General features: G+C 39.4%; 3 protein-coding genes across 5 annotated transcripts in view; 2 read left to right on the forward strand and 1 right to left on the reverse strand.

The window, feature by feature from the left end:
• On the forward strand, positions 5,962-22,947 carry LOC109225629 (3-phosphoinositide-dependent protein kinase 2-like). 2 transcript variants are annotated; one of them, XM_019390368.1, is made up of 12 exons: positions 5,963-6,318; positions 6,856-7,276; positions 8,136-8,316; positions 8,454-8,506; positions 8,876-8,977; positions 9,049-9,157; positions 9,274-9,352; positions 9,613-9,778; positions 21,038-21,172; positions 21,274-21,440; positions 22,282-22,504; positions 22,622-22,947. In XM_019390368.1, the coding sequence occupies exons 2-12, from the start codon at positions 7,121-7,123 to the stop codon at positions 22,703-22,705; spliced, it is 1,455 nt and encodes a 484-aa protein (XP_019245913.1). In that variant the 5' UTR covers positions 5,963-6,318; positions 6,856-7,120; the 3' UTR covers positions 22,706-22,947. The 2 variants fall into 2 exon arrangements, with proteins under 2 accessions (XP_019245914.1, XP_019245913.1); XM_019390369.1 differs by lacking the exons at positions 21,038-21,172; positions 21,274-21,440; positions 22,622-22,947 and having other exon boundaries at positions 5,962-6,318; positions 22,282-22,402.
• LOC109225630 lies at positions 61,435-68,588 on the forward strand. The gene is made up of 3 exons (XM_019390370.1): positions 61,435-62,621; positions 67,318-67,863; positions 68,288-68,588. The coding sequence occupies exons 1-3, from the start codon at positions 61,755-61,757 to the stop codon at positions 68,387-68,389; spliced, it is 1,515 nt and encodes a 504-aa protein (XP_019245915.1). The 5' UTR covers positions 61,435-61,754; the 3' UTR covers positions 68,390-68,588.
• Positions 70,376-72,089, reverse strand: part of LOC109225631 (thylakoid lumenal 15 kDa protein 1, chloroplastic) — a 15,171-nt gene continuing 13,457 nt past the window's right edge. For both annotated transcript variants that reach the window (XR_002067950.1, XM_019390374.1), the window contains one exon: positions 70,376-70,653. The gene's annotated coding sequence lies outside the window, so the exon portion shown is untranslated. The remainder of the gene's footprint in view (positions 70,654-72,089) is intronic.

The following is a 72,089-nucleotide window of genomic DNA, read 5'->3' on the forward strand; positions in this document are numbered from 1 at the left end:
TATCACTTTAATTAAGCCTTCACATAGACCCATTTAGCAACCTCAATCATTGACAGACTAGGATACAAATAATTCTGTCCCCATGTTTAGAGTAAGTTTAAGGAACTACTTTAGTATAGATTTTAAGGGAAGCCTAACACCTTCCCCTTAGATTTACTAGAACCCTTACCCAGATTCTCACTGGTTTAGTGGACCATTAAGATGTTTATCTTTACTAACTTATAGGTACACTAGTATATCTTTAAATATTATGTGGTGACTCTTCTTTTATTAACTTTAGAGGAACCACAAGTTGTGTTATATTTTGACCAGTGTAAAATAGGGTGCAACACCTAGTGCATGATTTGGAGTTGGCAGCTATTGTACATGCGCTCAAGATTTAGAGGCATTATCTTTATGGCGTGTCTTGTGAAGTGTAGACGGATCACCGGAGTCTTCAACACCTATTCAAGCAAAAAGCTTTGAACTTGAGGAAATGGATGCGGTTAGAGCTACTGAATGACTATGATATCACCATTCTTTATCACCTAGGGAAGGCCAATGTGGTGGCTGACGCCTTGAGTAGGAAGGCGGAGAGCATGGGGAGTCTTGCTTTTATTCCGGCTAGTGAGAGGCTGTTAGCGATGGATGTTCAGGCTTTGGCCAACATGTTCGTGAAGTTGGATGTTCAGGGCCTCTTGCCTATGTTATATCTCAGTCGTCCTTGTTTGAGCACATCAAGGCGCGTCAGTATGATGATTGTAATGGTCCAACCGGTTGTTTTGAGCTCTAACATCCCATTCAGTTGTTTAAGGTCTTCAGAAGCTTCATATTATGCTTTTTATAGCCGATTTCAGTTTTTGGGTGATTCAGGATTTAATTTAGAAGAATGATTATTGTTTTAGAAGCTAAGTGGTAAGAGTTTACTGTAGATTAACTTTTATGTAGACGACTTCGAAATAGTATTTTGATGATTCCAATAGCTTCGTATGGTAATTTTGGACTTAGTCATACGTCCGGATTTGGATTTGAGAGTATGTAGGTTGATTTGATGCTTTTTGGCGAAAGTTGGAAAGGTTGAAGGTTCGGAAGGTTGAGAGGTTTGACCGGGAGTTGACTTTGTTAATATCATATTCTGATTGTGGTTTCAGAAGTTGGTATAGCTCCATGGTAGAATTTGGGACTTTCATGCAAAATTTGAGGTTATTCCGAGGTATTTAGGCTTGTTCGTTGTTAGTTTTGAATTTGGAAATTTTCATCTGTTCATTAGGAATGAATTGGGGCGTGGTTCATAGTATCGATGTTGTTTAGTGTGATTTGAGGCCTTGAGTAGGTCCACATTATGTTTTAGGATTGCTTGGTATGGTTGGGCGAGGTCTCAGGGGCACTAGTGTGTTTCGGACGAGTTGCGAATCATTTTGAGCCATATGGATTTGCTGAAGAATCTGAGTGCTGATGTTTTTGCACCTGCGAATGAGGGACCGCAGATACAGTGCCGCAGAAGAGGCCAAGAGAGCGCAGGTGCGGACTTTGGTTGGAGAAGACATGGATTGTAGATTTAGTCAACCAGTCGTAGAAGCGGAAGCGCACTAGCGGTCAGGAATCGTAGAAGCGTAAGCGCATAAGCGCTTTTGAGATCGTAGATGCGATGTGTCGACTATTGCTGGGAACTCACAGATGCGAGACTATTGATGCAGAAGCGGCCGTCGCAGAACCGACTACTTGACCGCAAAAGCGAATTTACTGGCAGATTACATATAGTTTGAGGGATTACCCATTTTAATCATATTTTGAGATGTAGAGCTCGGTTTGGGCGATTTTGAAGGGAGCTTTCACGATTTGGATTGGGGTAAGTATTTTTGACCCGGAATAGGTTTTATTTCATGATTCTATCTTTATTTTTATCATTAGATTAGTGATTTGAATGTGCAGAGCATAAGGGTGGCATATCTTTGTTGTTGATTGTGCAGAGTGATACAGGTGGCTATTAGTGATATATTGTCTGGGCGAAGAGATATGGGTGGCTATTGTGGTATATTGTCTGCGCGGAGTGATACGGGTAGCTATTGTTTATATTGTCTAGACGGAGTGATGCGAGTGGCTATTGTGATATATTGTCTGGGCGGAGTGATACAGGTGGTTATTGTGATATACAGTCTGGGCGGAGTGATACGAATGGCTATTGTGTTATGTGTAGGCGGCGCGATAAGTTTGGTTGTTATAATATTGTCAATACGGAGAGATAAGGGTGTGTATGTTAGGTATGATATGTGACGGCCTAGGGGCATAATGTTGATGGTGTTCGTGTGATGGTGTAATTTTCCTTGTGTATTCCATGCACCTTACGTGAATTGTTATGTTGTTTTCAATGAGCTATTCGTTGTCTTTGATGTTACTTGTTGACTTGGACTGTAATAGTACACTCGCCCAAGCATACACCATAGTGTGTTGTTTACACCGGTTCAGGAGTATGAAACTTGATATTCATTGATCATGCACATATATTCTTGTATTATCTGTTTCCATTGTGATATTGAGCATGTGACCACGCCGGGCGAATTTTGATAGTGAGCCTATGACCATGCAGCGCAGATTATGGTATTGAGCATATGACCACGTCGGGCAGATTGTGATCGTGAGCCTATGATCATCCGGACGGATTGAGATATTGGCATGTGAGTTGTCTGTGTGGTCGTGATTGATAATTTGGGCAAGGTACCGTGAGTATATGATTTGTCATTTGGGACTCGTGACTTGTGTTTATGAGATAAGGTACTTCGGAGTAATTTTGTTGTGAAACTTGTGTTAGAACAGTTTGATTATTCGGTTGTTATTTGCTTTCCTTAATTTGTTTCACTGGTACTTTAATGGTGTTCGGACTACTTCACTGTTTATATCACATGTTTATTCTTTGTTGCCATTTACTGATTCTTGTTTCTATTATTAGCTTTATACTTATATACTGCACAGGTTATTATGACTAGTAGGTGTCATGACTTGTACCTCGTCACTACTCTACCGAGGTTAGTCTTGATACTTACTGGGTGCCGACAGTGGTGTACTTATACTACGCTTCTGCACATTTTTTGTGCAGATTCAGGTTTGGAGATAATAGACTCAGGAAGAGTTAGCTTTTTGATCGCGAGGATTCAAGGTAGAGCTTCTTGGTAGTCGCAGTCCCTTGGAGTCCTTTTTATTTTTATTGTACTGTTAATTCATTATCTTAATAGTATTGTATTTTGTTTTTGAGATATTTCTATGTATTCATCTAGAGCTCGTGACTCTGTCCTACCTATTCTTGGGAGGATTGTTGTGATTGTTGTTGCGTAGGCTTATATTACATTTATTTAAGTTTTTATATTAACTCTGCTTCAAAATATCATGTTTAACTGGATTAACTATTGTAAGTAATCAGCTTACCTAGTCATAGAGATTAGGTGCCATCACGATGCCTAAGGTGGGATTTCGGGTCGTGACAATGATCCCCACTTGCTTGTCCTTAGTGACACAGTGCAACACGATAATGCTAAGGAGGTGACTATTGGTAATGGTGGGGTATTGAGACTTCAGGGTCGGACCTATGTTCCTAATGTGGATGTTTTGAGAGAGTTGATCCTCGAGGAGGCTCATAGTTCACGGTATTCCATTCACCTAGGAGCTACGAAGATGTATCGTGATTTGAAGGAGCACTATTGGTGGAGAAGGATGAAGAAAGACATTTTTGAGTATGTTGCATGGTGTTTGAACTGTCAACAAGTTAAGTATGAACATCAAATACCGGGTGGTTTGTTTTGGAGGCTAAATATATCGAAGTGGAAGTGGCAGCGCATCACTATGGATTTTGTGTTTTGACTATCGCAGACCTTGAGGTAATTTGACATTGTGTGGGTTATTATGGATAGACTAACCAAGTCTACACACTTCCTTCCGGTCATGACTACCTACACCCTGAGTAGTTGGCTCAGATTTATCTTAGAGAGATAGTTCGCTTGCATGGTGTGTCTGTGTCTACTATTAAGGATCGAGGCACTTAGTTTATATTGCATTTTTGGTGAGCTGTGCATCGTAAGTTGAGCATGAAGGTTGAGCTGAGTATATTATTTCATCCCCAGACGAACGGGTAGTCTGAGGGTACTATTTATATCTTGAAGGACATGTTGCGAGCCTGTATCATTGATTTCGGGGGCTAATGGGATAAGTTTCTACTAGTAACAGAGTTTGCCTACAACAACAACTACCGGTTGAGTATCCAGATGGCTCCGTATGAGTCCTTATACGGGAGATGATGTTGTTCTCTGGTTGTTTGGTTTGAGTTTGATGAGGCTCGGTTGTTGGGCATTGATCTAGTTTGTGATGCTCTAGAGAAGGTGAAATTGATTCAGCAACGGCTTCATACATCGGAGTCTAGGCAAAAGAGTTATGCTGATAAGAAGACTCATGAGGTGGCATTCATGGCAGGTGAGAAGGTTATACTCAGAGTTTCGCCCATGAAGAGTATGATAAGTTTTGTCCATGAACGGTGTGATGAGGTTCAGAGTGTAATGTGCAGATTCAAGTATTGGTGATAACGGACCCCGAGAGTGAGAGTTTTCTTGTTCGCGAGGATTCAAGATAGAGCTGCATGCTGTCGCAGTCCCTTGGAGTCTCATATTTTAAATTGATACTATTAATTTACATTCGATCAGTATTGTATCTTTTGGGATATTCCGTATGTATTTAGTTAAAACTCACGACTCTCTACTAACTAGTTTTGGGAGATATTTTGACTTGTATTAACTCTATTTCTGCTTTTATATTAATTTTTGTCTTATTATATCATGTTTTGTTGATTTAAATGTTGTTAAGTGATAGGCTTACCTAGTCTTAGAGATTAGGTGTCATCACGACCCCTATGATGGATTCGGATCATGACAAGACCTTTTTGGGATACTTTAAACTTACCACCAATATAATATATAAGGGACCCATTTTGTCATTTTCACTATAAAATTTTCACGGGGTGCCCTATTTGGTCGCCCCCATTTAACCTGTACCCATTTTTAATTTTTTTTAACTAATCCCAAAGTATAGACAACTTTAGGCCTTTTTCTCCTCCTCCTCCTCCTCCTCCTCCTCCTCCTCCTCCTCCTCCTCCTTCTTCTTCTTCTTCTTCTTCTTCTTCTTCTTCTTCTTCTTCTTCTTCTTCTTCTTCTTCTTCTTCTTAGAATTTATATAGTATTTATGAGCGAGTTTTAAGGTGGTTTATAGTGTTGTATAGTGGTGAGCTACCGTGGCGCTTTATATATATATATATATATATATGTTTAGGATTTCTTCTTCTTGATTGCAAAAATAGTTTTGTTAGATTTTTTGTTATTTGACAAATTGATGATTGGAGTTTGTTCTTGATGATAATTGGAGGTTATGTTTCAAATTAGAGCTTATTTGGAGTAGATTTAGGTGTTAAATCGTGTATTGAATTGTAAAAATTTGAATTTCTATTTCTGGACAATTTGCACTTCAGACCTATTTGGCCTTAAGTGCATGAAAATATTAGTTGCACTTCAAACTTTTTGGCTTTAAGTGCATGAAGTGCAAATTTTTAACTTCATACATATTTAGCCTTTTTTTAATACCTATTTGGCCTTAAGTGCATAGAAACTTAGTTGCATTTCAGAGATAATCGACCTTAAGTGCACCTGAAGTGTAATTTTTTCGCTTCAGACCTATTTGGCCTACGTGTATGAAAACATTTGTTGTATTTAAGTGCATCTTAAGTCCAAAACTTTAGACTTAATTGGTTTTAAGTGCATTGCACTTAGACTAATTTTTTTTTTTTAAAATTTTAGATCCAATAAGTCTGAAGTTGAAAGTGGGTAGGCTTGTAAATTTTTGTTCAAAGTGGGTATAACTTTAATTTTGTGATCCCAAAATTGGGTACAGATGCAAATGCCTCCTTTTGACTCCACCAATATATTGTCTTATACTTATGGGGATGATTATTTTGAAATAAGGGAATTTGTACCATTACCAAATTTGGCAAATGGATTAAAGTCTTCAAACAAAAAGATGGAACCTAAATTGGAATGTCCAATGAAACCCCCGATATTCTGAATCACAACTCACAACCAAAAGCCATGGGAGAATGCAATGTAACTGAAGCCATTTTTGAAGGGCTCCCCAATCATAGGCAGCATGTCCTTCTCAGCTTTTCCTACTTTTCAGGCCCTATACATTTTATGCCATTATTATTCACACAATTTTGAGGCTAATAAAAGTGTTGAAGAAAGAAGAAAAAGAATTGCGATACAAAATCTTCAGGGTAATTGATCGGTAATGCAAATGCAATGAAATGAAAAGGTACCCATCATTCAGTTCAATGTGTTCTTCAATCCCCATAATTTCATCCAGCATTACAACTCTTCATCCATGCCATTCATACCTGAAGTCTTTCTGATTTGTCTCAGCTTAGCTTTCTAGGGTTTTGAGGAAAAAAAGAAGAGATAAATTTAGCGGGCGTTTGGACATAAGAATTGTAAAATTCCAAAAGATGGCGAAATTTTTTTTGAAGTGAAAATGGTATTTGAAATTTAGAGTTGTGTTTGGACATGAATATAATTTTGGGTTGTTTTTGAAGTTTTGCGAGTGATTTGAGAAATGTTTTGAAAAATAGCTTTTTGGAGTTTTTCAAAACCTTGAAGTTAACAAAATGGTGATTTTGAAAAAAGTGAAAATTTTTTAGAAAAGAGGGATTTTTTTTTTTACGTCCAAACGGGATATACACAGTGTGTGTATGTGTGTGTTGGCGTCTTTTCATTTTTTCCGTTCATGCATGTAACTATGTAAAAGGACTCATTTGCGTTTGTTTCTTTTTGACATATGGATTGGCTTTACCAGGTTGGTCTCTCAAAGAAAAAGGAAAAAGTAAGAGGATTATAATATGAAGAATGTCTGATCTAATGTGTGATGGTTCTCTCTGGTTCTGCTGTTAAAACTTGAATCTTGGGGCGACGTTTGCAGGGGCTGAAACCCCTGATTTTCTAGGGGGAGAAAAAAAAAAGGAAGGTAATAGTGTTTCATATATAAAACACAGATAAAAACATATATGTATATTTTAGGTTGAAATGTTGGCGTTGGTGGGGAGAAGGAGGAGGAGTAGCTGATGATGGAGCAAGATTTAAATTCAAAGCTTAGGATTCAGAACAATTCACCAGATGCTCAAAGGTCTAAGAGTTTCGCATTTAGAGCACCTCAGGTGAATTTCACAATCCAAGATTTTGAATTGGGAAAGATCTATGGAGTTGGTTCTTATTCCAAGGTCAGATTTTTAATCCTTTTTACGCTGTTCCTCTCTTTATTTGGTGTTTGGAAGCAGTCTAGTTTGAGATTCTTCTTCCATTTTTTTTCTTTTTTGTGCTTAGTTTACGTTTATGTTTTCTCGCTTTTATTATTTTGCTTTATTTTCCTGCTCATTTTGTCTTAGTGATATGTTAGTTAACATGCTTCGTCTCTTTTACCTTCCATGTCAACTGGCTCCTTTTTTTGAGGGGTGCAGAGAGTGGTTTGGTATTAGTACCATGAATTTTCTTTTTGAAGCTTCAATTTGTTATTTCATTAGCTTACTCGGAAGGGAAATTTGGAAGGAACATTACCTTATTTTTGGATATAATGGGCTGACTATTGATTTTTATCCCAGGTGTCACTTTTATTCATCTTCCAGATGTCTTTATTCATTTTCTAGTACTTTGCTCCATGAACTTGTTGATTGTTTACAGTTGCAACCAGCAATATGCAGTGTTCTGTAATGAATTATCTGCCAAATGCTCCGCACAAAAGGAAAAAAGAGAAAAAATTAGAATATTGCAGAAGTAGTCTTTTAGACCAGAGAGAAAATCTTTTTAGTGAGTTCATCTTTGGAATGTGGTTTGAATTATCTAGTATCAGAATAAAAAGCGATGCTTGGTAGCATTAATTGTTGATCACACTCCTAAAGCAGAGCTCCCTTTAGGGGTTACCAAAGCCCATTTCCAGTTGAGGGTCGTCTTATTAGCATGTATTGGTAACTAACAAAATTCTTCTCATGTGTGGTCCTTCTCCCTTCACCCCTCTTGCTTTTCCTCGGGGATAAATCATGAATATTAATTGATGTTTTGGATGCAAATTGTGGAAACTACCAGGTTGTCAGAGCAAAAAAGAAAGATACAGGGAATGTTTTTGCCTTGAAGATCATGGACAAAAAGTTCATCACTAAAGAAAATAAGACTGCTTATGTGAAATTAGAGAGAATTGTGCTTGATCAACTGGATCATCCTGGCATTGTGCGACTATTTTTCACCTTCCAAGACACTTTTTCACTATGTAAGTATTCTACACATTTGTTGATATATTAGTATTTTACACATTCTTTTTAAGTATCTTTTCTACTCTTTATATCTGGCATTTCTTGTCGAATATTGATTTTTCTCCTTCTAATTTCATGTAACCCTTTTGGGAAGACATGGGCCTGGAGTCCTGCGAAGGTGGGGAGCTTTTTGATCAAATTACCCGGGTGAGTAAATGAAGAATTTTTCCGATCAAAAAAAGTAAATGAAGATTCAAAAGTCACAACACAAAAAGTAAAATAAAATCTTGTCACTAGTGAAACTCTTACGTAGTATTACGACTTCTCTCGAAAGCGTATTTTCTTGTTGAAGTTTGCATTGTGATTGACTTCCCGATTCTGAAATAGTCTGATGTTACCTTCCAGAAAGACCAATCATCTTATCAATATCCCTATCCAGCTATTCTGATGTCATTGCCAGTGAAGGATTTCCCATTTCTGAAGCGTGTGAACAATTCCACAATTTGCATCCATTGCTTTTTGACTTGTAAAGCACTTAAACCGTCTCCTATTGAACTTTTACTTTGGTGCATGCAGAAAGGCCGTTTGTCTGAGGAGGAGGCGCGTTTTTATGCAGCTGAAGTAGCAGATGCTCTTGAATATATACACAGCATGGGATTGATTCATCGAGATATTAAGGTACTTTTATTATGTGGTCTATTGTGTCAACAGAATATGGTAGGACAATTTTGATTTTTTATTTTTGGCAGCCCGAGAACCTGCTACTTACTGCAGATGGACATATTAAAGTTGCCGACTTTGGCAGTGTAAAGCCCATGCAAGATAGCAGAATAACAGTCCTTCCAAATGCAGCATCAGGTATATCTTGCTTGCTGTAAGGTCACTTCCGTGGAAATCATTAGAATCACGTAAGCACAAAATAGGTGTTTTGATGCCATTGCCATTACTGAATCACTGGTCTTTATTTTCTTTAGATGACAAGGCTTGTACTTTTGTGGGGACAGCTGCATATGTGCCTCCTGAAGTTTTAAATTCTTCTCCTGCAACTTTTGGGTATGGACTTTATCCTTGGTAAAGACAAATCTTTTGCTTCTTCGTTTTGTATTAATAGTAGGTTGTACGGTAATCCACATACAAAGGGCATAATATTGAGTTCTGAAAGAGGAACCTAAATCTCCGGAAACTATATCAATCAACTGTGCCTTGTTCCCAAATGTAATTGCTATTAGTTTCTACACTGGTTCATTGATGTTGTCTGAATTATGCATATTTAACTGGAAGCATAATTATTCCGTTTGGACATGATATACCAGAAATGATCTCTGGGCACTTGGCTGCACCTTGTATCAAATGCTTTCAGGAACTTCTCCCTTTAAAGATGCCAGCGAATGGCTCATCTTTCAAAGAATCATTGCAAGAGATATCAGGTTCCCAAATCATTTTTCGGATGAAGCCAGAGATCTCATTGATAGGTTACTGGTAAGCTAGTTTTCCTGTTTAATCTTACTTGCATTTCCCTGTGGTTCCTCTTCTCCTTTCCTCCCTACTTTTTCTTTGTTGTCTTCATTTTTTTTTTCTCATATGAATCTCAACTTGAGTTAGTCTCACCCATAAATTTCTATCGGTGAATATCTTAACAATTTATCTGAGTTCTTGCTTCTGATTTGCTTCATCAGTTTAACCTAGTCTCTAGATAATTATATTTGTTAGCAATAAACAGAGTCTCATCTATACTGTTGGGTGCCGCGAGACTTTGTCCCACATCAACTAAATACTAGGTCCTTCTGCACATAGATGGCATCGTAGTATGGGAACAATTGGCCATGTGCCTCTTCTCAAGCTCCTCTCCTAATAGGTTTCGCTGTAGAATGTAGTTCTGCATCAACCAAAGATGAGGCCTTGGGCATATTATAAGGTCCCTGCTCTCTCACAATCTCTCACAACCTACAAGGTGCATTTTCAGGACAAGATCCTCCATACCACGTATGGAGGTGGGAAATACTGCGTGGTGATTAGTCAACCATTTTGATCATCAACATCTACTTTAGTTGCAATTTCTGTATGAGTTGACGAATGATTAACCATTTTGAGCATCAACATCTATTTGGTTGTGCTGGAATTCCTCTTATTGTCAACCTCTTCTTCTGTCAGCTGAATTGGGACTAATCCAAGAAAGACATACGACTAATGTACTTTCAAGGTTTTGCACCTCTCAAGTACAAAAAGAGAGAAAAACAAAAGCACCCCACTATAGTTTTTCACAAAACTAGCGAAAGCGTTCTTCAAACTCACATGAGAAGAATGTAAGATGAAAAGAACCTTACCCTCTCGTTCTTCAATCCCGCAAGGTTGCAAAAGCGTTGAATAAAGGAAGAACAATGATATAAAAGAGTCAATCACGTTTATGAAGCTAATGCTCAAAGAAACTAATCACCCCCCTTTATTTTCGGTATATTGAGTCCTTTAAATAGGCCTTACAATGAGTAAAATTGATAAGGTTAAGAAAAATTAATCCTAATTAAACTAGAATAAAAATAAGGCTAAGCAAACCTATCCTAACTAAAATAGGAAAAAGAATTCGAGTAGGAGTGGAATACCAACTAACAATCCTAGTTTGACTAGAACTACAAATATAATCCCTAGAAAGCAAGAATACGAAATCCTAATCTTTAAGGAAAAGAAATCCTAATCTTGAATGGGATTCTTGGACTTCTTGAATTTCTTGGATTTTTAGCTCTCTTGATCTTGCATCATTCTCCCCTGGTTGAGACTCGTCCTTGAGTCTAACCAGTGTTGTGAAGAGCGTGAAGCGAGGAAAAGCGACAACCCCCATTTCGCTTAAAGCGAGAAGCGAAGCGCTCGCTTTTTTAAAGGGAAGCGGAATTTTAAAAAAAAATATTAAAATAAATACTGCATAGACAACACATGTAACTGTAAGCAAATGTTCAATACTTCAATGTAAAATCTAAAGAGTAGCATCAATTGAAGTACAAAATGAGCATCCTATTCTTCTACAAGATTGTCAAATTCTTGTATCATTATTACATTGCACGTCATCTTCTTCATCAACTAGGGACAAAGTAGTTGCTTTTTTTCCCTTCCTTTGTGAACTTGAAGTTGAGGTACTCCCCCTCAAACCATAAATCCTCTCCCCAATTCCACGCGCCTCCACAACATCACCCCAAGTGAAATCAGAAGTTTCCTCAAATACTTCTTCATCTGCATGATCTTCCGGGACTCCAGTTAGCCATTCATTAGCATCATCGATGTTGTCCAAACTAATTGGATCAATTACATTGCGAGCGTTGTAACGACGCCTCAATGTTTTATTGTACTTAATGAAGACTAGATCATTGATATGCTTCAAGGTTAGTTTGTTCCTCTTTTAGGTATGAATCTGCAAATGATAAGTAATTATTAAGATTAGGACAATTGAGATATAATTTAATTATCTCAATATACTAAATCTTTTTTCTTTGTTCTTATATGTTCAAACACGCTCCAATTTCTTTCACACCCGGATGAGCTACATGTAAGACTTAGAACCTTGATGGCAAACTTTTGTAATTCTGGAGTGGAATGGCCATATTTCTTCCACCATTAGCTAACGCGTTAAGTATCTTGCCTGGGGAGTACGTTCGCAAGAATGAAACTCAAAGGAATTGACGGGGTCCCGCACAAGCGGTGGAGTATGTGGTTTAATTCGATGCAAAGCGAAGAACCTTACTAGGGCTTGACATGCCGCAAAATCCTCTTGAAAGAGAGGGGTGCCTTCGGGAACATTCTTCCACCATTCAACTATAGAAGTAGAACAAATATTCAAACATAATATTGATAAAGAAATAACTTATTAACTATAAAACAACATATAAGCACTCGCTCAGCTGGTGACTTCATCTTTCTTTGTCTAATCGCCATGTTTTTTCCAAAAAGTTGCTCAGCATTACTATAAGTACTAAATTGCTCCGTTATTTTATCTTGCACGGATAAATCAGGTATCAACTTCTCAATACATTCAATGTATCCCTTCCACAATTCTTCATCTCCTAGAATCCTCTCTTCATTGTCATAAAACAGTTTCGAGTTTAAAACAAGTCCATCTGCATGCAAAGGGCGATGAATCTAACCGTCCCACCTTTTATCTATGATCTCAACTCTTTTGTATTTTCTTTGATCATTAAATGAGTCTTGAATAGCCTCCTTCACCCTATCCATTGCTTCGTAAAGGTAGCCTGTTGGTTGCCTTTGCTCCCCATCCACCAAACGAAGCACTTTAGCTAAAGGACAACCAATCTTCAATGCATGAACCACATTGTTCCATAATGAAGTAGAAAGTATAATATCTGCAGATTCTCTCCCTCGAGCTTCCCTTCCATAGGCACTGTTAGTTTACTCATCTGAAACAAACAACTTATTCAAATTGCTTTAGTAAAGAATAGGTACCCAATGCTCACTAGCTTTCAAATTACATCTTGCTAGCTTATCATAAAGCTTCTTCACGTTGTAAGAAAACTTAGAGGGTGTTCGGATTGGCTTATAAAAAGTAGCTTTTAAGCTAAAAGCCAAAAGCCATAAGTTGGTAATATCCAACTTTTGGCTTTTGGCTTATTTTTTTACTTTTTATGCCTAAAAGTAAGTGTTTTTAAGCACTTTTTATCATTGCCAAACACCATACAAACTAGAAAAGTGCTTAAAAGCCAATAAGCACTTAAAATAAGCCAATCCAAACACCCTCTTAGCATGTGGTTGTACTAAATCCCACTTTCTAAGTTTCGACTTTCTACCATGCCTTCTCCATGTAATCTTTCTATATTGACTATCAAACTTCGACTGACGATATGAAATTATTGGTGTTAGAACTTCACGAAAAGGATAAGAAGCTCAAAGTGCATCTATAATTCACAATGCTCTCAGGCGCTGATCCCAAGGACACTCTCTTTCCTACTTCCTAGGACTGTAGAGATCTCTTTCCGGTGGCTCCTGCCGGAATTTCATTCTTTCATACCCCCCAGTGATTACCTTCTGTGATTACTGACTAAAAATCCTCTTCTTTTCGTTAAAAATTAGTTAGTTATTGTCCTTGTGTTCACCGAGTCTAGTAAGAATTGCTTGCAATGAAGGAGAACATCATATACTTTGCAGTAGGCTTCAAATCTTATGAAATAGAGAGATACACATCCAGTGCTGAAGAATGGTTCGAGTGGACAGAAAGAGGAAGGAACCTAATCAGAAGGACTACCTTCAGCAGGAAGATGATGATGTGGCTATGTGATAATCTCAAGGAAGCCTCAAGGGTGAAGGGGAACTATGTGAAAAGATGGAAGAGCAAAGACCAATTTTCAGAGACTTTCTGTGCAAGGAACTATAACAGGTTTGGTCGCTATATAACCATCATCAGGGTCCAAGGCAGAGGAAGATCAGTCATTATTGTCCCAGAGGTGACATTCAATTCGGGTTGGATGGATATTGCAATCAAAATAGAAAGGTTCATTAATAGTGGGGCACGAAGGAATGTCTATAATGCTCCTAAGGTGGTTGAAGAAGGTCTCCTGTATTCAAACACTGTCAGAAACCATAAATGGGCAAACAGAGAAATGAATGCAGCAGAAACCCAACAAGAAGGGGACATAATTCGTATGACTGGAGAACAAACACACAACGGATTGCTAGGCAGGTGCTTGGTGGGAATCTTTCCAGAAGGGACCTCAGAAATGGCGACATTATCGGAAGTGCGTAAATGGACATCAAACTCCTGGAAGCAAGTAAAGGGAACCAATATCTATGATGGATCAGAACAGGTTTCTTTTCGAACCCCCATCGAAAGAAATGGCTGGTCATGTTCTAAGAAATGACTGGTTCTGGAAGAAGCAAAAAGTCGAGCTTCAATTGTGGAGTCCAATGGTGGGGATGGTTCCAGGAAATAAAAAGATAAATCAAACATGGATTAGGATAGTAGGGCTTCCATTACACTTTTGGTCTACAAAAGTTTTTCAAGAAATTGGAAAATTCTGTGGGGGATGGGTTGAAACGGAGGAGGAAACGGAGCTGAAGAATCACTTAAAATGGGCAAGAATAAAGGTTAGACGAGATGGGTCTTCAATTCCCAAAACAGTGAAACTAGAATTTGAAGGAATATGCTTTGAGATGCAGATCTGGTGCGAATCGCCGGGAAGATTCACCGTCGAGGCAAACGAGGAAGACAATGCTTCGATCCAGCGAGTAAAAGAGGACACTCAAATTGCAGGGGGAGGGGCTCGATACGTAAAAGAAGTGATGGGTACGTGGGAAGTTCAAATCAGCCTAACCCTATAAAGGCACGTGACTGGGCACGTGACATTTCAGTCTTTACTAATAAGACCAATCAGTCTTATAACACAAAGAAAGTGGGCCCAGACTCTTTGGCCCAAATAATTTCTGAAGAAAGGGCCTTTAAAAAGCCCATGTCAAACCACAGAACAGACCCTTTTAATGAGGAGATAAAGGCCCTGCAATTCAACTCTTCTGTTGGAAAACAAATAACAATTGTGGCGGAGGAACCTAAGGAAAACTCTTACAATGGCAGTTCAGAAGAGGAAGAAAAAGAAAAGAAGGAAGAAGATGAAGAAGAAGGAAAACAACAAGAAGATTTGATTGAGAATAATGCCTTGATAATTATTGCTGAGAATGAAAGGAAAGAAGATGATCAACAAGAATTCAATAACATGCCTGTACAGACAGCAGAAACAGATGGGTATGTGGATTGCGCAATTGAAGAAGTCGAACCTTTGAACCTTCACAACTTAGAGTCAGAAGAAGACCTGGAATTTGAAGCATCAATTTGGGTGCATCAGAACATCATCAAGTCGAGCAAAGAATTTGGGGTGGATTTTAGTGGGTGTGAGAGAGAAGCCTTAGAATTGTTCATGAAAATTGATAGTAGAAGACAAACAAACAAAGAGGGAGAAGTGTCTATGGTATGCCAAACACCTAAGAAAAAAGGATTCAAGGAGCTGAAGGGATTGGAGATTGGGAGTAATTTTAAGAGTAATGGAACTAGAAGCAGGGGGTAGTTTCATTAGTCATAATTAATGATAGTGAACATATTATCATGGAATGTGAGGGGCTGAATAGAGTTAGGAAAAGAAGGGCAATCAAAAGTCAGTTGTTAAGTTGGAAGGCAGGGATTGTTTGTTTACAAGAATCCATAGTAGATGGGTAAATTTTGCACAACTGGAGGCTAGTGGGACCCGGGGGGTATTGTAGTAATGTGGGATGGAAGAATATGGAAGGGGGAAGTTTGTGGTACTGGAGCTCACACAATCACTTGCAAAATTTCAAGCAAGATCCAGGAATATACATGGCATCTGTCAGCTGTGTATGCTCCTAATGACAGGAGAAAGAGGGAGGAAGTTTGGTGGGAATTGGCAGGGGCAAGAGGGCTATTCAATGGACCATGGGTGGTTTGTGGGGACTTCAATACTGTGAGGTACCCATCAGAGAAAAAGAACTGTTCCAGAATCACAAGAGCAATGAGGGAATTCTCAAGCTTTATTGAAGATATGGAACTGGTAGACTTACAATTAGCTGGAGGTGATTATACATGGAGGAAAGGGGACAGACATGTAATAGCAGCTAGATTGGATAGATTTCTAATCTCAGTTGAATGGAATGAAAACTTTAGGAACATAAAACAACAATTGATGCAGAGAGTTACATCTGATCATTCACCATTAATGCTTCAATGTGGTAGCTGGGAACCAGTAAAGTCATATTTCAAGTTTGAGAATTGGTGGTTGCAGACTGAAGGCTTCAAAGACAGAGTTGAAGACTGGTGGAAATCTTTCATCTGTGAAGGAAGGCCAGACTATATACTAGCTTTCAAACTCAAAGCTCTAAAGACAAAGCTAAAGGAATGGAGCAAAACTATGCAAGGCAATCTAGCACTGAGGAAAGCAAGTGTTCTCAATCAACTTGCAGAACTGGAAGAAGTACATGAACAAAGGAGCTTGACAGAGGAGGAAATTCACACAAAAACATCACTGTCTATGGAGTTTGAGGAGATTGCAAATCAAGAAGAAATAGCATGGAGGCAGAGATCAAGGGCTCTTTGGTTGAAAGAGGGAGATAGGAACACCAAGTATTTCCATAGAACAGCCAATGCACACAAGAGATATAATAACATAGATCAATTGACTGTGGAAGGGGAGACCTTACAGAGTCCCGAAGACATCAAGAGGGAGATAATCAGATTCTACAAAAAGCTGTACACAGAAGAAGAAGAAGACTGGAGGCCAACAGGTTCCATCAGAAACAATCAAATGATCACTATAGAAGAAAACTTAATGCTGCAGAGTCCATTTGGAGAACAGGAAATATGGGACTGTGTTAAGGCATGTGCAGGTGACAAAGCACCAGGACCTGATGGGTTTTCAATGGCATTCTTCAATAAATGCTGGGATGTGTTAAAAGATGATGTAGTAGCAGCTGTCCAGAACTTTTATGATCAAGGAATCTTTGAAAAGAGCATGAATGCCACATTTGTGGCTTTGATCCCTAAGAAGGCTGGGGCCAAAGAATTAAGAGATTTTAGGCCTATCAGTCTGATAGGCAGCATATACAAGATTATTTCCAAGCTATTGACTGAGAGACTCAAAAAGGTGATGAACAAATTGGTGGATCATCAACAAATGGCCTTCATAAGAGGCAGACAGATCATGGATGCTGTGCTATTAGCCAATGAATGTATAGACACAAGGAAGATAAGCAAAGAGCCTGGGATACTATGCAAGCTGGATATTGAGAAAGCATATGACCACCTGAATTGGAAATACCTTTTGGATACTCTGAGGAGGATAGACTTTGGGGAAAGATGGATTAGCTGGATTAGATATTGCATTTCCACGGTAAGTTTCTCAGTACTTATCAATGGAGAACCAGTTGGATTCTTCCCTTCACACAGAGGATTGAGACAAGGTGATCCCCTATCCCCTTTTTTATTCATAATTGCTATGGAAGGGTTAAATGACATGGTGAAAGTAGCTCAGACAAATAACTGGATAAGGGGCTTTAAAGTGAGTAATAGAACTGACAGTAACATGAGGATTTCACATCTGCAGTATGCTGATGACACTTTGGTTTTTTGTGAAGCTGAAAGAGAACAAGTAAAAGTGCTAAGGGTGATTCTGATTCTTTTTGAAGCTATTTCTGGGCTGCACATCAACTGGCATAAAAGTTTCATTTACCCTGTCAATGAGGTTATGCAGCTTCAAAGTTTGGTTAATATTCTTGGGGGGAAGATAGGGGAATTACCTACTGTATATCTGGGGATGCCTTTGGGAGCTAAGAGCAAGTCAAAAGATATTTGGAATAGTGTGTTGGAGAAATGTGAAAAGAAGCTAGCAAATTGGAAGAATCAATATTTGTCTATGGGGGGTAGATTGATTCTGATCAACTCAGTGCTTGATGCCTTACCTACTTATATGATGTCCTTATTTCCAATTCCAGTCAATGTAGTGAAAAGAATTGATGCTCTAAGAAGAAACTTTCTATGGGAAGGTAATAGTGAGAAAAAGAAAATTCACTTGGTTAAATGGGGAGATCTGACTACTAGCAAGAAGGCAGGGGGACTGGGAATCAAGAATTTGAAAGTACAGAACCAGAGTCTGATGATGAAGTGGTTGTGGAAAATTGCAGCAGATGAACAAACATTGTGGACAGGGGTTATTAGGGAGAAGTATGAAAGGAAGGAAATTGGACAACTAAGTCAGTGAGAAGTCCATATGGAGTTAGTTTGTGGAGATCAATCAGGAATCTATGGCCAAAAGTGATCAACAAAGCAAAGTTCAAAGTAGGAAATGGTAGGAAGATCTCACTGTGGGAAGACAACTGGCTAGGTCAAGGAACCTTGAAGGGGCTCTTTCCTACCATACATGCTTTGAATCAGCAACAACAAGCAACAATAGAAGAGGTTTGGACAGGTCAGGGCTGGAATCTCACCTTCAGAAGAACGCTAAATGACTGGGAAATTGATAGAATTATCCAGTTTTATAATACTTTGGAACAGTTCAGTGGTACCAACGCTAATCAAGATATTATTATATGGCAAGGGAACAGGCAGGGGAAGTTTTCAGTTAAGGAAGCTTACAGGGATTTCAACTTGTCCAACAATCAGGTAGGCTGCTGGCCATGGAAGATGATATGGAAAGTTAAAATTCCATACAAGGTGGCTTGTTTTACATGGCTATTGGCAAAAGAAGCAGTGCTAATACAAGATAACCTAACCAAAAGAGGATTTCAATTGTGCTCTAAATGTTATTTATGTGGAGAGAAGGCAGAGACAATTAGCCATCTTTTTTTGCATTGCAAATTCACTTTGCAGATATGGAGAATCTTCACCGGCTTAAGGGGAATTTCATGGACAATGCCGGGAAGAATCCTTGATATTCTAGCATGCTGGAGTAAAGAGGGCTCACTTTCTAAAGATAAAAAAAGATGGAGAATTGTTCCAGCCTGCATATGGTGGACAATTTGGGAAGAAAGGAATCAAAGATGTTTTGAAGACAAGTCTAGTAACATCTAGAAGATAAAGATGAAATGCTTAGCTCTTTTTTATTTTTGGTGTAAAGGAAAGCTTTTGGAGGATCATGACCATTTTAGATGTTTTAGAATCCTTGTGAGAAGACCAGGGATTAGAAGTTGTTTGTACTTTTGTCTGTTCACTCCCTTTGTAATTATGGGTGACTTCACAATTTTAGTGAAGTCTTTATATTAATATACAAATATGTTACCTTCTCGAAAAAAAAAAGAACTTCACGAAACTTAGCCAACTCCATGTCTAGCTTTGAATTAAGCATGGAGATCAACGCTCTTCTTGAGACTGCATCAATTCCAATGCTTGTACACCAACAATCACTTTGATGATGTCCATATATATATATATATATATATATATATATATATATATATATATGAGTTGAAGACATCTTGTTTCTCCAAATACTTCAAACTCTCCATGGCAAGCTTGAAATTGAAGAATATTTAGGCAAATAACTGTAAATAGTTAGTTCATTGTTACACAAATTCAAAAAGAACTTACGGAGAGAATTAGCAATTGTGCAGGTTCTAGGAAAGCTAGGAACTATTTTGATACATAGGCTTTGTAAGCTAGGAACTTACGGAGAGAATTAGTAATTTTGATACATAGGCTTTGTAATTAGATTCCGTTAAATGATTGGTTTGGTTTGTCTTTCTGAGACCTTAATATTCTGAGCAATCTTCCAAGAAGGTGGTTTGGAATCTAGATGCTCTTAGTTTTTTCTGGTAATATTCACAGTTTATTACCCAAACAAAAAAAAAAAAATTGAAGTGTTTATGCCCATGTCTATGTATTGCATTCAATTATCTATTAGGTATAGCAAAAAGCAGTTTGTTCAAATATCTTGTACCAAGATACTTGGTCTTGTAATGCAAGCCCAACTGCAATAATCCTACACCTTCTCCATGACCTTTTATTTTTCCTTAAAATCATCTCCGCCCAATGACACCATGTGACAGTGAATCTAATTTTTCACCTTTTGCTTTTACTTTAAAGAAAAAAAATACCCAACAGAGGAACCTTTATGAGTCTGAGTGACGTCTACATGGCAAACTCTCAACAAGGAGCAAAAGTGATCCATTATATGATGGGCTAATCGCAAACTATCAATGTAAGACTGAAACAATAATCTGCTTTTTCTCTCAGCTCTTCTATCTTATGAAATGGAACAAAGACTTGAGAGGAGAAGGAAGTGTTCTCATTAAATTTTGTGAGTCGTTTTTCGCCTTTCTAATGGCATCCAGCTATTTTACATCTTCAGAGTGAAGTCCAGACACCATAGCAGAAACTGGTTATATATCTTTTGGCTAGCAAGTTTGGTTAAAGTGGATGTAATTTTTGTCACATATAACAACTGCTACGTGGTATACGAAAAGTAATTTACTACGTACTGTGTGCGTAAACAAAAAGATTCTCCCTTCCCCTTCCCACCTTTTCCCTTTGGGTAGAAGGAGAGGAAGTGGTTGAAGGGTAGCAGGTGTTGTTAAATCATTATTGATACTATTCTCCTTCCCCCTTCCCACCTTTTCCCTTTGGATAGAAGGAGCGGAAGAGGTTGAAGGGTGGGAGGTATTGTTAAATCATTATTGATACTATTGTCTCTTTTTTGTTCCTACTAGTAGTGGGCACGCGTGTTGCACGTGCATCCCATGTAATTAGTATAAAAAAAAAATTACATTGTTTTGTACATGGATGATAAAACGCTTTGATTCATGCTTATAATATAAGAAAAGGATTGTAATCGCAACAATCGGAACATTTAAGCTAAAAAATTAGAAGGAGAAGATACAATATAAGAACGGTAAATGTTAGCTCTAAAAAATTATTATACGCAAGAGAAGTTAAGAGTTTAACTTTGTAAAGTGAAGAATTTAGATAAATGTATCTTAATAAATTCTTTGACAATCCCATGGAAAATTTAACATTACAAAACTAGCTTTTGTAGCTTTCATATTTTGTTTATTAATATTGAAAGTATTATTAATGTAACTTTTAAGGGCATAAAAGTCCAATAATATTATAGGGTCATTTTAGTCTTTCGTATTCAACTTTTGATCTTCATGGTTATAATATAGTATGATTATGAGGTTTAATTCCTGACTCGGAGATATCGATGAGCTTAAGTAAGTGTTTGGTTCATATACTTTTTTGATGTAACGACTCAGGATATTGATCCTAGCCGAAGACCGGGTGCTGGACCTGATGGTTACGCTTCACTGAAGAACCATCCTTTCTTTAGGGAGGTTGATTGGGATAGTTTAAGGTCTCAAACTCCTCCATGTCTTGCTGCAGAGCCAAAAGTATGCCATTTCCTTTCATATTTATCTCTGAAGCGTTATTTCGTTCTGCTCAAAGCGATAAACGTTCATAGAAGTATTAACAGGCTATCCCAAATCTTCAGGCCCACTCTACTCGTAGCAGTGGTGAAGATCAAGATTCTTCATGGAATCCATCACATATTGGGGATGGATCAGCTAGAACTAATGATGGAAATGGTGGTGCAACATCCTCTTCTGAAGCTGGTAGCATTACCAGGCTTGCTTCAATTGACTCTTTTGATTCAAAATGGTAGGTTTAACTTCTCTGGAGTATTAGCTGCATTCTCTTGGTATAACTTTTAAAAAGGGGCAGCTTTGTTATGTCAAAATGGTCCTGCTGCTTGTTGTGGGAGCTAGAAATCTTATGTAGTGGAAAGAGATCTAGTTAATCCTACCCAGTCATGCCATTTTCCTTATTTAAATTTTAGTCTTTTCTTCGTCAAGGAAAAAAGAAAAAAGAAAAAAAAAAGAACTAAAGAATATTGTCCTGGAATTGGTAGTCTCTGTACATTGGTAGTTGTGGTTTAACATGTGAAAAAGTATTGTGTTCTACTTGGATGCCAGATTCTTGCATATATCTGCAGCTTCTGAAACTCCTCATGTTTCCTAATTGGGAAAAGGAAAAGGAAAGTAATCTTTTCTGCATGAAGAAATTACCAACTTCTAGTGCAAGCTGATAGCCTTCAAGTAGAAGCTTCATTAAGTTTCATGTAGAAGCTTGTTTCTACTCTTCCGAGCAAGAGTGGTTACCCGCTATTCTAGACTCGTAAAGAGGGAGATGACATCCCTAAATTGCACACTTCAATACAGGCAGTTTTCACTTTTTAGTGCAAGTATTCTTTGCTACATGAATTAATATACCAACTTGTGGTGCAAGCTAGTAGCCTTCAAGTATGTGGATGAATGCTTACATTATAGAAACTTGTTTCTGTTCTTCCCGAGCATGCATTGTATAGGTTACTACTCTACTAGAATTGTCAAGAGGGAAATGACAACCCTATCTTGGACGTCGAATTCTCTTTTTCATTAGCTCTTTCCATCTCTCATTCTTTATGGATCAGTAATTTCATGTCAACGTGTTTCATCAACAGGAAACAATTTTTGGAGCCTGGTGAATCCGTTCTTATGATCTCCATGGTGAAAAAGATACAGAAGCTTACAAGCAAGAAAGTTCAGCTTATCCTGACAAATAAGCCAAAGTTGATCTATGTAGACCCCTCAAAGTTGGCGGTCAAAGGGAACATTATATGGTCCGACAATTCTAACGATCTTAGTATTCAAGTCACAAGTCCTTCACAGTTTAAGGTTTGCACAGTTAAGTATAATCAGTTAAATTCTGGTTGATGAGTTTTTATTATTATGTTTTTCCCAAGTTATCATAGTTTTAACTCAATCTCTGTATGTCTATGCAACTTGTGATCGATCATACAGCCAAAGAAAGTATTGTCTTTCGAGGATGCTAAGCAACGAGCAATGCAGTGGAAAAAGGCAATTGAAGCTCTCCAAAACCGGTGATTTTTATGTTTCATTTCCACCATATATTCTTTGCAAAACAAATAAAACAGTAGGGGCCACAGCCACAGGGGATCAAGAAACTGTTGGATCCTCCCTGGAATTCTTATCAATACAACTTAAATTACAGGTCTAGCCATTTTCACCTGAGTTTTTTCTGTTTTCTTGAATGAAGCTTTCACCACACTTGTAAGGTACAATCTTTTAAAGGCAGAAACTCTTTAACTGAAAGTTCTCACTTCCCAGTTTTTTCTAGAAACCAAAATTTTGATTCTGAAACAAGACTCATTGTTTTCCGAGAACAAACAGCCCTCTTTTTTTTTACCTTTTAAACCATTTTTTGGGGTTTTTTTTTCTTTTTCTTTCTTTTTCTGAACGAATAAATTCAAGCTCACACCTTGTTATCCAAGCGCCACACCTAAATTAATTGTTTTCTTATACTTCTAGGATGGAGTAGGGGTCAAAAGAGAAATAAAAAATGGTTAACCAAAAAGATAAGAGTAGTTTATGCACCAAACTGCAATATAGTTATGATTGTGGTTTAAAGGTCCCAATGCAACGATTCTGGTCCTGAATGTATTTGGTTGAGTTAAATTGATCACTTGGGAAAAAATCATCTTGTATTGATTTCAGCTTTTAATTACTCATGGATAGCTTGCCAATCTACCTATAAAATTAGTTTAATATTTCTTCTAAAACCATCATTCACATTTAATCCACTTCCCCCCCCCCCCCCCCCCTCCCCCCCACACAAACTCAACCACGTATCAAACTCTTAATCTCTAAATTATCGAAAAACGTCGTCTAGTTTACGCAGAGTTTACTAAATTTAATAACAAAATGAACTCAATTATTCATTGCTAAACTTCTCCTATCTTCTGAGAAAATTGAACCATCTAATATTGTCATTTATATGACACAGTCTTTTGTTCTTAGAAAAGTTCTTGAGTATAATGATCAGGCAACAGTTTATGCATCGAGTACCACGTGCAACAGAATAAAATTGCTGGACCCAGATGGCAAGTGGGAGATGGTAATTTACCATATGTAAGGCGTATACGTTAATAACAAATAAAAATTCTTGAACAAATACACATGCACAGACGCTAAAACACATAAAAATATATAAATCAACCAACAGCTTAGCAGAAATGCAGAATGTGTACTGGAATCTTTATCGAGCGATGGTAAAAGTGTACATGTTAATCGTGTTGTAATGATTTAGCAGAAAAATATGAGACTTTACATAACATGTGCAAATCATATCTGAGCCATGGCCGATCATCCATCTGTAGAGAGGTTGACGAACTAGAAAATGGGCAAGGCTCCACCAAAATATTCTTAATAAACCACTCTTAATGGGCGTAACTTGATAAACCCTCCACGTTTGTCTCTTCTTCACGAATTGTTTCATTGATATTAGAAGAATTAACCTAATAGCCGTCCACCCAACCGCTTAAACTAAAAATAGCTGGCAAATGTGTAATATTATGTATAATTTATGCATGTGTAATATGTGTATAACGATTTATAATCAATGCATAATCTATATATACCGGCTAGAAAAAGTAAACAGTGAATTCCACCGGCTTAATACTAATTGACAATCCATCACTAGATGAGATATGAGTTAGGCGACCTATCATTTCCTTATAAAGAAAGTGATCATCGTTACATAGTTGCAGAGAACCGTCTTGAATGACAATTTCGAAGAAACTACTTGGCCTTCTCGAGGGCTATATATATATCAGCAGCAGAAGATAATTAAGAAGAAAAGTACACAACAGCACATAAATCAGAAGAAATTACAGTACAAGCCGTATAAGCCATTGACTCATCATCGATTTTAGGTTTCACACAGAGAGGATGCGGGTGAATTAGGTGTAAGTGTAGTTAGTGATTGGCCCAGCATGATGGTATCCGTTAACTTAGAAAAGAAATATGACAAAGTACCAAAGGAGGTTTCTTGGAGTCTAGAGGTGTATCTGTGGCATACATTAGAGCGATTAAGGACATATACAATGGACCCAAAATCCGAGTGAGAACAGTAGGAGGAGACACGGAACACTTCCCAGTCGAGATGGGGTTGTACCGGGGATCACCTCTCAGCCCATTTTTATTTTCCTTGGTGATGGATGAATTGGCACGACATATCCAAGGGGAGGTACCATACTGCATGTTATTTGACGATGATATAGTATTGATTGACGAGACGAGCGGCGACGTTAATAATAGACTAGAGGTTTCGAGACAGACTCTAGAATCTAAAGATTTGAGGTTGAGCATGACTAAAACAAAGTATATGGAGTGCAAGTTCAGTGACACATACCATGAGAGGGATGTAAAAGTGAGAATTGATACACATGTCATCTCTAAGAGAGGAAGCTTCAAGTATCTTGAGTTAATAATTCAAGGAAATAGGGAGATTGACGATGATGTCACATATCATATTGGAGTGGGGTAGAAGAATTGGAGTCTCGCATTCAGTATCTTATGTGATAAGAATGTGCAACCGAGACATACAGGTGATAGAGCGATTGTTAGACCAACTATGTTGTATAAGCACAGTGCTGGCCAATCAAGAATTTACACGGTCAAAAGATAAATGTAGCAAAATTTGGCTGTTTAGATTGGTGTGGGAATACTAGGAGAGATAAGATTAGGAAAATAGATATACGAGACAAGGTGGGAGTAGGATCAGTGGTGGACAAAATGCGAGAAGCAAGGCTAAGAGGCTTTTGACATATAAAGAGGAAGAGAACAGATGCCACCGTGAGGAGGTACAAGAGGTTGGCAGTGATAAGTCTAAGGGGAGGTAGAGGTAGACCGAGAAAGAATTGGGGAGAGCTGATTAGATATGACATGACACATCTCCATCTCATAGAGGACATGACCCTGGATAGGAAAGCAAGAGGGTCGAGGATTAGGATAGAGGGCTAGCAAGTAGTTGAGCGATTTCTCTTTTTTGTGGGAGAGCATGGTTCTAGTTTATAGCACCATATTTGCTCACTCTTCCACTTATCATCATCATCATCATCATCATCATCATCATTACACTTATACTTTAGTAACTTTAGTACCTTACGTAACTTACGTTTTAACTTTTACGTTTTCGGTTTTAACTTTTAGGTACTTTTTAATTTACTTTTTTTAGTTTTAAGTTTTTTCGTTAAGTTACCTTAAGTACCTTTTTAGTACCCGTNATAGTCTCCTATACTTCGAAAAGGCTCTGAAGTTCTTTCAACCATATGCCAAGAAAAAGAGGAAGAGAAAAGAATATAAAGTATACTAAATATATTCAATAGTCTCCTATACTTTAAATATTTTTTTATAACTGAAACATATTATATAATATATTTATGCTATTTTTTAAATTATGTAATCCTTAATATTGGGGTAATCATTAATCATGCCTAGAAATTAATATAAAAACAAAAAGAACCAACTTCGGAGTGGTAATTTTTTGTAAAAATAGCACGGTCTAGCCAGTTTTCGGACTGGTCATTCAAAAATAGTCAGCGTTTGTCAAGTCATTGAAAAATAGCCACTATTTTGCTGCAACAGAGACCTGTCCAGCATAATATATTGGAGTTCAGTGCACCTATGTATGAACTTCCAGCATATTATGCTGGACCTGTATACTTTGCTGGCTCCAGTATAATATACTGGAGACTGGAGCACCAGTGCTCCAAACTCCAGTATATTATGCTGTACCGGTATATTATACTGGAACTCCAGTATATTAGACTGGAGTTCCAGTATAATATACTGGAACTCCAGTATATTATGCTGAAGTATTTTCGGATTTTGAACAGTGTTTTAGTTCAGATTTATCTTTACATGACAAGTGGCTAAATTTCGATTACCTTTAAGACTGTGGCTATTTTTGAATGACCACTTGTAAATCTGTAGAGATATTCTGGGAAAAAACTCAGATAATAGGGAGAATTTCATAGATAACAACTTTTTAATTCCGAGTAAACTTGACTTCTAATAAATTAAAATTGCAAATATCGGAACATGTCTATTATATGCCATGCTAACGGAAAGGAACAAAAAGACCTTTGTAGTCTTAATATGAAATATGTCGTATTATGAGTGTGCTAGGTATGGAAAAAACATTTTCTAAAAATTCTTTTTAAATTTTCTTATTTTTGGTTGGTGAATAATTTTCAAAATATTTTTCTAGGAAATATATTCCTTAAAAATAAAAAAAAATAACTTCTGAATAGGGAAAATAGGTTCCATCCTCTTCCCACTCCAACCCCACCCGGCTACACCGGGCACCACCCCAGAGCGGCACATGCATACTTTACGTGCTGGATTCTCCAACTCCATATGCCATCACTGTTAGTAGACTGTATTTGTAAAATAATTCTGGAAATATAAATGAGTATAAACAGAAATGAACATAAACAGAAATGACATAAAACCAATTCGAGCCCACTGAATTCACAGTGTTTCCTTAAGGAATTTAATCCCCTCTTAGTACCCAAGGTTATGGATTATTTCCTCCCAGGATGGAACGAATTACACACTGGTGTAGTGGTACTTCAAACCCCAGTGTTTCAGCGAACACAAAGTTCGGTAGCAAACCACACTTACTTTTTACTTTGTTTGATGCTAAAAGTATGCAGAAGAAGGAGAGAAAACTCAGAAAATCGTAGTGAAATTCTGAGCATAATAGTGTTGTATTTATAGTCAAAGTTGGGCTGAAATCTGAAGAGGTGCAACTCTTCAGAATGGCTGTTTATGCAAAACTGCCACATCATAAATGCCATTACATAAATGGCCATTTACTCAACAATAAAGAGGGAAAATAAAGACGGAAAATTGAAGAGGGTAGTTACTTTTCTGTTACCAAAACAGAAAAACGGATTGGATTTAATATTAATATTCTGTTATTAAAACAAATATTTAATAACATTTCTGTTAATATTTTACTATTAACAAATAAATTTGGTCCAAAAAGTTAATCAATCAATCGACCGAAGCCGAGCGACGACGGCGCGAGGCTTGCCTTCTTTTCAACTCTTTAATATGGGACAATGTCCATTTGCCAAAGGGACAAACTTAAAACTTCACTCAAAATTTCATTTCCCTCCATTTCTCATTCACCCTCTTTTAAGTATTTAATATATTAATTAAATACAACAAAAACCCAACAAGTCATTGAATGAGAATTTAGTGAGATGGAGGATGAACTCAAATACTTGAGTCCACCTTCAATAGTGGGATGTTAAATTCACTAAAATCGCCGGTCAAGGTCTCGACGTTGTCAGTTACAAATTCAGGTGAGCCTTTGTGGTGCTTGCAGTGATAAGGGAGTTAAAGGAGAATATGGTGGCAATGCAATTCAGTTTGACACTAGTGGTAATTGGCTCCTAATTGCCAATTTCTAAGTTCCCTATCAGGGGCCAATTAAAATCTCTCCATCCCTGTTCTTCTTCTTCTTCTTTTGGCCAGAGCTCGAATCAAGAATAGGGATGGAGAACTTCTGACGAAAAACCCGCTTTTACTCCATCAAAGAAATTAAGGCTAAAGGGTTTGATGGTGTATTTTATATATAAAATTGAGATGAAATCCGATTAAAAGCAGAGAGGGGACCGGAGAAACATTGGTTTGATATTTTGAGTGAATGTAATGTTGTTTTATGCGGATTTTGCTGTTGCACTGGTGAATTAGTGTATTTGGCCCTGTTTTGAGGGAGCTTGGCAGTGAGATATGGATTAAAATGTGTAAGGAGATATGATGGTTGAACAGCAGAGAAGAATGGAGAGCCAAGGGGAGCAGTGGACTTACGATGGTCTAGAGGTATTAATGGCATCTTCTCCTTTTTCGGTCAAATGGGTCATATGCAGCAAAGTTAAATTTAACAGTTTTAAGGAAAATGCCTTTTTTTAATTTTTTTTATTTCTCACCTGATATCCGGTACCCACATTGGGGCCCGATTAATCCGGATTCGCGCCGGGAAGTCCCACCTTGGGGGATAAAGCGCTCCCTAACAAAGGCGACTCCATGCCCAGGGGCTCGAACTCGAAAACTCTGATTAAGGATGAAGGAGTACTTACCACTCCACCACAACCCTTGTTGGTAAAGGAAAATGTTAGTAAGAGTTAGGAACCAAAAATGTTATGTTTTTGCATATACTAAGGACTATTTCTATTAAGTGTTATATATGAAGGACCAAAATAGTCCAACCCCTATACATTTAGGACCATTTTGATCATTTTCTCTTACGTTTATTCGCATAAGTTGTATCTATTAAGAATAATTATCTTACAGATGCTTAAAATAAAGGTATTATAAATGTCAGTCGTTTGCCGTAAAAACATACAAATAACTCAACAATTATCACATTTGCCTTAACAATTACTTCTCTTCTTCCTCTCAAACTATTCGCATTGTGTTTTCGTGGAAAAGTTGAATTTATTATTGAAATTTGAATTTTGTTGGCTTTAAAATTATGCTAAAAAACCCATACAAAGACACAATGGAGGCTAAATTCCTTCAGAATAAAGATTACTCTATCAAAAAGGCCCAGATCTGTTTTCCCCCACAATCTTTAAGGAAATTTAAGGAACTATCTTAGATGACTGATAGAGAAAAATTCAAAGTGATTATTTGATGCGAAAAGAAACGAATAAGCCTAATAGTCTCTTATTTTCCTAGACAAAAGCTGCATGTTTGATGTTTCTGTTTGACTCAAAAGTTATTAAACACTTTTTAAGCAAATCAATCAAAAAGATGAAAGGGTAAATCCTAGTTAAAGATAATTAATTCTAGATCCGAGACGAATAATATGAATAGAAAAATATAGCCGAGAATAAATATTGGGTGTGAGTATAGCCAGATTTAATAGCATAAAGAAAGATGCATTGAATAACATTAAATGGCAATAAAATGTAGATAAAGGAAGAGATTCACCCGATCTTGAGTGAGTCGGATCTTCTTTTATTTGATAAAGATGAATGATAGACAAAATACAAGAACCATTGGACCCTTTTTGGATTTGATCAAGGTCTAGGATCACAGATCCTCTCCTCTCTTCTGGGAGGAGTGTTTACATATTTTTCTAGAAAGAGAAAGAGGGAGAGAGCCCCAGTCCCCTTTTTGGGTAGTCCTCCCTTCCTATTTATAAGAGGTATTCCTAGAAAAATATTAAAAGAAAAGGTACAATTAGAGGGAATATTCGGCAGAATATTCCTTTTGGGGATTCCAAAGCAGACTAGTTGTTTCATCACTGTCCGACCTCGGCCTGTCCGACCTTGGCCTGTCCGACCTCGGCTTTATTGATGACGGTCCGACCTCAACTTTACTGATGACGGTCCGACCTTGGCTTTATTGGTGATGGTCCGACCTTGGCCTGTCCGACCTTGGCCTTATGTCTTCGCGTGCCGAATCTCTCTGGTCTAATTTTGACCCATACAGTTAGTCCCTCCGCTTATCGAGGTCGTCTCTTGGTCGAGCTCGGTAAGCGGACTTCATTAATCGTAGTTCGAGAAATTCGGATAGGGAGGTCGACTAGTATGGGTTGCAGCTGAGGATGCCGATGCCGAGGGAGAATATCTTGGAGATGGTGGTGAAGAGAGTGGCGATGGTGCCGCCGAGTGAAAAGATAGCTGTCTTTTTTGACTATTGATCCGGGTCGTATGTAATTTTTTTGCGCAGTGACTTTGTATAAAGAAGAACTTTTAGTTGTTATTCGCCTTGTACTTTTCCATGTTTTCGCGACTTTGGTGCGAGGTAGATTTCCGCATGGCGAGTCCTGGTCTTTCTTTCCTTTATATTTTCTGACGGCACTTGGCCTTAGGGACATTTCGAATTCTCTTCGGCGAAGGCCCATGGCCTTAGAAGGTATTATTTCGATTTTGTCGAAATATTGACCCGTCATCGTTCGATCGAGGTTGAACACTTCTTCTTGGCGGAGGCCCTCGTCCTTGAAGGGTGTTATTTCGAACTTGTCGAAATATTAGCCTGTCGTCGTTCGATCGAGGTCGAACTCTTCTTTTCGGCGAAGGCCCTTGGCCTTAAGGGTATTATTTCGAGCTTGTCGAAATGTTAACCCGTTGTGGTTCGAACGAGGTCGAACTCTTTCCTTTGGCGACGACCTTAGCCGTAAGGGTGAAGGTTGATTGGGACGAGGCCGAATTCTGATTGGGACGAGGCCGAATGTTGATTCGGACGAGGCCGAATGTTGATTCGGACGAGACCGAATGTTGATTCGGACCGGGCCGAATTCTGATTCGGACGAGGCCGAATGTTGATTCGGATGAGGCCGAATTCGTTTTTTTTTGGCGATGGCCCTTGGCCGTAAGGTCGACCTCCTCTTTTTTGGCGAAGGCCCTTAGCCTAAAAGGGTTTCGAACTTATCGAAATGTTAACCCGTCGTCGTTCGATCAAGGTCGAACTCTTCTCGTTGACGAAGGCCCTTGGCCTTAAGGGTATTATTTCGAGCTTGTCGAAATGTTAACCCGTCGTTGTTCGATCAAGGTCGAACTCTTCTCTTTTGGCGATGGCCTTTGGCCTTAAAGGGTGTTATTTCGACTTATCGAAATGTTAACCCGTCGTCGTTCGATCGAGGTCGAACTCTTCTTCTTTGGCGAAGGCACCTAGCCTGAGTCCCAGTTCGAGCGAGGTCGAACTGTCAAACTTTGATGGCGAATGCACTTAGCCTGAGTCCCAGTTCGAGCGAGGTCGAACTGTCAAACTTTGATAGCGAAGGCACTTAGCCTGCACATAGCCTGAGTCCCAGTTCGAGCGAGGTCGAACTGTCAAACTTTGATGGCGAAGGCACATAGCCTGAGTCCCAGTTCGAGCGAGGTCGAACTGTCGATCTTTGATGGCGAAGGCACTTAGCCTGAGTCCTAGTTCGAGCGAGGTCGAACTGTCGAGTTTCGATGGCGAAGGTGTTTTGCCTGAGTCCCAGTTCGAGCGAGGTCGAACTGTCGATCTTTGATGGCGAAGGCACAGCCTGAGTCCTAGTTCGAGCGAGGTCGAACTGTCGAGTTTTGATGGCGAAGGCACAGCCTGAATCCTAGTTCGAGCGAGGTCGAACTGTCGATATTTGATGGCGAAGGCACTTAGCCTGAGTCCCAGTTCGAGCGAGGTCGAACTGTCGATCTTTGATGGCAAAGGCATTTAGCTTGAGTCCTTGTTCGAGCGAGGTCGAACTGTCGAGTTTCGATGGTGAAGGCACTTAGCCTAGGTCCCAGTTCGAGCGAGGTCGAACTGTCGATCATTGATGGCGAAGGCACTTAGCCTGAGTCCCAGTTCAAGCGAGGTCGAACTGTCGATCTTTGATAGCGAAGGCATTTAGCCTGAGTCACAGTTCGAGCGAGGTCGAACTGTCGAGTTTCAATGGTGAAGGCACTTAGCCTGAGTCCCAGTTCGAGCGAGGTCGAAATGTCGATCTTTGATGGCGAAGGCACTAAGCCTGAGTCCCAGTTCGAGCGAGGTCGAACTGTCGATCTTTGATGGCGAAGACACTTAGCCTGATCCCCAGTTCGAGCGAGATCGAAGTGTCGATCTTTGATGGCGAAGGCAGTTAGCCTGAGTCCTAGATCGAGCGAGGTCGAACTAACGATCTTTGATGGCGAAGGCATTTAGCCTGAGTCCCAGTTCGAGCGAGGTCGAACTGTCGATCTTTGATGGGGAAGGTATTTAGCCTGAGTCCAAGTTCGAGCGAGGTCGAACTGTCGATCTTTGATGGCGAAGGCACAACCTGAGTCCTAGTTCGAGCGAGGTCGAAATGTCGAGTTTTAATTCCGAAGGCACAGCCTGAGTCCCAGTTCGAGCGAGGTCGAACTGTCGTTCTTTGATGGCAAAGGCACTTAGCCTGCATCCCAATTCGAGCGAGGTCGAACTTTCGATCTTTGATGGCGAAGGCATTTAGCCTGAGTCCCAGTTCGAGCGAGGTCGAACTGTCGATCTTTGATGGCGAAGGCACTTAGCCTGAGTCCCAGTTCGAGCGAGGTCGAACTGTCGATCTTTGATGGCGAAGGCACTTAGCCTGAGTCCCAGTTCGAGCGAGGTCGAACTGTCGATCTTTGATGGCGAAGGCACTTAGCCTGAGTCCCAGTTCGAGCGAGGTCGAACTGTCGATCTTTGATGGAGAAGGCACTTAGCCTGAGTCCCAGTTCGAGCGAGGTCGAACTGTCGATCTTTGATGGCGAAGGCACTTAGCCTGAGCCCCAGTTCGAGCGAGATCGAACTGTCGATCTTTGATGGCGAAGGCACTTATCCTGAGTCCCAGTTCGAGCGAGGTCGAACTGTCGATCTTTGATGGCGAAGGCACTTAGCGTGAGCCCAAGATCGAGCGAGATCGAACTGTCGATCTTTGATGGTGAGGCACTTAGCCTGAGTCCCAGTTCGAGCGAGATCGAACTGTCGATCTTTGATTGCGAAGGCACTTAGCCTGAGTCCTAGTTCGAGCGAGGTCGAACTGTCGATCTTTGATGGCGAAGGCACTTAGCCTGAGTCCCAGTTCGAGCGAGGTCGAACTGTCAAACATTGATGGCGAAGGCACTTAGCCTTAATCCCAGTTCGAGCGAGGTCGAACTGTTAACTTTTGATGGCGAAGGCACATAGCCTGGGTCCCAGTTCGAGCGAGGTCAAACTGTCAAACTTTGATGGCGAAGGCACTTAGCCTTAATCCCAGTTCGAGCGAGGTCGAACTGTTAACCTTTGATGGCGAAGGCACATAGCCTTAATCCCAGTTCGAGCGAGGTCGAACTGTTAATCTTTGATGGCGAAGGCACTTAGCCTGAGTCCCAGTTCGAGCGAGGTCGAACTGTCAAACTTTGATGGCGAAGGCACTTAGCCTTAATCCCAGTTCGAGCGAGGTCGAACTGTTAACCTTTGATGGCGAAGGCACATAGCCTTAATTCTAGTTCGCGCGAGGTCGAACTGTCAAACTTAGATGGCGAAGGCATTTAGCCTGAGTCGAGCGAGGTCGAACTGTCAAACTTTGATGGCGAAGGCACTTAGCCTTAATCCCAGTTTTTTTAATTTCGCTTGTATTGGAGAATATGATGCGTTTCCTGGTGATTGCTCCTGCTTCTATTCCACTTAGAGAAATAGTTAGTTAAAGCAAAATAAAAGCATTTGTTACCTCAGTTTGATCTAGTGCAAAGAAATGCTTGGAGGGTAAGCACAATTAGCAGGAAGCGGTGACGCTGAAGTAAAGTCGAGCCTCTCCCAAATTCATCACTATTTCTTATTCTTGTGTTGATCATCATCATCTACTGTTTGAGTGGTGGGCTGTAGTTGATCATCATTGGCAGCAGCCGATCTTGATGATGAAGAGATGGAGGACGAATTAGGAGTATTTACAATCTCAGACGACGGAATCTTATTGACTATTTGTGATGGAACCGATAAAGGTACAGGTGGTGATGGAGTTTGAAGCAAATCGAATGTAGAAGGAGTATTAATTGGGTGAGAAGAAAACATGGTTTCTATTAAACTTAAAGAAGAGCCCTTTTCAGATTCACATGTCGGCATATCAAAGATGCTTGATAAAGAATAATTATTTGCCGGAATCTGATCAATTGTATGATCAATTGATAAATTGAAGTAAAATTGTACTCATTAAGCAACTATATTAAATGATAGACCTTATGCATAAGACATATGGCATGAACTTATTCGTTTCATGCATGCACCGAGAATTCACAATCCATCTTATCGAGCACAGGTTCAAGCGGACGTGCTTGGATACAAAAATCGAAGTGCAAAATGTGTGAACAACCGCCCTAGCAACTACAAGGGTGTATGTATATATGCCCAAAACGAAATCCAGAAGTCAGTACTCTGTTTACTTCCGCGGAGCTGAGAAACCCCAATAGGAATTCGGGTTCCCATCAATTTTGTGTGACAAAGGGTAGATAAACCAGTTGTTTGTGCTTTTTTCCTTGTCCGCCATGGACTTGATCAAAAGCATAGATTCTGCTTCTTTCTTATTGCAAACAACAAAAGGCAGAGAGAGAAATATAGACTTCACTTTATGCTTGGTTTGGGTATAGGATTTTTTTCAGAAAGCTTTGACATGTGATGCATGAAGATTTTATTGATCATTAGCAAGCAAAAGCTATGGTAAATGTATGTGCTGTAGAAGCTACACAAGAACTCGCTAGGATTGAATTTTAGATCTAGAGAAAACTATAATTTTAACTAGAAAATCCCCACAGACGGCGCCAAATTGTTTGACTCAAAAGTTATTAAACACTTTTTAAGCAAATCAATCAAAAAGATGAAGGGGTAAATCCTAGTTAAAGATAATTAACTCTAGATCCGAGACGAATAATATGAATAGAAAAACATAGCCTAGAATAAATATTGGGTGTGAGTATAGCCAGATTTAATAGCATAAAGAAAGATGCATTGAATAACATTAAATGGCAATAACATGTAGATAAAGGAAGAGATTCACCCGATCTTGAGTGAGTCGGATCTTCTTTTATTTGATAAAGATGAATGATTGACAAAATACAAGAACCATTGGACCCTTTTTGGATCTGATCAAGGTCTAGGATCACAGATCCTCTCCTCTCTTCTGGGAGGAGTGTTTACATATTTTTCTAGAAAGAGGAAGAGGGAGAGAGCCCCAGCCCCCTTTTTGGGTAGTCCTCCCTTCCTATTTATAAGCGGTATTCCTAGAAAAACATTAAAAGAAAAGGTACAATTAGAGGGAATATTCGGTAGAATATTCCTTTTGAGGATTCCAAAGCAGACCGGTTGTTTCATCACTATCACCCCTCGGCCTGTCCGACCTCGACTTTATTGATGACGGTCCGACCTCAGCTTTACTGATGACGGTCCGACCTTGGCTTTATTGGTGATGGTCTGACCTTGGCCTGTCCGACCTCGGCCTGTCCGACCTTGGCATTATGTCTTCGCGTGCCGAATTTCTCTGGTCTAATTTTGACCCATACAGTTTCAAAATCCAGATACATTATCAAAACTACATGTTCGATGTTTCAAAATCACGACATATTGTCAGCAAGCTTTTCTCAAGAAAGCATCATTTACAATCTTGCTTGGAAACATCGATTCCCGAGCAACAAAATCTAAACCTCACAAGGCGATGATACAAGATAGTGATATCATAATCCTTTAAGAATTCCAACCACCTCCGCCGCCTCAAATTCAAATCCTTTTGCTTGAAAAAAATGCCGAAGACTCCGATGAGCAGTATAAACCTCAAAAGACACGCGTTATAAATAACTCCTCCAAATCTTGAGCGCGTGCACAATAGCTGCTAACTCGAAATCATGAACCGTATAATTCTTCTCATGAAGCTTCAACTGGCGCGACACATAGTTAATAACCCTACCTTCCAGCATCAATACACAACCAGGCCAATGTGGAAGCATCCCAATAAATAGTATACAACCCTAATCTTGAGGGCAATACCAAAACTGGAGCTATAGTCAAAGTAGTGTTGAGCTTCTAAAAGCTCTCCACACACTCGTCAGACCATCTGAACGGAGCGCCCTTCTGAGTCAACTTGGTCAATGGAGCTGCAATGGACGAGAACCCCTCCACAAAGCTGCACTAGTACCCATCCAAATTAAAAAAAAACTCCTAATCTCAGAGCAGTGGAAGGTCTACTCCTAAGGCATACATAAGATATTTTATCAACGGTGATTTTAAGGAAGTAAATAAATGAACAAATCATTATAATGGTATCATATTAAAAAATAAAATATAACAGAACCAAATATATGAATAGAACACAATTCAAGGACATTATACAATTCTACTCGACAAATTTTTATTTTTTAAGTGTATTATAACAACCTCATCAGAGTTAATACTAATTACCTTAACTAATATAAGACACCAAACAACTATTTAAAACTTCACCATTCATTTGATTTTGCAAGTAGCAGCATGCCCAATTCTAAAAAAAATGCAAATTTTACATAATGGGCGAAATAATTATGGCTCTAATGTTGTAAGTAATTCATGATCTCCTGGTTTTGTTTTCCTTTGCCATCTAATAGTCCGGTTCAAGTCCCGAATTTATATTTTTAGTATATAATAATATAAGAAAAAAAATTCTAATATTGTCAACATATGCAGCTACGGGGAATAGAACTCCCGATCTCTAATAAAATAGCAGCACTCGACTAGATGAGCTAGGAGCTTTTCGTGTAAAGCAATGTCACTTCACTTTGTTTACATATGGCCAAATACATATACAACCCATCCAACTTGACACCATTTTTTATTTTGGCACCATATCTCTACCTTGTTCCATTTTGACCCTCCAAATCTATTTCTTATGTTCCACTTTAACACAAAAGCTGAAATCAGTGCAAAAAACATAGCGCGTGTGTATACACAAATCTAAGGTGTAATAAATATCCAATTAAATGTTGCCGCCTGGTTTTTTCATCCATGTCAAATGGGTCAATGCTAAAATACCTGAACCCAATCGTATTTTTTCATCCACTGTTGCCCCATCTTCATTCTCTAAGTTCCAAAGCTTTCATCTGCCGATTTCATACCTGGCCCATTTAGATTAAATAAACCCACAAAAAACATGGTCGCGTTCAGGTATTTTAGTATTGACCCGTTTGACATGGATGAAAAAATCAGGTGGCAACATTTAATTGGATATTTATTACACCTTAGATTAGTGTATACACACACGCTATATTTTTTGCACTGGTTTCAGATTTTGTGTTAAAGTGGAACATAAGAAATAGAGTTGGAGGGCCAAAATGGAACATATAAAATAGAGTTGGAGGGCCAAAATGGAACAAGGTAGAGATAGAGTGCCAAAATAAAAAATGATGTCAAGTTGAATGGGTTGTATATGTATTTGGCCTTTACATATTATTCTTCGCATGTCATATAGATATGCATATATTCAGTAAAGGATTTCTGACCAAGCGGTGTCGGATGACATCGCTTGCATCAAGGTGCGCTACCCTTATCTAGGCCAACTCCAAACTGCCTCAATCTACTTCGTATCCACCTTAATGTCATCACTTGTCACGACCCTAAACCCGCACCCGGTCGTGATGGCGCCTCTCTTGAAGACAAGGCCAACCGACACACTCCCAATTTATTTCCAACAATTAAAATAATAAACACTAAGTCATTAACAGAATAAAAATCCCAAAATATAGTAACAAAACAGTTTGCGGAATAAATCACAGCCCGACATCGGGGTGTCACCAGTCATGAGCATCTAAAATAACTACAAGTCTGAAAGTCTACTCCACTACTACATAACTGAAATAGAAGGAATAAGATAGAGGGAGAATGCACTGGCTGCGAATCGCCGGGTAGATACCTAGTGAATCTCCGGAAATCTGCTGGACAGCTCTCAACCCTCGCTAGCAGGACCTGTAGCGCCCGAATCTGCACACAGGGGTGCATGGAGTAAAGTGAATACTCCAACTCAGTGAGTAATAACAATAAATGAATACTGAGCGATATAAAATCGCGTTAAACATAACAGCAAGCTATAAGAGGAAGGATAAAATCAGTAAAACGCAATTAAATAGTGAAATCCCATAAAGCACCTTTTAAGCAGTTAAACAAATAAAGGAAATGCAACTAGAAAAGGTAAATACATAAGAACCGCCCCTCGGGCACAATAACAACAGAATCAGCCCATCGGGCAATATCATAGAACAGTACCAGCCCCTCGGGCTATATCTCATATCACAATAGGTACCCGCGCTCACTGGGGGTGTACAGACTCCGAGAGGAGCACCTTACGGCCCGAACGCAATATCAAGCCATCTCGTGGCATCAACAACAGGCTCTCGGCCTCATATCAATCACAAGCCACCTCGTGGCGTACAATCGCAGGCCCTCGGTCTCATTATCATAATCAGTATATCACCGCTGCGGCGTGCAACCTGACCCAAAAGTATCCTCACAACACAGTCCCTCGGCCTTACTCAGTCAGAATCTCATATGCCCCTCGGGCAACAGTAAAACATGATGCTCAGCTCAATTATCTTTTAAAAATATCATTTAAGGTATTTAAAAACAGAGTAAACATGGTTGAGTTATGAAAACAGTAAAATATGGCATGACTGAGCACAAGTATGAAATCAAACAGTGAGGAAAATATAGGTAAAAATCCCCTAATGGTCCAAACAGTTGGCACGAGGCCCAAATATGGCATTTAGCCCAAAATATGATAATATCATACAATTTGCTATCAAATACGCAGTAAAACAGTCATTCGGGATGGACCAAGTCATAATCCCCAACGCCCCAACGGTGCACGACCCCACGCTCGTCATCTAGCGTGTGCGTCACCTCAACATAGCCTAATGCTGTGTAATCCGGGGTTTCATACCCTCAGGACAACATTTAAAATCATTACTCACCTCAATCCGGCCCAAACTCTAGCTCGCGATGCCCTTGCCTCTCGAATCCGCCTCCGGATGCTCCAAATCTATCCAAAATCAGAACGTAACCATCAAAATATGCTAAAGGGACAAAGCCCACTCGAAAACAATCGAAAAACAACGCAAATTCCCGAAATTACCAAAACCCGACCCCCGGGCCCACGTCTCGGAATTCGATAAAATTCACATCAGTAGATTCCTTATCTCCCCACGAGTTCATACATATCAAAAGTTCCAAAATCCGACCACAAATGGCCCCTCAAAACCTCAAGTCTAAGTCTCCAATACCAAGCCCTAGTTTCCTCAATTTTTACCCTTAATTTCCACTAATCAACCAATGGGAAAATGATCATAAACTCAAGTAATGAAGCTTAGGGAACTTACCCAACGGATTCACCTCGATTTTCCCTTGAATTCTCCGCCCTAGCTCGTTTCCCGTCTTCAAAAATGGAGTTTTTAGCCAAAAATTCGCGAAGGAAATATTATATACTTCTGGTCCAGGGATTCCGCATCTGCGGCGAAATTCCCGCTTCTGCGGTACCGCATTTGCGGTCCTCGAACAGCTTCTGCGGTTTTCACTTAAGTCACCAATGTCCGCACCTGCGCCATCGCAGGTGCGGTCACCCAACTGCTTCTGCGGTCACAACCTTCCTAGCCCCTTTCCGCTTCTGCGTCTTTCTTCTTCGCATCCGCGGCATCGCACCTACGATCCCCAATCCGCAGGTGCGGAAACCATAGAAGCAGAAAATCTGCAGCTTCACCAAAAACTCCAACTCTCCGTCAACCATTCGAAATCACCCCGAGGCCCCCGGGACCTCAACTAAAAGCACCAACAAGTCTTATACTACCATTCAAACTTATACCAACCCTCAAAACACCTCAAACAACCTCAAAACCACCAAAACACATCGAATTCAAGCCTAAGGTTCTAAAATCTTTCGAATTCCGCTTTTGATAAAAAAGTATACCAAACCACGTCCGAATGACCTGAAATTTTTCACACACATCCCAAATGACATCACAGAGCTACTGCAACTTCCGGAATTCCATTCTGACCCCTATATCAAAATCTCACCTATCAACCGGAAAACGCCAAAAACTCAATTTCGCCAATTCAAGCCTGAATCTACTTCGGACCTCCAAAACACATTTCGATCATGCTCCTAAGTCCCAAATCATCTCCCGAAGCTATCCGAACCATCGAAATTCACATCCGAGCCCTCTAACACATAAGTCAACATCCGGTTGACTGTTCCAACTTAAGCTTTCTTAAAAGAGACTAAGTGTCTCAAACCTTACCAAATCCTTTCCGAACCCGAGCCAACCAACCCGGTCACATATAGAATCGATAAACAAAGCAATAAGAAGAAGAGATGGGGGAAACGGAGCGGTAACTCATGAGACAACTGGCCGGGTCGTCACATCCTCCCCCTCTTAAACAAACGTTCGTCCTCGAACGAGTCAAGAAACATACCTGAAGTCTCAAACAGGTGAGGATATCTGCTCCGCATCTCCCGCTCGGTCTCCCAGGTAGCCTCCTCCACGGGCCGACCTCTCCACTGCACTTTCACTGAAGCTATATCCTTTGATCTCAACCTTCGAACCTGACGCTCCAAAATAGCTTCTGGCTCCACATCATAAGTCAAATCTCCATCCAACTGAACTGTACTGAAATCTAGAACATGAGACGGATCTCCAATATACTTTTGAAGCATAAAAACATGAAATACTGGGTGCACACTCAACGAGCTGGGTGTCAAAGCAAGCTCATAAGCCACCTCCCCAATCCTCCGAAGTACCTCAAGAGGCCCAATGAACCGTGGACTCAATTTACCCTTCTTTCCAAATCTCATAACACCCTTTATGGGTGAAACCTTCAACAGAACCTTCTCACCAACCATGTAGGACACATCCCAAACCTTCCTGTCAGCATAGCTCTTTTGTCTCGACTGCGCTGTACGAAGCCTCTGTTGAATCACCTTCACCTTGTCTAAAGCATCCTGCACCAAATCTATACCCAATAGCCTGGCCTCGCCCGGCTCAAACTAACCAACTGGAGATCTACACCGCCTCCCATACAAAGCCTCATATGGAGCCATCTGAATACTCGACTGGTAGCTGTTGTTATAAGCAAACTCTACGAGCGGTAGAAACTGATCTCATGACCCTCTAAAATCAATGACACAAGCGCGGAACATGTCCTCCAGTATCTGAATAGTACGCTCAGACTGCCCGTCCGTCTAGGGGTGAAAAGCTGTGCTCAACTCAATCTGAGTACCCAACTCTCGCTGTACAGACCTCCAAAACTACAAAGTAAACTGAGTGCCCCTATCTGAAATGATGGAAACTGGGACACCATGCAAACGAACAATCTCCCGGATATAGATCTCTGCCAACCGCTCCGAAGAATAAGTAGTACAGATAGGAATGAAGTGCGCGGACTTGGTCAGCCGATCCACAATCACCCAAATAGCATCGAACTTCTTCAAAGTCCGTGGGAGCCCAACTACAAAGTCCATGGTGATCCGCTCCCACTTCCCTTCTGGAATATCCATCCGCTGAAGCAAGCTACCCGGTCTCTGATGCTCATATTTCACCTGCTGACAATTGAGACACCGAGCTACAAACCCCACAATGTCTTTCTTTATTCTCCTCCACTAATAATGCTGTCTCAGATCCTGATACATCTTCGTGGCACTCGGATGAACGAAATACCGCGAGCTATGGGCCTCCTCCAGGATCAACTCTCGAAGTCCATCTACATTGGGCACACATATCCGGCCCTGCATCCTCAACACCCAATCATCACCGATAGTCACATCCCTGGCATCATCATGCTGAACTCTGTCCTTAAGGACAAGCAAATGAGGATCATCATACTGGCGCTCTCTGATGCGCTCATATAAGGAAGATCGAGAAATCACACAAGCCAATACCCTACTGGGCTCCGAAATATCCAACCTCACGAACCGATTGGCCAAAGCCTGAACATCAACTGCAAGAGGTCTCTCCCCAACTGGAATATATGCCAAACTCCCCATACTCACCGCCTTTCGGCTCAAAGCATCGGCCACCACATTGGCCTTCCCCGGATAATACAAGATAGTAATGTCATAATCCTTAAGCAACTCCAACCACCTCCGCTACCTCAAATTGAGATCCTTCCGCTTGAACAAGTGCTGGAGGCTATGATGATCAGTAAACACCTCACAAGACACACCATACAAATAATGCCTCCAAATCTTCAACACGTGAACAATGGCAGCCAACTCCAAATCATGAACAGGGTAGTTCTTCTCATGAGGCTTCAACTGACGAGAAGCATAAGTAATAACTCTACCCTCCTGCATCAGAACACACCCAATACCAACTCTCGAAGCATCACAATACACGGTATAAGAACCTGAGTCTGATGGCAATAATAACACTGGAGCTGTGGTCAAGGCAGTCTTGAGCTTCTGAAAGCTCTCCTTACACTCATTAGACCACTGAAATGAAATACCCTTTTGAGTCAACTTGGTCAAGGGCGATGCAATAGATGAAAATCCCTGAACAAACCGGCGATAATAACCCGCCAAACCAAGAAACTGCGAATCTCTGTGGCTGAGGACGGTCTGGGCCAACTCTGAACCGCCTCTATGTTCTTCGGATCAACTTGAATACCCTCGCTGGACACCACGTGCCCCAAGAAAGCCACTGAACTGAGCCAAAACTCGTATTTGGAGAACTTTGCATAAAGCTTCTCCTCCCTCAATCTCTGCAACACCACTCTCAAATGTTCCGCGTGCTCCTCCTGACTACGCGAGTATACCAGAATATCATCAATGAAGACTAAGTCAAACGAGTCGAGATACGGCCGGAACACGCTGTTCAACAGATGCATGAACGCTGCTAGGGCATTGGTCAGCCCGAAAGACATCACCAAGAACTCATAATGACCATATCGGGTCCTGAAAGCTGTCTTAAGTATATCTCAGTCCCTAATCTTCAACTGGTGATAACCTGAGCGGAGATCAATCTTGGAGAACACTCTCGCTCCCTGAAGCTGGTCGAACAAATCATCGATACGAGGCAAAGGATACTTGATCTTAATTGTTACTTTGTTCAACTGTCTGTAATCAATGCACATTATCATTGTGCCATCCTTCTTCTTCACAAAAAGATCCGGCGCACCCCACGGTGACACACTAGGACGAATGAACCCCTTGTCAAGGAGTTCCTGAAGCTGCTCCTTTAACTCCTTCAGCTCCGCTGGTGAAATATGATACGGTGGAACCGAAATGGGCTGAGTGCCCAGCACCATATCGATACCAAAATCAATATCCCTATCCGGTGGCATGCCCGGCGGGTCTGCAGGAAACACATCAGGGAAATCCCTCACAACTAGAACAGAATCAATACTGGGAGTCTCTGCACCGACAACCCTCACAAAGGCTAGATACGAAAGACAACCCTTCCCAACCGTACACTGGGCCTTTAAGAAAGAAATCACCCTGCTGGGGACATAATCGGTCGAACCTCGCCACTCAATCCGTGGCACACCAAGCATAGCCAAAGTCACTGTCTTGGCATGACGGTCCAGAATAGCCCGGCACGAAGATAACCAGTCCATGCCCAAAATAACATCGAAGTCCACCATACATAACAACAATAGATCCACTCGGGTCTCCAGACCCCCAATAGACACAACACACGACTAGTACACACGGTCTACTATAACAGTATCGCCCACCAGCATAGAGACATGAACAGAAGAAACGAGGGACTCGCAGGGCATATCCAAGTAATGGGGAAAATAAGACGACACATAAGAGAAAGTAGAATCGGGGTCAAATAACACAGAAGCATCTCTGCGGCAGACTGAGATAATACCTGTAATCACCGCATCTGAAGCAATCGCATCAGGCCTAGCTGGAAGTGCATAGAAACGGGCCTGACCACCACCAGATCGACCTCCCCCTCTCGGACGACCCCTAGATGACTGACCTCCACCCCTAGCTGGCTGGGTGGGTAGTGAAGCGACTGGAGCTGAAGTCGAGGGCTGACCCCTCTGCTGAGATGAACCCCCAAGACGACGAGGACACTGTCTCCACATGTGACCCATCTCTCTACACTCATAGCAACTCCCGGGTGCTGGAGACGGGGACTGAAGGGAACCTCTAGCACCGGAATGACTAGCAGACGCACTTGGCATAGAAGAATCCTGAACTGATGGAGGACGGGACGAACCCTGGGCTGGAAGTGCATTGAGTGAGGAATGACCCTGCTGAGAACCGTGAGAATCATGGCCTGATGATGTCCCACGATAACCTGGGCGAGCTGACTGAGCATTCCTGAACTGACGGCCTCTGCCGTGCTGAAACTGGCCCCTCGAAGGAGCACCCCCAAAACTACCATGACCTCGAGGCCTCTTGGCCTCCCTTTCCTCGCACTCCTGGCAACGAACCGACTCAATCTCACAAGCGATATCCACAACCTCCTCAAATGTAGCACCTGACACTCTCTCCCTAGTCATGAAAACCCGAAGCTGGTATGTGAGGCCATCAACAAACCTCCTGATCCTCTCTCTCTCTCCGTAGCAACCAGCCAAAAAACATGTCGAGCTAACTCTGAGAACCTCATCTCGTACTGAGTAATAGTCATATCCCCATGTCTCAACTGCTCGAACTGCCAATGCAGCTCCTCCCTACGGGACTGTGGAACATACTTCTCCAAAAATAGAGCGGAGAACTGTTGCCAAGTAAGAGGTGCCGAACCAATAGGCCTACGCCTCTCATATGCCTCCCACTGAAAGGTCGTGAATGCAACCCCGTTGGTCTCCAGAATACCCGCGGTGCGAAGAATCCTCTGACATCTATCTAAGAAACCCTGGGCATCATCGCCCTCTGCACCACTGAAAGTAGGAGGTTGGAGTCTGCCAAACCTCTCCAACCTGCGCTGCTCGTCCTCTGGCATAACTGGAGCTACGTAACCCTGGGCAACTGCCATCGACTGGGCTGGTGGTGCCTCCGGTGTCTGTAATCCCTGAACCACCTGATCGGGTGTGCGGGCAGCGGGAGTCTGAGAGCCTCCCCCTGCTTGAGAAGTGGCTGGGGCAGTAGAAACCGCGACCGCCTGAGCCAGACTCGTACATACTGTCAAAATCTGGGTCAAAGTCTCCTGAAGACCTGGAATCTCAATGGGCACAGCTGGTAGCGTCCACAACTGGGACCTGATCCTGAACTGGGCGGTTGGTGGATCTGCAGGTGCTGCCCCAGCTGCTGTGTGGGCTACACCTCTGCCCCTACCATGGCCTCGACTGCGCCTCGGCCTCTAGTGGCTCCTGCTGGTGGTACTGGTGGTCGTCCATCCTGACCGGTTGCTCGTGTCCTCACCATCTGTGAGAGAATAAAATAACAGAAGTTTAGTACTCGGATCAACAAATTTGCACGACAAGAATTTCAAAAATATGGAATTTTCCTAAAGGTTCTGCAACCTCTCGAGGATAAATACAGACGTCTCTGTACCGATCCGCGAGACTCTACTAAACCTGCTCATGACTCGTGAGACCTATGTAACCTAGGCTCTGATACTAACTTGTCACGACCCTAAACCCAGACTCGATCGTGATGGCGCCTCTCGTGAAGACAAGGCCAGCCGACACACTCCCAATTCACTTCCAAGTAATTAAAATAATAAACACTAAGTCATTAACAGAATAAAAATCCTAAAATATAGTAACAAAACAGTTTGCGGAATAAATCACAGCCCGACATCGGGGTGTCACCAGTCATGAGCATCTAAAACAATACTACAAGTCTGAAAGTCTACTCCACTACTACATAACTGAAACAGAAGGAATAAGATAGAGGGAGAATGCACTGGCTGCGAATCGCCGGGCAGTTACCTAGTGAATCTCTGGAAATCTGCTGGACAGCTCTCAACCCTCGCTAACAGAACCTGTAGCGCCCGAATCTCTACACAGGGGTGCAGAGAGTAAAGTGAGTACTCCAACTCAGTGAGTAATAACAATAAATGAAGACTGAGCGATATAAAATCGCGTTAAACACAACAGCAAGCTATAAGAGGCAGGATAAAATCAGTAAAACACAATTAAACAGTGAAATCCCATAAAGCACCATTTAAGCAGTTAAACAAATAAAGGAAATGCAACTAGAAAAGGTAAACACATAAGAACCGCCCCTCGGGCACAATAACAACAGAATCAGCCCCTCGGGCAATATCATAGAACAGTACCGGCCCCTCGGGCTATATCTCATATCACAATGGGTACCCGCGCTCACTGGGGGTGTACAGACTCTGGGAGGGGCCCCTTACGGCCCAAGCGCAATATCAAGCCATCTCGTGGCATCATCAACAGGCTCTCGGCCTCATATCAATCACAAGCCACCTCGTGGCGTACAATCTCAGGCCCTCGGCCTCATTATCATAATCAGTATATCACAGATACGGCGTGCAGCCCGACCCAAAAGTATCCTCACAATACAGGCCCTCGGCCTTACTCAGTCAGAATCTCATAAGCCCCTCGGGCAACAGTAAAACATGATGCTCAGCTCAATTATCTTTTAAAAATATCATTTAAGGTGTTTAAAAACAGAGTAAACATGGCTGAGTTATGAAAACAGTAAAATATGGCATGACTGAGCACAAGTATGAAATCAAACAGTGAGAAAAATATCGGCAAAAATCCCCTAAGGGTCCAAACAGTTGGCACGAGGCCTAAATATGGCATTTAGCCCAAAACATGATAATATCAAACAATTTGCTATCAAATACACAGTAAAACAGTCATTCAGGATGGACAAAGTCAAAATGCCCAGCGGTGCACGACCCCACGCTCATCATCTAGCGTGCGCGTCACCTCAATATAGCCTAACACTGTGTAATCCGGGGTTTCATACCCGCAGGACAACATTTAAAATCATTACTCACCTCAATCCGACCCAAACTCTAGCTCGCGATGCCCTTGCCTCTCGAATCCGCCTCCGGATGCTCCAAATCTATCCAAAATCAGAACGTAACCATCAAGATATGCTAAAGGGACAAAGCCCACTCGAAAACAATCGAAAAACAATGCAAATTCCCGAAATTACCAAAACCCGACCCCCGGGCCCACATCTCGGAATTTCATAAAATTCACATCAATAGATTCCTTATCTCCCCACGAGTTCATACATATCAAAAGTTCTAAAATCCGACCACAAATGGCGCCTCAAAACCTCAAGTCTAAGTCTCCAATACCAAGCCCTAGCTTCCTCAATTTTTACCCTCAATTTCCACTAAAATCATGATCAACCAATGGGAAAATGATCATAAACTCAAGTAATGAAGCTTAGGGAACATACCCAACTGATTCACCTCGATTTTCCCTTGAATTCTCTGCCCTAGCTCGTTTCCCGTCTTAAAAAATGGAGTTTTTAGCCAAAAATTCGCGAAGGAAATATTATATACTTCTGGTCCAGGGATTCCGCATCTGCGGCGAAATTCCCGCTTCTGCGGTACCGCATTTGCGGTCCTCGAACCGCTTCTGTGGTTTTCACTTAAGTCACCAATGTCCGCATCTGCGATGCTCACTCCGCACCTGCGCCATCGCAGGTGCGGTCACCCAACCGCTTCTGCGGTCACAACCTTCCTAGCCCCTTTCCTCTTCTGCGTCCTTCTTCTTTGCATCTGCGGCATCGCACCTGCGGTCCCCAATCCGCAGGTGCGAAAACTACAGAAGTAGAAAATCTGCAGCTTCACAAAAACTCCAACTCTCCGTCAACCATCTGAAATCACCTCGAGGCCCCTGGGACCTCAACCAAAAGCACCAACAAGTCTTATTCTACCATTCAAACTTATACCAACCCTCAAAACACCTCAAACAACCTCAAAACCACCAAAACACATCGAATTCAAGCCTAAGGTTCGAAAATCATCCGAATTCCGTTTTTGATCAAAAAGTATACCAAACCACGTCCGAATGACCTGAAATTTTGCACACACATCCCAAATGACATCATGGAGCTACTGCAACTTCCGAAATTCCATTCCGACCCCTATATTAAAATCTCACCTATCAACCGAAAAATGCCAAAAACTCAATTTCGCCAATTCAAGCTTGAATCTACTCCGGACCTCTAAAACATATTCCGATCATGCTCCTAAGTTCCAAATCATCCTCCGAATCTATTCGAACCATCAGAATTCACATCCGAGCCCTCTAACACATAAGTCAACATCCGGTTGACTTTTCCAACTTAAGCTTTCTTAAAAGAGACTAAGTGTCTCAAACCTTACCAAATCCTTTCCGAACTCGAGCCAACCAACCCGGTCACATATAGAACCGATAAACAAAGCAATAAGAAGCAGAGATGGGGGAAAGGGAGCGGTAACTCATGAGACGACTGGCCGGGTCGTCACATCACTAGACACTATATGGCCCAAGATTTTCATTGATTCCAACCAAAACTTACACTTGGAGAATTTGGCATATAACTTCCTCTCCCTCATAATCTGAAGCACAATCCTCAAATGCTGCTCGTGCTCCTCCCAACTATGGGAATATACCAATATATTATTGTGAAAACAATGAAAAAAGAATTCAAATGAGGCTGGAACACACTAGTGCATGAAAGCAACTGGAGCATTAGTCAAACTAAAAGTCATCACCAAAAACTCATAATGCCCATAATGAGTCCTAAAAACCATCTTAGGAATGTCTGAAGCTTTGGTCTTCAATTGATAATAACCCGATCTCAAGTAATCTTTGAGAACACCTTAGTACCCTAAAGCTGATCAAACAAATCATTGTTGTGAGGCAGTGGACACTTATTCTTGATGGCAACCTTTTTCAATTACCTATAATCAATACAAATTCTCATGGAAACATCCTTCTTCACCACAAATAACATCAGTGCACCCCAAGGAGAAATACTCGGCTTGATGAACCCCTTATCCAACAGCTCTAGCAATTGATCCTTCAACTCAACTAGAGCCATGCAATATGGTGGAATAGATATGGGATGAGTCCGCACCAACTCAATGCCAAAATCAATATCCCTATCGAGTGGCATGCCCTATTGGTCTGCAGGGAACATATCTGGAAACTCCCTTATTAGTCGAATTGGCTAAACAGTAGGAGCACCGACACTAACATTCGTCACTAAATCCAGTTACGCTAAACACCCTGCTCAACCATTCGTTGAGATTTAACAAAAGAAATTACCCTACTAGGAATCTGATCCAAGGAACCCCCCCTGTTTCAACCTTGGAAACCCCGACATAGCCAACGTCACGGTCTTAGCATGACATTCAAGAATATTGTGATACAGAGATAACCAATCTATACCCAAGATCACCTCAAAGTAAAATATATTAAGCAATAAAAGATCAACCCTAGTCCTATAACCCTTATTGGCAACCATATAAGACCGATACACACAATCTACCACAATAGAATCACAAACTTGTGTAGATACATGAACAAAGATAAAAAAGGAACGACGAGGCATATCTAAATAAGGAAAAAAATATGATGAAACATAATAATAAGTGGAATCAGGGTCAAATAATACTGAAGCATCTCATGGCACACTGAAACAATACCTAAGCTCACAACATCTGAAGCAACAGGCTATGAAATGCCCATGAAGTCATAACAACATGCCTGTCCTCCACCTGACTAACCTCCCACTTTAGGGTGGCCTCAAACAGACTGGATTCCATCCTTAGATGGTTGTGTGGGTGGTATAGCCACCGGCTCTAAAAGCATGGACTGCCCTGACGTAGTATACTACTTAGAAGCCTGGGGAAATTCCTCTTGAGATGACTCATGTCCCCATACTCATGGCGAGGTTTCTGACTCTATGTCTGCCCCTATTAACGTGAATACCCGTCCTACGATCCCTGGATAGATAGACCATGGTATGAACTTTGTGCTGGCAGCACACTAAAAGATGTAACAACCTGACCGGTCATTTTGATTTTTAGGATTTCATTATGTGATTTCAGACTTTGAGTGGATTCATATAGTTATTATGAATTTCATGTATTGTTGGATTTTATTTTTGAGTGGTTCAGGTTTGATTTGATAGAGTGATTCTCAATTTGGAAGCTTTAAGTTAGAATAGTTGACCAAGATTTGACTTTTGAGTAAATAATCTCGGAATCAGGATTTGATGGTTTCTATAGGTTTGTATGGTGTTTTTTGACCTGGGCATATGTTCATATTTTAATTTGGCTGTTCCTAGAAGGTTTAGGCTTTATTTACTGAAAGTTAGCAATTTGAAGAAATGGAGAGTTCACAAGTTTGACCGTGAGTTGACTTCAGCGTATTAGGCTCCTATTGTTGTTTTGATACCTTGAATAGGTTTATTTCATTGATTTGAACTTGTGTGCAAAGTTTAGTTGTGATCCGAAATGTCTAAGTATGATTCAAATGCATTCGGCGAAGTTTGAATGTTTGAAAGATAAGAGAATGATTTGATCATCGATTCTTGGTTTTGATGCATTTTTTGGACTTGTTGGTATGATCAGACAGGGTCCCGAGGGGCTCGGGTGGGTTTCAGATTATTTTTGCTAAGTTGAGTTGTGTTAGTTTTGGTTCTTCGCATTTGCGATGAGGGGGTTGCAAATGCGGCCATTACATTTGCAAGGATGTTTTTGACTTTGTGACCTAGTCGAGATAGGAGGACCTCACATTTGCGAGGGTGTGAGTTGCATTTGTGGCTATGGGCTTCGAAGGATTTTGTTCGATTTTGCTAGGTCGTGGTGTTGCTTTTGCGATTGGTAGCTGTGGGGATTCACATATGCAAAGCGTTTGGTCGCAATTTCCACTTGTCTGGGCCAGACGTGGTTTGCATTTTCAAGCCTAAGGTCGCTATTGCAACGGTCGCATCTGCGAGCCTCTTGTCGTAAATGCGACATGTGCAGCTGGATTAAGTTGCACATTCGGGATTGTGAGCTCATTCTTTCATATTTTGAGCCCTATACGTTGAGAGGGGCAATTTTTCTTGGAGATTTTCATACAATACTTTGCCATAAGTGATTTATGCTCATTTTAAGTATTATTTCAAGAATCTAAATTAATTATTCACACCTAAAACATGGGATTTTGAAAGACATTTGGTGTTGTGTGCACTTTAAGAATAGTATATTTTGAGGGTTTGAGTACCGACTTGGTGTAACGACCCGACCGGTCTTTTCGAGAATTTGCACTTTACTCGGTTGTTTGAGGGCATGAGTAGCTCCGTATGATGTATTATGACTTACGTGAATCGTCGGTTTTGGTTTCAGGTTAATCGGAATTGATTTGGAAGAATGGTTCTCAGCTAGGGGCTTTAAATTTGAAAGGTTTGACCAAGTTTGACTTCTTAGTATTTGACCTCGGATTGGACTTCTGATGGTTCTGTTAGCTTCATTGGGTGATTTTGGACTTAGGAGCACGTCCGAATTATGATTTGGAGGTCCGTAGTAGAATTTGACTTGAAATGGCGAAAAGTTGGAATTTTGGAAAGTTTGACCAGGAGTGGACTTCTGATATCGGGGTCGGATTTCAATTCTAAAAGTTGGAGCAGGTCCGTAATGTCGAATGTGACTTGTGTGCAATATTTCAGGTCAATCGGACGTGATTTAATAAGTTTCGGCATCGATTGTGGAAGTTTGAAGTTTCAAAGTTTATTGATTTTGAGTTGAGGTGTGATTCGTCGTTTCGATGTTGTTATGTGTGTTTTGAGGCCTCGAGTTTGTCCGTATTATGTTAGGGACTTGTTCTTATGTTTGGACGGGGTCTCGAGGGGCTCGGGCGTGTTTCGGATTGATTTCGAAGCATTTGGAAATTTTGGCTAAGGCTGGTGGCTGCTAGTTCTGGTGTGACCTCACCTGTGGTTGAATTTGCGCAGGTGCGATGGTCGCAGATGCGACAAAGAAGTCAGAAGCGAGGTAACAGCTGGCTGGAAGGCTTCGCAGAAGCGGTCCTGTAGGCGCAGAAGCCCGACCGCAAGTGCAACAGTAGGCATCGCAGAAGCGGCCTGTCTCGCAAATGCAAGTCTTTCCCCCCAAAAGCGAAGGTCGTAGGTGCGACCTCTTGACCGCAAATGCGGAATCTGCTGGACAGAAGCTATATATCATGGTTTTGGCTCTTTCTTCATATTTTGATATGTGGGACTCGGATTGAGGCGAATGTTGGAGCCATTTTCATCACAAGGATTGAGGTAAGTGTTCTACACTTGGTTTTGATCTTATTTTATGAATCTATCTTCATTTTTGGCAATTTCTTGATTGATTTTTCAAGAGGGAAATTGGGGGTTTTGGCCAAAAGTTTCATAGTGTAAATTTTTGAGTTTTGAATATCGATTCGGAGTCGTATTTGAGTGAAAGTAGTGTGGTTGGACTCGTAATTGAATGAGTTATCGAATTTTGTGAGTTTTGTCGGATTTCGAGGCACGGGCCCGGGTGTGATTTTTGGCCGATTTTGGATTTTGACTAAGGATTCGATCTTTATCATTTGGAATTGTTTACTTGGGCTTTATTTGATATATTTGAGTTGCTTTTGGCTAGTTTTTAGCCGTTCGGAGGTCGGTACGCGCGAGATGATATTCTTGGAGCATCGCTTGGCTTGCTCGGTATTGGAATTTGCTTGTTCGAGGTAAGTAACTCTTCTAAACTTAGTGTTGAGGGTATGAAACCCCGAATTACATGCTATGTGAGTAATGATGAGGTGACGCACATGCTAGGTGACGGGCGTGTGGGCGTGCAACCTGTGAATTGTGACTCCGTTGTTTTCATGGCACTGTATAGTGGCCCCATTTTGTTAATATATGTATTTTCACCATGTGATAAAGTAATTGAGCTGTCAATCATGCTAGATATTGTTAGGACCCATAGTGGTCGTTTCTTGCTGTCATCTCACTGATTTCATTGATATTTTGTACTCAGTCATATTCATGCATATATTTCATATCTCAGTACTGGTTGTGTTTATTGATATATCATATCATTGTTGTCGGGATAGTTTCATGACATTGTGAGCCCGTGAGTGAGACTGGAGATGTTTGATGATTGAGTGAGGCCGATGGCCTAAGTGAGAGTGATACTGTGGGATCGGGCTGCACGCCGCATCATGTTATATTGATTACATCTTTGGGATCGGGCTACATGCCGCATCGTTATAGCGCTTGGGCTGAAGGAGCCCCTTCGGAGTCTGCACACCCCCAGTGAGCACAGTTGACTATGTATGTATGTATGTATGTATGTATGTATGTATATATATATATATATATATATATATATATATATCGGATTGCATGCCGCAACGAGCCTTATGGCTATATGTATGGATCGGGTTGCATGCCGCAACGAGCCTTATGGCTATATATATATATATAGATCGGGCTACACGCCGCAACGAGCCTTATGGCTTTATATATGGATCGGGTTGCACGCCGCAACGAGTATTGTACAGTGCTGAGTGATTAAGTGTGCTAAGTATTGAGAACGGTAAGAGAGAAATGCGAGATAGTGAGATTGAGTACTCTCAGAGTGTGTGTACATGAGTTCATCACTGAGAGGCATTGAATTTGACATGCGTACTTGAGATACATTCATAGAGATGCATTTCCTTTTGTTGCCCGGTTTTGGTGACATTCATGATTTTACCTGTATCTTGACATGTATGCATAGAGATGTACTTTCCTCATGCTATCTGCAAACGAAAAATTTACCCGATGAAAGGTTTTTGGGAAAAATTATAGTTTTCAAACTTACTCATATTTTCGACGATTTCGGTAAAGGATTTGGGTTTTCACTGATATACTTGAAAAGTGAAACGATTTTCAGAAAACTATGAAAACGATGAGCGTTTTATCTCTGAGCTACTTCTTTATTTAATTGCTTTACATTGTTAAACTACTATTGGTTATTGGTGTTGGACCCGACCTATGTTCCAGCTCGTCACTACTTTCAACCTAAGTTTAGGTTTGTTACTTACCACTACATGGGATCGGTTATACTGATACTACACTTCTGCACATTGCGTACAAATGTTGGTTGCTGAGGTTGCTGTGTTCGATGGGAGCTGGATTTGAAGATGTACCTGCATTCCGGCTGTAGCTGCCTCTTGTTAATTGTAGCCGTAGATTTATAAAAACTCTGTTTATGTACTTTTCAGACAGAAGATGTGTTTACTTCATATCAGCTTTCTAAATTCTATTCTTAGAAGCTCATGATTTTTACTACCAGTCCTTGGGAAAGTGTATAAGATTTAGATAATTCTCTTGTTTAAATTGTCTTATTAAATATTGTTAGAATTGGATAGTATAGTTGGCTTACCTAGCTGGTTGAGTTAGGTGCCATCACAACTAGTGGATTTTGGGTCGTCACACATGGATTCGGCTTTGGAATATAATTATATATTTGGACTCGGCAGGTTATGGGTTGACAATTTTTGTATTTCTTCCAGGTTTCGGGCACGCGAGCCCGAGGTTGACTTTTGTTGACTTTAGGGGAATTCTTCAAAGATTGAGGCGTTATTGATTGGGATTACTTCCAATTGCATTAGTTATAGCTTGATTGATGTTTGGCTTGATTTGAGCTGGTTAGAGGTGATTTCCCAAGGAAATACAATTTTGGAGCTTGGGAGTTGCCCAAATAAGGTAAGGTCCTGCCAAGCTTTGGTTGAGAAAATTTTTTCTAATAATTTGTATTGTTTACTACATGCGAGGGTGATGTATATATGAGGCGACTAGCCTATATACATATAGCCATGCAAATTCATGCTCGGGGTATATTCTAGATTATTTTATGCCTTGTTTGTTTGTCTGTTCTACTGATTCTATATTTTACTCAATTGATTGACTACATGAGCACAATAAACCATGCTAGAGCTAATATTGAGGCTAATGATACCTTATTTTTAGGATGATGAACTATTCTTGAGATGTTGCTATACTTGCTTTAGACGTAGTCACATTTATGCTATGAACACACATCCGTACTTGATATTCTTGTGTTATGTCTTTAATTAATATTTGACAACTTGAGATTTCCTTTCCCACATTAAAGACTATGAAGTGGATATTGATTCTTATTTGGGAACAATGATTATTTGGATGATGTATACGTGTTGAGTCTGTGGTCATACATACATATTATAAGGCCCCGTTAAAATTTTCTAATGATTTAAGATTGAAAAGAGCCAGCGGTATTTGGGAATAACGCATTCGAGTATTAAAGGAGACCTAAGGGATAGAACTACATCATTTTAAAATGAAAATATATGTTTAAGGTGTTGCAACATATTAAGTAGTTTTGTGAATGAGATGAATTTGTGTGTAACAAGTTGGATACATTAAATGGAAAGAATGTTATTATGCAAGCATGGTTTCATACTTATATGAAGGTTTGGAAGTCAATTCGGGTCTATTTCATAACAAGGTATCAATTGAGGGTGAGTGTAGAAGCAAGAAATAGAAAAAGAAAATAACTGGGAGCGTGCTAGGGATAGTGCAACACACGGATTGTGGCACGCCAGCCCTCTCTGCAACTTTGAAAACCAGCGAAGTATAGGAATTTGGCGCTGGCACTGGCATGCTACCCCCACCTGAAGCTTTTCTTTTAAGTACTCACTTTTGGTGTTCATTTCCCCCACTTCACTTGGATGGATTTTGGAGCTCTTCTCCATTCTCTCAAGACAACAAACTCCTCTCTTCTTCAAGGTAAGCAATCCCCATTATCTTGGTGTGAAATCCCATTAGCTAGTATTGATGAAATCTACACATGAAATCCTTAGATTTTCAAGACATTTCTTCAAGAACTCAAAAGGAGGGTTTTGAAAGATATCTTCCAAAAGGTAATCCTAGACACTTAGACTTACATGCATGGATTTAATTTTGGAATATGAGTATGAATTAAGTATTGGGATTCATGGGATAGTGATTGGAAGCCATAATTTCCCAATTTAAATGTATAACCATTGTAGAGGTTGAAAGGTAATTATTTGATGGAACTTTGTTGGTTGGGTGTGGATCGATGGTCATGCATGTGATGTTGGAAGTTATAAAATATTTAAAAATGATGGTGGGATAACGGTTGTGGTTAGATGAACTAATTCTATGGCTATGAGATGTAAAGATTTATGCCAACTAGGTGCTTGATAAAGTGCCTAGATGACCTAATTGTGGAAATTGCTACTAATATTGGCTCCATTGGATGTTGTTATTGTAGATTGAAGTTTCTTAGTGTAGTGGATCATTGTGATTTCACTAAGGGCAAATTTGAGGTATGTTGGCTAAATTTTCTCACTTAGAATCGAATTCCATAATATTCCCGTAAGTTTCAAGTATAGTTGGCTCAAGTTCCTAATTCCTATATTCTGGGTTATCCCTTATAATCTTGACTATTCCGAATGAGCCTTATGTCAAAATATATATGTTCAAAGTATGAATTGCGTATTAAAATGTTATGGCTTTGAGTCGTGTTTCAAATGAAAGCTAGTATGCTAAATTGTGTGAGAAAAAATCAATATGTTTAAGATTCTTAGCTACTCTTATGTGTATCTAAAATCTTGATTGGAAATGTTTTGTCGTTAATAATCTATAAAGATGCTCGAAAATAAAATAAGTGAATTGGGAATATAGGGTGTGGCCAACGTGCCAAGAGTTTAAGTTATAATTACGGCTAGTGGTGCCGATGAAAAGAGAGGATGTGAGAAACATTATGAAATGAGCCTTGACTCAACTTTTTTAAAATGACTTTGAAAATAGAATTTTCTAAAAGCTTTTGTGCTCAATTCATGCCCATAAGTGGTTGTTTTAATAGATGCTTTGCTTTATAAATATATCCAACATGATTCGAGTTCTTACATACTCAGGTGTTGAAATTGTACATTACCATTTTTGGGAAAAGAGTATTTTAAGAATAAATGGTGTATTGATTGTTTACTATTTTGATGTGTGTTTCTATTGCTGGTCGATGTGCGCCATTCATTGGGAAGAAACATGTTTGTGTTTAAATTTTCCATCACTAATGAATTTGAGGTTTATGATTTTCGAAATATTCAATATGTTGATGTTTGATGGTGATACGTGAAAATAGAAGAGGTGAAAGTATGGAACATGACATATTGCCATCGTGACATGAATAAAGAATCTTGTGAATGGCCGAAAGAGCCAAGAAAATATTGTTATTGTGGTTGATATCTCATATGAGACCGCCTAGCCGATCGGGTCATGATCGGATGCCATGCTTTACACATGGTGGTAACTGTGTTGAAATTGTAATTGAAATTGTGATTGTGGTTGATGTCTTGTATGAGACGGCTGTTACACCCTATATTTTCGTACGGGAGAGTACATCACAAGCCAATTGATGTAAGATCAAAAATGAGATTGTCTTTGAAAGTACATAAAGTAAGTTAATCATGTTACCTTGGAGGTTACTAATATTTAAGATCATGAATAACGAGTACCAAGAGGGTTGGAAAGCTTAGAAGCTAAACCAATTGAAAAAAATAAGTTTCGTCGAAAGTCGACACGTTTGGAATGTTATAACATGTACTTTTGGGATGAGACTAGGATGTTTAACATGATAAGGAGGTTACGTTATGATTTATTTTAGTCGTATGATAGTCGTGTGTTACGTTTTTAAGTCAAGCGAGTTGTGGAATAAAAGTTGGCAAAGGTCATCACAAGTTACATTCATAAACATGTTAAAAATTAGGTCAAATATAGCTGAGATTTTCTCCAAATATACTTGGAATTACGTGGTGATCTACCTATCAAATTGAATGTCTATGAGTCTAGTTTCTAACGCATTAAACCGTTCATCTATACGACGTCGGAGTAGAGAGATATCCACGTTTTCGCGAGACTGTGCCAAGCAGCTCTCTATGGACCCACATAGGCGGTTGAGATATATTGATATATATAAGACGCCTCAAATCCATTTTAACTCATTCTTTTTCAGTATCTTCAGTCCTTAGACACCTAAAAATACTCTCTCAAGGTTCTCTCATGATCCAAGACCCAAACAAAGGGCAAACAACACAAATCAAGTGCCGGAAATCCCGTCGCGCTAGTAAGTTTCTTGTTCTTCTTTTTGTTGCTGATTTTTGGGTGGTTCCAGCTCGTGTGGGAATTTGTTTTATGTAGTTTATGTTCTGTAAAATACTCTCCCATGATTTTCATATAAACCCTAGGTTATTTCAAGTCTTGAAAATGGATTACACCATATTTCAATATCAAAAGTTAGTTCTAGTTAAGAGCAACACCTATTTGAGGTTGTGTTGTCATTGAGGAAAGTTGTGGGCTGTGTTTGGCTGAGATTTCTGGTTGTTACTACTGGCTAAGGTGAGTATAACAACCTACTAATTTTGCTTAAGCTTGCTTGTATATTGGTTAAGTTGTTAGGATGATAAACTACAAGATAACACTTGGATTAGCTTAAGTCACTTCTACGGTGTTGTATTGCCATTGAGGGCTGTTGTAAGATAAACATAACTTGGATTTTCACTTGAAGCTATTGTAGGAGGTATGTGTATTGTGTTCTTCCATGTGCTTAAGGTTATCTTGATGTTGATTAAGTTAAATGGATAGACTAGACATGAACTAGTGAATAAAGTTGTTAATTGAAGATAGTGGGAGTTGTGGATTGTTTCCTTTGTTATAAATATATGGTATAAAGATGGAATCATTAATGAATGACTTCATTATCATGTTAATGATTCTGTTAAGTTAATGTAAGAATTCTATAAGGGGTGTTATGGGTTATACAGATTCCAATCGGAGCTTGCCGCTCGTCGTGAAGTAGTTGTGACTTGTTGTTGTTATATGGTGTCTTGTTATTGATATTTATATGTTTGCTGTATTTCTCTAGTTGTTGTTGTTGGCATATGGTACTGGAGGATGCCTTTGTTACAGGGGAGATGCTGCCCAAATTTACATAAACAAGCTACTAGTTTAAGTTGTGGACTTAGCCTTTACTGAGCACTGATTTTGAATCTCCTTATGCTATGGTAGATAGAGTTGAGTTGTTTGAAGAATTTCTTGGAAGGTATTATGGACTCAAAGGAGTTAAGGTATGTTAAGGCACTTCCTTATTTCTTTTGGCATGATCTAAAGTGAAACGAACGTAAATGATATGCTATTTCACAACGGATCTACTCCTAGAAACTAAGGTTGTCCATATTGTTCTTTCCTTATAATGTTATTCTAAGAAAGTATGTATGATCCTTGAATCCTACTGAGGTTCATATTGATGGTATGGATGTCCATAATGTTAATCGAAGGTGCAATGACCTTACGTCACTCCAAAAGGTTTAGAACGTGATTCCATGAGTTCAACATGCATTATATATAGTATCTATTTTACTCTACCAAGCCGCGCTATAGTCGGCCGGGTACGACACCTATTGTGCAACCACTAACCAGTTGGGTTTTACCGAGCTCCACGTGGCCGGGTACGATTCTACCGAGCCTTATGATGGTCGAGTATGTTTTTACTGAGTCCTCTTCGAGGCGAATACGATATGATGATGATGATTCCCACAGAGGCGTATGTTATTAAAAGTTTATGTATATATATATATATCATACATTTCATGTCAGTAGTCATTTGATTACTCCTTGTTCTCATCTTGTGTTCATTTCTTGTTGTCTTTATTACCTTGTTTTCCGTGGTTAGCTCGCCTTATTGTATTGCTTATTGCCATTATTTCCTTGTTTTCATTACCATACTATACTACACTTTGTTCAGTTTTTCTTATCCTATAAGGTGTCTTGACGGCCTCGTCACTACTCTATCGAGGTTAGCTTGATACATACTGGTACCGTTGTGGTGTACTTATACTATGCTTCTGCATAATTTTGTGCAAATCCAGGTACATCCGCTCGTGTCGTACAATGATCGTTCAGTTATGTTTTCGGAGACATCAAGTTATACCTGTTCGACGTCCGCAGGCCACGGAGTCACCTTCGATCATTACTCTAACTACTGTTTATCTTCTACTCAGACAGTATTGTATTAGAGATTTCTAGATTATTTTTATAGAGCTTATGACTCAATTCCACCGGTTATGGGATCTTGTTACTAATGTTTCCGATTTGCAGCTATTACAAGCTTTACTTGTTTACTTGATTATCTTAGATCATTTTTTCTGTTAAGTTATTCATGAATGTTAGGTGCTATTATGACTATCTTAGAAGAGATTTTGGGATCGTGGCAGTGAGGCAGGTGTCACCCTTACAAGAGAACGTGCGTTCCACCAGGTATTTCTATGGCATTTCAAACATTTAAAGAGTTTTAACTTCATTTAATGAGAATATTGTTTTATTTAAATTCTTTCTCAAATTTTCTAACGTATCGTTACAAGGGTCATGTGAATACGTTCTGTTCATTAAGAAGTCTTAGGTTAGTTCGAAGATGTGGCAAGACACAGTCGACTTTTAACAAATATTTCGCGGACATGGTATCCATTTGAAAATATTATTAATGATTACTTGATGTGCACATGGATGTAGGAACCTTTAAATTGATTACGACGTAAGTTATTTTCCTAATTTAAATTTTGAACGTATGTATTATCGAAAATATTCTTTTTCTATCTTCACAAAATAAGGATAAAGTCTGCAAATATATTATCCTCCTCGAATCTAACTTATGAACTTATATTGTATTTGTTGTTATAATAAATTTGGATGAAATTTTGTTTGTTCGGGTTCCATCACATTTTGAATATGGCTCTTAATTAAGAATTGTTGTTTATTGTACTGTCTGGGCGTGAACCTAAAGTAGATACAAAATTAATATTTTAATATTTTTGGTTATTCTTAGTGCGGTAGTGCCGCAGAAATGCTTACCTTTTTAAAGGGCGACATCATTTTAGGACTGATCAAGATAGAAAACAAGACATTAATGTGGAAGATAAGGGCCAGAAGTCAAATTTGAAAAGTTGTTAAGGTTGGAGGAAGTAACTTTGGCATTAAACGAGGAGCTTTTGAAGATTGATTAAAAAAGTACGGGGAGCTCTTTTAAGAAAAGAAGTAGTGTTTCCGTTTTAGTTTTAGTTTATGTGAATCTAAACTGAATAATTTTCAATATGAATGTGGACATAAAAAATTTTAAATTTTTAAAAATAAAATTTATATATATAAAAATTATATAAAAGTAATAGAAATTACAATAAATAAATTAAAATATTTAAAAGGTGCTTATAAAAAATATAATCAAAAAAATTATTTAAGTTTTCAAATAATAATAAGTACAAGAGAAAGTAATATATTTTGAAGAAAATTAAGAAACTAAAAAAGTAGGCACTAGTCCTTTACTTTTGTATGTTGTAAACTCAGGGTTGCCACGTAGCAAATTTCATGTGCGTGGGGTTATGTGAATGGGAATTTCTTACAATTGTACTGCTAGTGAGTCTCACGTGATCGTTGGCCACGGCTGGGCACCTGCTTATTCGGTACGTGGCAATTTGCGACTGATGACCTTCTTCACCCACATTTTCTTCATCCTAAATTCCTAAGCACAAGACACGCAACTTTGACAAAATACTCACTATTTAGGGCATTCATTCTTTGTTTACCCACTCCTCCAACTGAAGTTAAACCCACGTTTTGGGTTTTGTGGATTCAATACTCATCTTTACGAAAGCTGGTTTTACCACGCATTAAAGCTCGGGCTTCTTCGATATGTTTCAGACCAGAGGACAATCGGGTCACGACCTGCCTCTGCCGTTCCGGGTTATCTTCCCAAAGGATAAGAACTGTGATCGCTTTACGGCGTTGATAAAGGTTTTTTCCTTTTTTCTTTTCCTGGCTTCCATATCCTTGGTTCTCTACTCGGCGTTTGTTAGACAAGACTTGTGGTTTCGGTGCCCTGAATGCCCTGACTCGAGTATCAGCTTTAAACCGGTCTGCGACCCCCATCAGTACAATTCCACAGCCACCGATGATTCTCTCTCGCCCACCAACATTTCGCATATCGTCTTTGGCATAGCTGGGTCAGCCCAGACGTGGAATAACCGGAAACACTATTCGGAGCTCTGGTGGAAACCCACAGTCACACGCGGGTTCGTTTGGCTGGATGAAGAGCCCGACCCCAATTCAACTTGGCCCGGTACTTCGCCTCCTTATCGAATTTCCTCCGACTGGAAGAAATTCAAGTTCACGAGCTCGCAGTCAGCAGTCCGAATCTCCCGGGTGATTGTTGATTCATTCCGGGTAGGGTTACCAAACGCGAGGTGGTTCGTGATGGGAGATGACGATACCGTCTTCTTTACTGAAAACTTGGTCACAGTGTTAGCGAAGTACAATCACCGGGAGATGTACTACATCGGGGGGAACTCGGAGAGCGTGGAGCAGAATGTTATGCACGCCTACGATATGGCGTTTGGCGGCGGCGGGTTTGCCATTAGCTACCCGCTTGCGGCGGAGCTGGTGAGAATAATGGACGGGTGCCTCAACCGGTATTTCAACTTCTACGGGTCGGATCAGCGGGTGTGGGCCTGTGTGGGTGAGGTCGGTATCACCCTTACAAGAGAACGGGGGTTCCACCAGGTATTTTTTATGGCATTTCAAACAATTTAAAGAGTATTAACTTCATTTAATTAATATTGTTTTATTTAAATTCTTTCTCAAATTTTCTAATGTATCGTTACAAGGTTAAGATGAATACTTTCTGTTCATTAAGAAGTCTTAGATTAATTAGATGGAAGATGTGGCAAGACATAGCCGACTTTTAACAAATATTTCGCGGGCATGGTATCAATTTGAAATAATAATTAATGATTACTTGATGAGCACATGTATATGGGACCTTTTGAATTGATTACTACATAAGTTATTTCCCAAATTTAAATTTGAATGTACTATCGGAAACAATCTTTTTACCTTTATAAAATAAGGATAAAATTTGCAACTGCACCACCACATTCAGATTTGTAGGATTATATTGAGTTTATTATTATTGTAAATTTAAATGTACTCTTATTTGTTCGGATTCCTATCACATTTGACTTGAACATAATTGTTAATTAAGAATTGTTTTGTTATTGTACTGTCTGGACGTCAATCTCAAATAGATACAAAATTAATATTTTAACATATTTGGATATTCTTAAGTGAAAGTAATTCGTACATATTTCTTCAATAATGATTATAACGAAATAATAAGTAGTAGTGCGGTAGAAATGCTTGCCTTTTTAAAGGGCGACATCATTTTAGGATTATAGAAAACAAGACATTAATGTGGAAGATAAGGTCCATAAGTTAAATTTGACAAGTTGTTAAGATTGGAGGAAGTAACTTTGGCATTAAACGAGGAGCTTTTGAAGAATGATTAAAAAAATTCGGGGAGCTCTTTAAGATAAAGAAGTAGTACCTCCGTCTGACTTTATGTGGATCAAATTGATTAATTTTCTATGAATTTGGACATATATTTTTTAATTTGTTTGAAATAAAATTTAAGTATTTTAAAGTTATACAAAAAGTACTAATTAAATAAATTAAAATATTTAAAAGTATCTATAACAAATATAAGCAAAAGAAAATTGTGTTTAATATTTCAAATAATAATAAGTTCACATAAAGTACAACAGAAAGTAATATATTTGGGATGAAAAGAAAATTAAGAAACTAAGGCCCCGTTTGGCCATGAGTTTTGCCAAAATAAATTTGGGATTTATTTTCAAAACTCATATTTGGCAATAAATTTTGTCCATATTTTGGCCAAATTCCAAATTCCAAAATCAGCTATTGAGCTGATTTTGGGCCAAAATTTTAAAATTTGGGAATTATATACCTATTTTTCCAAAATAAAGTTGAAAAATATGTTTTGAAAACGTATGTCCAAATATATTTTCATCTTCAAATCAAACTTCATCCAAATCAAAATTTTCAAAATAAATTTGGGATCTATGACCAAACGCTAGCTAAAGAAGTAGGCACTAGTCCTTGTACTTTTGTATGTTGTAAACTCAGGGACCGCCACGTAGCGAATGTCATGTGCGTGGGGTTACGTGAATAGTTTACAATTGTCCTTTTGGACTTTTGGACTGCTGGTGAGTCTCACATGATTGTTGGCCACTGCTGGGCACCTTATTTGGTACGTGGCATTTGCGACTGATGACCTCCTTCACCCACATTTTCTTCATCCTTAAGCACAAGAAACGCAGCCTTGACATCATTCTTTGTTACCTCCCTTAATTTTCTTGGCTTAAGACAGAATTCTCAAAAATCTATTTCTCATGAATATTCAAAAGAATAAGCAAGCTCGTCTTGTTATCAATATGTTATTAAAAAATTATTTTTCAGTGTCTAAATTTTCATTTCAAATTTATCTTTCTTGATAAATATACGTTCCATCTACTAATGTATAATCATTAGGTTTTGGATTAGTTGTTATCTATTCATCCTTAAAGACACTTAAATTTCATTGATTAACTAATATATTAATAATATGGTATAACAAATTTTACTAAACACCCCTAATTAGGAAGAGAAGTGAATGACCGACAAGCTTGCTGATAAAAGAATGGACTACTTTGAAGAGGCCTCTCACTGTGGGTGGACAGAAGAATAAAGAATCAGATTTTTGAGCTAGCGTCAGTTCCTTGAACATGATTTTGTCCCCTGTACTTACCTTTATTTGTCCCAAGATTTACATATCTTTTTTATTTTTTATTTTTTTACTTGGCCTTGACTTTAGTCCCGAAGTTGTGATAAAATGAGTGACACGTCTTCTTTGGCTTTTCTCGCTTGTCCCTTTTCCGAGTTTGTTGATTATAAGATAGACATGACTTTCTCCACTTCATGTGGCTGATGGAAGCTCTTCCGTCTCATCGTTGCTCAATTCGTGGAGTGCCCAAACCTTTGGGGTCTTCATTGAATAAGGGCCAAATATATATACATCCCTTAAACTAGACTTCAATTTTCATTTGAACACCTAAATTAAAACTAGTTCCTATTAGATACTTCAACTCCAACATAAGTGCGTCTATTAAACACATATTTTACATTTCCAAACAAAGTGAAGTGCGTGAATTTCAAATGCATCGTGTTAGGCCAACCAATTATTAAATGACACGTGTCAAGTCAATTAAAAAGAAAAAGCTAATGGACAAAATTCTTTCTCCCCTCACCCTCTCCATTCGTCGTCGTCTTCTTTTTTTTTTTCTATTCTATTTTTCTTTTCAATGTTTCTTTCTTCCTCTTTTGTTCTGGTTTTTGTTTTATTGTTATTCTTTCTGATTGAGGTGGCTCAATCATATCTGGAAAAAGTCATCGCAGATCCATTTTGCTTACTCTTACAGATCTAGTTTCTAAATCATATCTATTCGACTTGCTTGATAAATAGTGGTATTAAGAAATTGTTCGAGACAAGAAAACTTATGTGAAGAATTTCTTTTTTTGGGGGATATGGTAAACCTTAATTCCACACCCCCATGCCTCATCGAGACCCTAAAAATGGTTAGTGAGTAAATACTTGGACATGACGGTAGTAAAGGGTCTATAGTTGTTTAAAAGGAGTAAATGACTAGATTAATTATGCTATAATCTTGATTCTGTTGGAGAAATGAGAACCGAGTTTGGAAGGTCAGCCATGGAACTTGCCGTTGGTCAAGAAATTTTCCGGCAAGGTGGATACGACTTTAAATAAAACCGGTGGAAACAAAATAACGGAAGAAGATAAAGAGAAAAGGAAATTAATTATCCATTTTTTTTATATATGTACGCGCTCAAAGAGAGTGTAGAACACATATTTTGCCATGTCAGCAAAATGTGCCTAATTGGTCACTTCTTGAGGAGTTTAGGTGTTCAATAGGTACTAGCTTGAGTTTAAGTGTTTAAATGAAAAAAAGGGACAAGTTTAGGGGTTGCTTATGTATTTGGCCTTGAAAAAAGTACAAGAGGGCATGGAATAAATCGGAGCTGGGTAGTTGGGCAATCCTGACCTCTGATTTATCAAGTACAACATCTTGTGCACCAAACAATGCACACATGACAGTGTGTGCATGTAAACACAAATTCATCGGGATGTTACTGCATCACTATGTCCTTCTCCATGCTTCAATTTGACAGTATGGGGTGCAGGCGGATGTAGTCATTGTGCGATAGATCTAAACTAAATTTCATATATATATATATATATATATATTGTTATTTTAGGACGCACCTAGATATAAGAGGGGGAGTGAATTATGTCGTACCTGATTTTCACTTGTCAAAAAACCTGATTTTTCTTAAGTACTCTGACACAAAATTAAAGTGAAGTGCCGAATTTAAAGAACACAAGCTATTTTACGTAAAAAATTTCTCGCTCAAGGTAGTAAAAACCACGACCTACTCTACTAGGATTTGCTTCAAGACTTCACTAATCTTTAAAGAGCAGGTCTTAGGTTACAACTTAATAAACAAGGGGACTAACTCTAGTGTCTTAACCCATACAATCAGCCCATTGTGGCTATCGCTTTCAAGACTATAAACTTTAGTCTAGAAGGCTAAACAAACTCTTCAGATTTGATAACTTAACAATACACTTCTCAAAGGCAAAATAGGTTACAATTAAAGAATAATTGACTCGACCTTAACACCTAAAGAACTTAAACAACTTCATCTTTTGGAACGGGTTCTTTAGTTAAGCAACTGGAACCTTGAAAGCACCTAACGATTGCTATTTTCCAAGAGTAATCTTGATGTTTGTGCTAAATAACAGTAGTATGCAATAGAATCAATAGAAATGAATGCTTTATATATGAGTGTGGTTGGCCGAATTCTTTTTCAATTTTAGCTTCAAGACCTAAAATAATTCCGTTAACTCTTAAGGAAAAAAAAAATCCTAAAGTGATTCTATTTCTTTCCTAAACACTCTTTCACATAGTTTTCCTTTCCGTGCAAATATTTCCATAATTAATGATTCGTTGTTGACCACGATTTCTATTTCTGCCTTTGAAACAAAATCACCTGAATTATGTACTTTAGGTAATTTGATTAATCGATTTTTATAGATCCTATTTGGAACTCATTGCCATTTGGTCTTATTCATTTCGGTTTAAGGAGTATCTGCATGTTGCTACACTTTGTGACAACAACTTCACAGACCTTATTATGTTATTTGGCTTATATGATTTCAGTAGGATCTGTTAAGCTCGTAAATATTAGTAGGAGCACACCTGCAAATTGTTTTTCGAGCTTCTCATATCTGCCGATGCAATATCAAGGAAAGATAATTGTTTTCTCTGTGACGGTTTGACAGATTGATATTAGAGATGATCCTTTTGGTCTATTGGCAGCTCATCCAATGGCACCACTTGTATCTCTCCATCACCTGGAATATGTACAGCCATTGTTTCCTGATCAGAGCCAGATAGAGTCTTTAAGAATGTTAACCACAGCATACAAGGTTGATCCGGCCCGAACAATGCAGCAGTCTTTCTGTTATTACCAGAGGTATAAATGGTCCATATCTGTTTCCTGGGCATATGCAGTGCAGATATACCCCTGGCTGTTGTCTGCCAAGGATTTGGAAACACCATTGCAGACATTCCGAACTTGGCGGAGTTGGAGCAGTGGACCTTTTATGTTCAATACCAGGCCTATGAGTTCTGAACCTTGTGAACGGCCAGTAATATTTTATTTAGACTCAATTAAAGAGGATGAAAAGGGAAAGACGGTAACTACTTACAAGAAGTCTCCAATAAAACAAGAAAAAAAGTGTAATCAGGCAAACTACGCACGTGCATTCGCCATTGAGAAGATTGTAGTTTCATCACTGAAAATGGATCCTGAGAAGTGGAAAAAGGTTTTTGCCCTTCTCTCTGTCTCTCCCTCAATCTTTTTATTTCACGTAGGCATGATGTTTGTCCTTAACAAGTCCAAAATTGATCTTTTCGTTTAGAAGGATTGTGCTAATGCCATTGTCGGAGTATTTTTTCAGAGAAATTTCATGTGCTTCCAGTATTCTGGAACTGGATTTCCTAGTGCCTATGAAGCATTTACTTCTGTTTAACTTAAGTAAACTGAACTTGATAATAGTCACCACGTTGTAAAACATAAATTAGCAGTTGGCACCATAGTCTGACCTTTCATTCTTTAAAGAATGGTGAGTTCCTATGAGGATCAAGTATGTCTAAAAGGGTTTTCACTGCGTCTGGAATGGGAAAAGAGTATCTTTATGGCTCATTAATTTCTTGATAGTATGCTGATGTGATCATAATTTTATGAAGGTACCTCGAAGACAATGCTGTGAGGCGAGTAAAGGTTTTTGGAGTAACACAATGACGGTAAAGATAAGAAACTGTAAGCACCGAGAGACTATAACTACTTGAGGTTAGTATCTCAGTGTTCTAGCCTGTGTATATTGTAGCTTTAGCCTTTAGGATGATACTTTGAGAACAAATTGAGAATCAGGTAGTAATTCTTTTGTCAGTATATTTTAGTAAACTGTGAGTTGTGATTTTAATATGTATCTGCTTGTTAAAAATTAAATTAATTCTCCAAAGTGTAAGGTAGTGTATATCTTTTTAATGTTTTTGTTGAATATTGCGACAAAACTTTAGTCAGCATCAATGTCTTCGATCCAACCCCCATTATTCCCGTAAATCCCTCCTCCTAAAAAGAAAGGAAGAAAGAAAATATATGAAGAAAGCACTTAATCCGTATTCATTAAAGGCAAATATTCCCTATCTCTCCTCTCTTTGCTGATGTCCCTAACCAAGGGGATCTATATAGAAGCTGATTGCAGAGAAGGATCAGTCCGCCATGCGGTATGCAAAGATTTATTACGAGCTTGTGCATAGGGGTGTTCATGGTTCAGTTTTGGGTTGCTTTTTCTCGAGAGAAATCAAACCAATTAAGTCGATTTTTTAAATGTTAGAACTAAATCAAATCAATTAACTCAGTTTTTTTATAGATTCGGATCTTGTCGGTTTTTCCGTTATTCAACAAAAACATTAAAACATGAGACTCTTGCCAAACACATAACCCGCCAACTATATTCCAATACAACACTATCAAACTAATTATTCTTTTTACTGTTTATCAAGATATATTAGTAATACTAGTTTTAGGGTACGCGCTTTGCGCGTGTACATATATCAGTGAATATACAAATTTTAAAAATTATATACATATTATTAGATAATTTATTTTATAAAATAAAATTTAAGATTTTTTTTTAAATAATAAATATTATTCCCATTAGTTAGCTTAACAAATGAACGAATTTTATTTAGAGCCTTATTGTGATTTATCCGGATTTATGTCGAAATAAAAATTGTTGTTTTTATGTGACTTAATACTGAAAATAAAATATAAAAATATTTTTTTATCACAATTCTTTAAATATTTGACAAATAATACAAATTAAAAATAAATCAAAAAAATTTGGCGTTATATCTTCTAAAAATTTGATAGTAACAATTTTAAGTTTAAAGAATGACTAATATTGAACTAATATTTTACAAGAAAAAACTTAGTATAAATATTTAGCAAGACGTTTTCATTTGTTGGACTGAATGCAAGAAAGAAACAAATGACAACTCATTTATAATCTAGTTGTATTCTACAATTTTATCTTATTGCTAATTTGTACTTTTATCGAGCTGAATCTTAATTTTATACTATAATTGATTTTACTATATTTTATGATTTCTTTCACCATTGATACTCTTCTTATAAAAGTGAATTAAGTGTTTTGTCAATTTAACAAATAAATTTTCTTATATGATAATTTTTGTAAAAAATTGAATTGGATTTGCTAATTAGTTAATTCGATAAATTAATTATTTGTTCTATACATTAAAAGAAATAACTTAGTTTTTATTAATTTAAATTCTAACTGTTAGCTTATACTAATTTTTAAATATTTGACAATAATTATATTTTTTCCAATAAGAATTCGATTTTCAAATAGTAAGAAAAATCATATGTTTAAAATCTTTCTGTTTTAAGAATTCGTAATTGGTAACTCATATTTTGCATATAAAGAATCTCATAGGAATAGTTCAATACAACTCTAATATTAATGGTCTTTTAATAAGGAAATCTATATAAGGTAAAAGTGTTATTCGATTTTAAAGTCCCTTCCTACCTAGTTTAGTTACGAAAAATATAATAATAAAATTTTAGGTGATCTTAGAATTCTTAAATTAGAAAAATAATTAAATAACTATTTCGAGAGTATAAAATCTTTTTTTAAAAGGTAAATTAAGGGAATAATGTCATGACCCAAACTCAACCCGTTGTTATGGCGCATATCGTGAAACTAGGCCAGCCTCAACTCAACGTAAACCACAATACTAGAATTTAGAACATTTGCGGAAAAACACATTTATCATTTAAGTAAACTGTTTTAAAAACATAAGGCATAATTCATAATACGAAACAACCAGCCCAAAACCAGGGTGTCATGGAGTACAGGAGCGTCTAGAGAAATAACATAGTCTACTATAATGTTTACTGAATACAACTGAAACACAACTAAAATAGAGAAGGAGGGTTAAGATATGTGAACGCCATGCAAATACCTCAACGATCTCCAACACCTGCAACCTCGATCAATGACTGCCACCGGGATCGAAAGCACCCGGATCTGCACACAAGGTGCAGGGGGTAAAGTGAGTACACCAACTCAGTAAGTAACAAGTCCAAACTATGGACTGAAAGGTAGTGACGAACTCAACCTCATCAGGGATGATAGAAATAACGTACAGAAACGTATGCATGCTTTCAGTTAAATATTCAGCTCAAATAGTGAAAACAGAATAGGTATGAACATGGTAAAGAAATATAACCCTGCTACATCTACATGCCAATGCACATACTGTATGTAATGCATCAAGTGCCTCATGTGCACACAACCCCAAATGCTCGTCCACTCAGTACTGTATATGACTCATATGACCCAGGGAAGATCCATCCCAGATATATACTTCTCAGACATCAGTCACTCAGTACTGAAGAAGGGCAATCCAGCCCTATGGAGAAGATCCATCTCCAGATAATGATAATAACCTCACAACCACTCGGTACTGTATATAGCTCACACCGCCCAGGGAAGATCCATCCCGGAATATACACATCACTGACTATCAGTCTCCAGTACCGAGGAAAGATAGACCAATCTAGCCTCATGGAGAAGATCCATCTCCATACCAAGGGAAGATCCATCCCTGAATATAATCAACTGCGCCCACTGTGGGCGTGCAGACTCTGGAGGGGCTCCTACGTCCCAAGCGCTATAACAAGCCAATGAAGGCAAAATCAATAATCTGCTGCGACTGTCACTCATAATCAGGTTGTTGGCCTCTCTCAGTCATTACTCTCCAGTCTCACCCACGGGCTAACAATGCCATGAAAGCTAGCCCGAAACAACAATATGATGTGCCAACATAATAACAACTGAGACTGATACATGATATGATATGTAGGAATAAGACTGAGTACAAAATATCGATGAAGCTAATGAGATGACAGCAAGAAACGACCACTCGGGTCTCAACAGTATCGGCGTGAAGCCCTAACATGATAATTAGCATAATTTACAGCTCATCTACTTAGTCACATAATAAAATACGTATATCAGCAAGAAAGAGCCACTACCAGTGCCATGGAATGAACTAGGCCACAATTCTCGCGATGTACGCCCACACGCCCATCACTTGGTATTTGCGTCACCTTAATACTTAACACATAACACATAGCTCGGGGTTTCGAACCCTCAGAACCAAGTTTGAAAGCGTTACTTACCTCAACCAAGCCAAAATCCTACTTCGCGATGCCTTTGCCCCTTGAATCGACCTCCAGATGCTTCGAATCTAGCCATAACAATTCGATACAATCAACCGAGCTAAAAGAATCAATCTTATAAGAAAATGCTAAGCTTAAGGCCAAAAGTCAAAAAGTCAACTCAAAAAGTGGGGCCTCGAGCCCACGTCTCTAAATCTGATCAAAATCACAAAATCCGACAACCCATTCAATTACGAGACTAATCATACTAGTTTGACTCAATTCCGACTTCGAATCGGC

This window comes from Nicotiana attenuata, chromosome 5 (genome assembly GCF_001879085.1).
Source record: "Nicotiana attenuata strain UT chromosome 5, NIATTr2, whole genome shotgun sequence".
Lineage (NCBI taxonomy): Eukaryota > Viridiplantae > Streptophyta > Magnoliopsida > Solanales > Solanaceae > Nicotiana > Nicotiana attenuata.

Bases quoted from the DNA above. Each gene is read 5' to 3' on its own strand.
- LOC109225629 (XM_019390368.1), top strand. From the start codon at position 7,121: ATGATGGAGCAAGATTTAAATTCAAAGCTTAGGATTCAGAACAATTCA. The intron at 8,978-9,048 runs GTACTTTTATTA...TATTTTTGGCAG, and splicing joins TGATTCATCGAGATATTAAG to CCCGAGAACCTGCTACTTAC. The intron at 9,779-21,037 runs GTAAGCTAGTTT...GTAACGACTCAG, and splicing joins ATCTCATTGATAGGTTACTG to GATATTGATCCTAGCCGAAG.
- LOC109225630 (XM_019390370.1), top strand. From the start codon at position 61,755: ATGTTTCAGACCAGAGGACAATCGGGTCACGACCTGCCTCTGCCGTTC. The intron at 62,622-67,317 runs GTATTTTTTATG...ACGGTTTGACAG, and splicing joins GAGAACGGGGGTTCCACCAG to ATTGATATTAGAGATGATCC. The intron at 67,864-68,287 runs GTTTTTGCCCTT...AATTTTATGAAG, and splicing joins ATCCTGAGAAGTGGAAAAAG to GTACCTCGAAGACAATGCTG.